The 72,089-nt window shown below is 29.4% G+C and overlaps 3 protein-coding genes and 1 pseudogene across 3 annotated transcripts in view; 3 read left to right on the plus strand and 1 right to left on the minus strand.

Annotated features, from left to right (window-relative positions):
• The first annotated feature begins 13,714 nt into the window (after positions 1-13,714).
• Positions 13,715-14,539, plus strand: LOC127287535 (uncharacterized). The gene has a single exon (XM_051314526.1). The coding sequence runs from the start codon at positions 13,715-13,717 to the stop codon at positions 14,537-14,539; it is 825 nt and encodes a 274-aa protein (XP_051170483.1).
• Positions 14,540-16,652: 2,113 nt separating this feature from the next.
• LOC127287537 (piggyBac transposable element-derived protein 4-like) lies at positions 16,653-17,459 on the minus strand. Its single transcript, XM_051314527.1, has one exon. It carries the CDS (start codon positions 17,457-17,459, stop codon positions 16,653-16,655), a length of 807 nt encoding a protein of 268 aa, XP_051170484.1.
• A 9,147-nt stretch (positions 17,460-26,606) lies between these two features.
• LOC127287623 (small subunit ribosomal RNA) lies at positions 26,607-29,097 on the plus strand (annotated as a pseudogene).
• A 39,775-nt stretch (positions 29,098-68,872) lies between these two features.
• LOC127287538 (putative mitogen-activated protein kinase kinase kinase 7-like) overlaps positions 68,873-72,089 on the plus strand; it is a 4,316-nt gene continuing 1,099 nt past the window's right edge. The window contains exons 1-2 of the mRNA XM_051314528.1: positions 68,873-68,932; positions 71,683-72,089. The exon at positions 71,683-72,089 is cut by the window's right edge and continues 112 nt beyond it. Coding sequence (XP_051170485.1) covers positions 68,873-68,932; positions 71,683-72,089 — 467 coding nt within the window. The remainder of the gene's footprint in view (positions 68,933-71,682) is intronic.

Raw genomic sequence — 72,089 nt, forward strand, 5'->3', positions numbered from 1 at the left:
TATTTTTTTGTTTAAAAGAAGAATTTAAAAATGGAAATAAAAAAATATTTCATAAAGCACTCTTTACGCGTTTAATAAATCACTAAATTTATTGTAATTGAAAGTAATTTGGGTTTTTCTTCTTCTTCCAGTGGAATAATAGTCTTACCATTTAATCATGTGTAATTGTGTTTATGTGGTGAGGAAGGGAAAATTATATATATTTACATTCAAGAATATAACACCCACATCAGAGCAACTTATACATTTTTCTCTACATGGAAAGTCATTTTGTTCATGTTTTTACATAATATTGATAGTTTATTATTGAAAATGACATCATTCAAATAAACTTTAAAAAGCCACTCATGAAGTAATTAATGTGATTTTAATGTTTACAGAAAGTTAAGGACTATACCACTTATTCTACAGAAGAGGGACATAATTTGTAAGACGAAAAAGACAATTGTATCATCATTTAACAATCATAACACAACATAATGAAGGGATTGTACAATTGTATATGTAATTCATTTTACTGGAAAGTAAGTATAAAATGTTTTTCTTGCAGAATGATTGTCTTACCTACAGTTTACGTGGCAGACAGAGTATGCAGTGTGGTGGGCAAAATTATTCTAAATGAAGATTGGGTTTGAAAGATATTTTCAATAAGAATGCAGAAGAAAACTGGATGTCGATTGTGTAATTTGATTTGACTTCAAAATCAAATTTATTTTTGGAAATTCATTTTTTTATTGCAATTTGACGTCAAATTTTAATTTATTTTTTGACTGAATTTGAATTTGACCTCAAATTGCAAGAATATAGATTAAAATTTTATTTTTAGATTGCAATCAAACATAAATTTGAATTTGACGTCCAATTGCAATAAAAAGTGAATTAAAATTAGATTTTTAAATTGCAGTCAAAAACAAATTTTAATTTGACATTAAATTGTAATAAAAAAAATTGAATTCGTAAAAATAAATTTAATTTTGACGTCAAAACGAATTATATAATTTACTCACCGATCGAGCTTTCAGTGTATTGTGTAAAAACCTTTTACGATATAAATACTGCGTAATATTAAAATAATAAAATAAACCTTTACATCTTATTATTCCTAAAACCTTAACATTCCTTATTCCTCACGAATTAAAATTATTTTAAAATATTTATCCAGAAAATGTTACTAATAAAAATAGAATATACAATTAAATGTAAAATATCATAAATTGACAAGATGATAGAAAGGATTTAATACGGTAAGTCGAAAGTTTTTTCTATGAAATTATTAAGGCTATGTGAGACAAAGACACTTTTTGGTAGTTCCAAGTATTCTCAGAAATGGGAAGAAATTTCTGTTTGAAATGTTGAGGAATGATAAAAAGGGTTGAAGGAATTGGGCTGTTCTACTTGTTTACTGTAATTGAATGCGAAATAATTTAAAAAAGTAATTAATAGTGGAGTTAATAGGTTTTTGTTATTTCTTTGAGCGGCCACTAACTCGAATTGGCGCTAGTTCCTGGACCACTGATACATTCACGCGACGTCTGTGTCAACATTTTTTTTAAGAAATAGTTTCAAAAAATCAGATTTTTTCAAATTGCCGCCCTCCATGACATTTTAGCATAAAAATAGTTATTATAAAAAGAAAATGTACAGAATTCGAAGTAATTTGATAAAAAATTAACCTAGTAACTCAAAAATTTGGCTTGGTATAGCTTTTACAAAAAGCCCATTTTTATCAAGATTTTAGCTGAAATCTGGTAGGGGAGACAGTTGGTAAATTGTGCCGATAGGAATATCTCAAAAACCAATTTTTTTTAAAAAAGTGGAAGTACTTATGCGCATCTTTGGCAACTATTTTGATTTTGTCTGCTTCACGGAATAATTAGCTGTTAGTAATTTGGTCTATTTTTTGCATTTTTATAGATATCGATACGTATTTTTATTAAAATGATCCAAATTTATCGACGGATTTAATAGTGTATGAAACCTAACATTTAATTTATCTAGTTTTTTAATATTTGATAAAAAGTGAGCGTCGACGCAACGAGGTTAATTGTGCCTTTCGCTTTGGGCTGGTTGTGCCGCTGTCAATCGCTACATAACCATAATCTACTATTGTCTCGTTTGTTCGAATAGTTTTTCCAACCCGAAATCAAGAGAAAAGTTGATTCAATGCATAGTTTGCAAAAACTGGGCACATTTAAAATGTGTGAAGGGTAAAAAAGGGTCAGTTATATGTGTGTGAATTGTGATTTCAATAAATCGTATTCCGAATAAGTATTAATGTCTTAAAAATTATTTATTAATCAGAAAGTAGAGTTTTTACAATTAATTAACGATACAAATAATTATTTTATAAAATATTTTAAAAGACTGACTGATTATGCAATTGTAATATTTTTGTCAGAAATGTTTATTTATTTACATAAATCTATAAATGTTACGATTGTTGGAAAAATCTTTTGAATGTTTATAATAAAAATACTTATTACGAAAACTATATTTTAAGTGACTGACTAACTATGCAATTATAGAATATAAATCAGAAAATGTTTATTTGTACTTACTAAAATCTAGAAATCTTAAGATTGTTCCTAAAAACCTTTAAAAGTTTATAACAATTAATGATTAAATAAATAATAGTAAATCATATATTGGTAATAATTATTTTATTTCTTACGCGTAAAATCATTCGCTTCAACTGAAACAACTAAAAAATCTAAGCGGCACAACCGACCCCGGCGTTGGCACAACTCTCCCCAGCGCGGAGTTCAACGTGCCGTGTTGCCTCGCTACACAAAATCATTTTTTTACAAAAAAAAACTGTTCAAAATTATTAAAAAATAATAATGGATTTATTTAGTCAACTTTAACTTTCCTGTCATGTCATGAAAGGTGGGAATTTGATAACACTGATTTCTTACATCTATATCTTAAAAAATTTTGAGGTTCCAGTAAGAATTCGAAGTACAAAATTTAGGTACTATATTTTTACCCGAAAATGAAGGCTTTAAATAAAAAAAATTGAGCTACGGAGTTAAAACATCTAAAAATGCTAACTTGTCTTGACTAGTTGTCGACGCAGCCTTGAGTAACGACGCAAAAAAATGAGAGCATTTGCAGCCATGTTTATTTTCACCATTGTAAATATATAATATAGGTATCCCACACAGCACATGATATTTCCTAAATATTTCATTGAAATTTTGAAATATTCCAATGCGAAGTCCTTGAAATATTACTGAAATTAGGGGAATGTCCGCCTATAAGAAATATTGCCGTGTAATTTTGCTGAAATATTTTATTAAAATATTATAGAAAATTTCCAACTTAAATGATGCGCACTGGTCTATCTCAGTTTCTATGGCCTGTACAGCTGCGCAGTAGTTTTTAATTTTCCAGAAAAGTACATAAAAAACAATACTTATTTATTTTAAAAAATTAGAAAAAATTGATTTTCATCCTCTTTTTTTACAATATTGAGATAAGTAATTTGAAAAATGGTAAAAATACTGTATTTTTATATGTGCTATTTGAAAAAAGGAGATAAATAACAATAATTATTTATTTAAAAAATTGAAAAATAATTGTATTTTTCATCTCTTTTTTTACAACGTTGAGATCAACAATTTGAAAAATTAGAAAAAAATGTATTTTTGTATGTGCTTTTTGAAAAAAGGAGATAAATAACAATAATTATTTATTTAAAAAATTTAAAAATAATCTGATTTTCGACCTCTTTTTTAACAACATTGAGATAAGTAATATGAAAAATTAGGAAAATACTGCTTTTTTACATGTGCTTTTTGAAAAAAGCACATAAAAAACAATAATTATTTATTTAAAAAATTAAAAAATATTTTTATTTTTAACCTCTTTTTTACAACATTTAGATGAGTAATTTAAATAATTGGGAAAAACTGAATTTTTAGATGTGCTTTTTGAAAAAAATATGTTCAAAACCATAATTATTTTTTTAAAAAAATGTAAAAGAAATTCAATTTTTAAAGATTTTTTTCACAAATTTGAAATTTAGAAATAGCAAAATTAAGAAAAAAATGCATTTTTTAGGGATTTCTTGAAAAAAATACGTAAAAAACAATAATTATTTATTAAAAAAATAACTGCATTTTTACATGTGCTTTTTGAAAAATGTAATTTTATATGTGTTTTTTTAAACAATAATTATTTATTGAAAAAATAGAAAAATAATTCAATTTTTAACAAATTTTTTTCACAAATTTGAAATTTAGAAATAGCAAAATTAAGAAAAAAATGCATTTTTTTAGGGATTTCTTGAAAAAAATACGTAAAAAACAATAATTATATATTAAAAAAATAACTGCATTTTTACATGTGCTTTTGGAAAAATGTAATTTTATATGTGTTTTTTTAAACAATAATTATTTATTGAAAAAATAGAAAAATAATTCAATTTTTAACAAATTTTTTTCACAAATTTGAAATTTAGAAATAGCAAAATTAAGAAAAAAATGCATTTTTTTGGGTTTTTTCTAAAAAAATACGTAAAAAACAATAATTATTTATTTAAAAAATTGAAAAATTATTCATTTTTTAAACATTATTTTTTACAATTTTGAAATTTTCAAATAGTAAAATTAGGATAAAACTGTATTTTTGGCGTTTTGTTTTTTAAAAGTATATAAAAAACAATAATTAATTGTTTAAAAAATTAAAAAATAATTTGGAATTTAATCTCTCTTTTTTGTGACAACATTGAGACGAAGAATTTGAAAATTAGGATAAAACTAAATTTTTGTATGTATTTTTTATAAAAGTACATAAATAGCAACAATTTATTGTTTATAAAATTATTGAATAATAAATTAATTTTTCGCATTTATGTTTTACCACATTGAGATGAGTAATTTGAAAAATTAGAAAAAAAACAGAATTTTTATATGTGCTTTTTGAAAAAACTACATAAAAAACAATAATTATTTATTTAAAAAATTAATAAATAATTCAATTTTTAAACATAATTTTAAAAAATTTTCAAATATTAAATTAGGAAAATACTTTTTTTTTGGTTTTTTTTTTTGAAAAAATACGTAAAAAACAATAATTATTTATTTAAAAAATTAAAAAATTATGCATTTTTTAAACATTTTTTTTACAATTTTGAAATTTTCAAATAGTAATATTAGGAAAAAACTGTATTTTTGTTTTTTTTTTTTTAAAAACTATATAAAAAACAATAATTGATTGTTTAAAAAATTGAAAAATTATTTTGAATTTAAACTCTTTTTTTTGACAACATTGAGACGAAGAATTTAAAAATTAGGATAAAACTAAATTTTTGTATGTATTTTTTATAAAAGTACATAAATAGCAACAATTGATTGTTTATAAAATTATTGAATGATAAATTAATTTTTAGCATTTATGTTTTACCACATGGAGATGAGTAATTTGAAAAATTAGAAAAAAACAGAATTTTTATATGTGCTTTTTGAAAAAACTACATAAAAAACAATAATTATTTATTTAAAAAATTAATAAATAATTCAATTTTTAAACATAATTTTAAAAAATTTAAAAATTTTCAAATATTAAATTAGGAAAATACTTTTTTTTGGGTTTTTTTTGAAAAAAATACGTAAAAAACAATAATTATTTATTTAAAAAATTGAAAAATTATTCATTTTTTAAACTTTTTTTTTTACAATTTTGAAATTTTCAAATAGTAAAATTAGGAAAAAACTGTATTTTTGGGTTTTTTTTTAAAAAAACTATATAAAAAACAATAATTGATTGTTTAAAAAATTGAAAAATTATTTGGAATTTAATCTCTTTTTTTTGACAACACTGAGACGAAGAATTTGAAAATTAGGATAAAACTAAATTTTTGTATGTATTTTTTATAAAAGTACATAAATAGCAACAATTTATTGTTTATAAAATTATTGAATAATAAATTATTTTTTTTAGCATTTATGTTTTACCACATTGAGATGAGTAATTTGAAAAATTAAGAAAAAACTGCATTTTTACATGTGGTTTTTGAAAAATGTAATTTTATATGTGATTTTTTTAAATAAAAAACAATAATTATTTATTTAAAAAATTAAAAAATTATTAAATTTTTAAACATTATGTTTCAGAATTTTTAAATTGTCAAATTTCAAAACGAGGAAAAAACTTCTTTTTTCAGAGGTTTTTAAAAAAAACGTAAAAAATAATAAATAATTTTAAATAATTATTTATTTAAAAAATTGAAAAATAATTCAATTTTTAAACATTACGTTTCACAATTTTTAAATTGTAAAATTTCAAAATTCGGAAAAAACTGCATTTTTATATGTTCTTTTTGAAAAAAAAATTAAGAAACAACAACAATTTATTGTTTAATTATTAATAAATAATTTTAGTTATTATTTATAATCAAGTCAATTTAAATATTGAATAAATTAGATAAGAACTTTACAATTCTTATCCTGGTTTTTCCAAAGAAACGCCTATATATAGGCAATTCGTGCATTTTTCCTTACCTCTTACATGCAACTCAAACATTGTTTAAAAAACGTTTTAAACGCAAAATTATTATTTTCTCGCACATAACAGACAAAGTCTATGATATTCTGAACATTTTCCAAAAGGTTTTATTAAAAAATATTCAAAATTGTGCTTCTCACACACCTGAGAAGTTTGCGTATTAAGCGCCATGATTCGTGACGTCACGAAGGTTCAAATGCTCTTAAAAACTCGTTAACAAATAGAAAGTAACATATTTGCCAAAAATTACTTATTAGTCAAAAATAGAAAGAAACATATATAGATTAAAGCTAAACACTTATTAAGAAATGTTGAAAATGAACAATTATTTTCCAAACATAGGTAAATAATAAAATTAATTTTATCAAATGTTGAAAAATTCAGTTACACTACCGTCCGAAATTGTGCGAACTCTGCTTTTTCAACAACTATAAAACTGTTCAAATCTTCAAAAATATTAAAACTAAAATTTTTTCCTCTTTATTTTATTAAAGCTAATAAAAGTCTGAAAGAAATGACACCTTGACAAAGAGAATATGTTAATTTTTCAATTAGATATCTAAGAAAAACCCAATTTTCAATGTTTTTACTATTTTTTTTATTTCTCTGGCAAAAATTAATATTTTTAAACGTTCTTAGGCTCATTGAAATCGTATTTTGTTATGCAATTCAAATTATATAAAACAATTCATGTACACATTCTTCCCTAGCGTATGCAAACCGTGAAAGTTGGCTCATAAAATGTCAAAAAATTGTGATTAATATTTATATGACAAAAAATGATCAGTAAAATGTATAAATCTTAAATTTATTTACATAAATCAGAGAAGTTTAGAATGATATATTTACTTGATTTTAAAACATTATATTTTATTGTATAATTAAATTTAAATTTTTTGACATTTTATGAGCCAACTTTCACGGTTTGCATACGCTAGGGAAGAATGTGTACATGAATTGTTTTATATAATTTGAATTGCATAACAAAATACGATTTCAATGAGCCTAAGAACGTTTAAAAATATTAATTTTTGCCAGAGAAATAAAAAAAATAGTAAAAACATTGAAAATTGGGTTTTTCTTAGATATCTAATTGAAAAATTAACATATTCTCTTTGTCAAGGTGTCATTTCTTTTAGAATTTTATTAGCTTTAATAAAATAAAGAGGAAAAAATTTTAGTTTTAATATTTTTGAAGATTTGAACAATTTTATAGTTGTTGAAAAAGCAGAGTTCGCACAATTTCGGACGGTAGTGTATACAATGTTCAAAATAAATTATTTTGCGCAATTTGTTATATAATAATTATTTTATATTTATTATTGAAAGTACCTAGTCAACTATTTTTTAGTTGAAGTCAAATTAAAAATTTTAATTAAATTAAATATTATTAATTTTTATTAAATAACTAATTTTTAATATTTTATAATATTTTAATTTTTATATTAATATTAGTATATAGTAAATAAATATGTTTTGAATAAAATTTTCAAAGGCAGAGATCCCTCTTAAATTTTTACTCCGTCTCGGCTCTGGGGAGCGAGACAGTTTCTGAATGTGGACAATTTGCGGGACTGACAGTTTGTGAGAGTCTACTGTATATAGCACAGTGGAAGAATAGGTTTTCAACATAAGTTGCTTTTATATAACTAAATGTAAGGAAACTAGCTTACTATAAAATAATAAATACAAATTTCAAGTAGGCACTTTAATAGTATAGTCGTAGTCATTGACGCCTGACAAAAAGAAAAGTATAGGCCAAAAGGATCTTTTATGGTTTTATGGCTTTACGTTACAAAATTTAAAATTGTTGCATTTGAAAAAAATAATTTTTAAATATTATATTTGTAATGTACATGTTAATACAATTACAACGATACATCCCCCACAGCAGCTAATCTTTACTAAAAATTTCGTAAAGATTTCCTTGAAATCTTGGGAATATTTAATTGAAAAGTTTAATGAAAATTGCATAAAGATTTAAATGTCCCACCAAAATAAATAGGGGTAAACGGTACAGTAATTGCCAGTATAAGCAAAAAGGGGATATATTTATACAAATTACAAATGTTTAATTATCGAAATGAGAAATGAAACCATTTGTAAAGGAATTAAAATATTCCATTAATCTGAAAATAATAATAAATTGTTTATTTAATATTAGTATAAATTTTAAAAAAATAAAAAAATCTTCACATGACAGAAAAAATAGTGATTGTCATTATTTTTACAGTGATTGACCATCAATTTTACAATGATTGCCCACTAGACATAAAATAGTAATGTAAATTATAAATTTTGCATAATTTATTAAAGAATGAATATAATTTGAAATTAATAAAGAAGAAGTAATTTTTAAAATAATTTTCTTTTATTAACAATAATAAGATTCATTAAATATGACTTTTAAGTGTAAATAATACTATTAACCTAAAAAATTGGGAAAATTGTCGAATCTGACTCAATTGCAAAAATAAAAATTATTTTTGGCTATTTTGATTTGATATAATGATTACATGATTTTGAAGTTTTTCATTGCTTAAAACAGTGGGTTTTTATATACGAAACACCTTTTTTTACCTTCGGCATTTTTTCGATAGCCTAAAATCATACTTCATATTAAAAAATTGTTAATAAAATATTACAAATTATTCTAATACATGCTGCGGCTCTAATTAAATCTTTATTTTAAAAAATTAATTCATCAAATATGAAAAAACGTCCAAAAATTAAAAATACTTACCTCAAAAAAGTCTTGAAAATAAACGGTTAATCACTGAAAAATGACATAATAACCAAAAATTAAACATTGCCCGGGGAGGGCAATGACTGTTATTTGTTATTAATTGCAAGATAGTAGTTGTTCTCTATAATTTTCGGTAAATCGAGTTAAATTACGTTAAAACAAATTTTTTTACTTATTATTAAACTTACTTTCATGCATATAATTAAAAAATAATAATATGTATAATTTTTTCGTTAAAAAGTCAAAGAAAGTATCACCACTAACCTTGCAAATTTACAACTAAATTGACAAAATTTTAAAGAGCTAAGGACACTGTTCTCGAAAAGCGCTATTATTTTCATAATAGTGAGTCGAAGAATAAAAATCTTTTTACACTATTAGCAGAATATTCTGTAGAATTTATATAAATAAATAAAACAAAATATTATATGTAAATTTCGTTATTATTTCTGTTTGTAATGTAATGGTGGCAATCACTGTGAGGGGGGCAACAACTGTACCGCTTACCCCTATTTGGCGTAAAAGTTGACTAAAAATTTAAATGAAATTTTCAGGAAATGTTCGTCGCAAAAATTTAAATGAAATTTTCAGGAAATGTTCGTCGCAAAAATTTAAATGAAATTTTCAGGAAATGTTGGACGGAAATATCTGTAAAAAATACAAAAATAATATTTATGAAGTATTAATATTATTATTATTATTAATAATAATAATAATAATAATAATAATAATAATAATAATAATAATAGATAGATAGATATCTTTATTATTATTATCAATAAAAAAAATTTACTATCTGGGAATAAAAATAAAATAAATAATATACAAACATTGTTGCTCTGCTTTAACCCCTTCACAGTCGAGACCCTAATCTCATAAGTGGGCTCAAAATGTCACCAACATTTTTAAAAACTAAAATTTGCGCAATCAAGTATACTATTGCATTTTAGGTCGCTGATTACGAATCTTCCATCAGATTTTGAAAATTCAAAATGGCGGATCCAATATGGCGGACAACTTTTTCAAAATTTGATCGGTTTCGTTTGAAACTTGATACTCAGGGGTTTTTGAGGTCGCTGATTACGAATCCGATGTCAGTTTTTCAAAATTTAATATGGCGGACAACTTTTTCAAAATTTGATCAGTTTCGCTTGAAACTTGATACTCGGGGGTTTTTGGCGTCGCTGATTACGAATCCGATGTCAGTTTTTCAAAATTTAAAATGGCGGATCCAATATGGCAGACGAGTTTTTCAAAAATTCATCCGATTCGCTTGAAACTTGTTACTCGGGGGTTTTCGGGGTTGCTGATTATGATTCCCATGTCAGTTTTTAAAAATTTAAAATTGCGGATCCAATATGGCGTATAACTTTTCAAAAAATTTCAAATAATTCTTAATTTCTTCAAAATTCTTACTCGATACTTTTTGTGATAGCTGATGACAAAAAACTTTTTAAATTATAATGATTAAAAAATTTTACCCCCGCAGTCAGCTGGTAAATATAACTGTTTATTTACGACCATAGAGTGTGCCACGTGGAGGTATGCGGTAGGATTTTACACTCTTTTATTTTTTTTTGGTTTTTTAATATTTAAATTTTTTTTTTGGTTTTTTAATTTTTTTTTGGTTTTTTTAATTTTTAATTTTTTTTAATTTTTTGAATTAAAAAAATTTTTTTTTGTTTAATTTTTTTAATTTAAAAACATTTTTTTGGGTTTAATTTTTTTATGGATGAAATTTTAAAGATCATGTTTAAAGCAATGTTTTGTTTTAACATTTTTCAGAGCTGAGGTCAGCGTAATTGCAGGATTTATATTTTTTTAAAATGAAAATCTTTAAAACATGGCACGGCACATAAAGGCACGTGACCGCATTGTTTGCATAAGATCGAGGTCTCTTTTCGAATGTTTTTTTTGTAACATTCAACGCAACGACTGTATTTGAGCTTTCCGTTGACAAGTGTTTCACTCGCTTCTGGAAAATGCTGATTATGTACACCTGATGCAATTTGATTTGATTGAGAGTGCCTGCGATATTCACTATGCTTTAGTATCAGCTCTTTTACCAGTAATAGTTTAAAGTCTAAAAGAGTCATTTTTTTCTTGATGAAGGGATTTATAAATTACAAATGAGTTGAAAATCGCGATATCAACTAAATGAAAATAGATTTTGTGATACCATTTTTGGAACTCGTTTCGAACTGGAGCGCGACAGGACTTGGTCCCTAGCGCGGGGTTGCTGTTCCCCCATCGGGCGCGTCCCTAGGTGGTGGGTAAGGGCACGCCTCCTAGATATAGGTGGTACCGGCGAAATGAAATAACCGGCGCGAACCAAAAGCAGCATACACGGAGAACTTTTATAAGAACAGAAAAGAAAGGAAAGGGGGTGAGATAGTGGACTGCTCGGGGACTGTTCCCCTCTGCGGTCGATCGGACTCTTGTCTGCTCTGCCGGCCCTTGCTCCTGCATCACAGAATAGGGGATGAGGATGGATCGCTTGGCTGTGCGGGTTAGAAACCTGGTGTCTTTAAAAATATTAAAGACGCTCGGTGCCCAAACGGAAAGCGATGACCAACGGACGGGCTTAAAACCCTGTCGCCTGAAGGTTCCAGCGACCTCACGAAGGAATGTCCGTTAAGCACCAGGTTTTTCGTTCTGCGGCAGATGGGATCGGTTCCCGGGTGGACCGCTGTTAACCCCTTTGACAAAGTTACTCCACCCACACTTAAAATTTACACGCTCATGTAAGTTACACACACTACGGACCTCCGCGCACCCTGTCGTGGGACAGTACATTGCGGAGGTCTTTCACACACATATATCACACACTTACATGCTAGGGGAAGGAACCCCGATAAAAAATACAACTTCAAAAAAAAATTGAGGAAAATAAAATTGAAAAAAAAGTTACCCAGCAGGGGAATTCGGAAGCCCCAGTTGCGGCGCTTCTCCAGGGTGCGAAAGCAGGCCCTGGAGCGTTGAGATCCAATAACTGCAGTGGCTCATCGGTGGCTGACTTGGCCGATGAGTCATTAAAAGCATCAAAGCAGAGAAAAAAGGATGAAAAGATGGAGACGGAGAGCGTAGAGCTCCCCGCCACCATCGTTGAAAAAGAAATGGAGAACTTGGAGTTGCAAGCTGCTTCCCCGGAGGTCGAAGGATGGCGAGCTATCCTTGGATTTCTGGAGAGGTAGTCCGAGGTTGTTGAGCACCTCGTCCAAGCACTGAAAACAGTGCGGGACGGGATGCTCAAGAACAACTCCAAGGAAGTAAAAAATTGTGCCAAGGAGGCTTACCTGTATAGTGGGAGTCTTCGAGGCATAATAAAAGATGCAAAAGAGGAGGGAGAGAGCTTTCTACGAAAGATGGAGGAGGCTGACTCCCTCTCTCAAAAGAGAAATCGGAGTCACCAAAGGGTAAAGTCCCTGGCGACTCCGATTTCGGAAAAAAGGAAAAAAACAAGATGCCTCGAAGACTCCCCCTGAGACAGGGGCATTGAAAAAAGGGAAAACAGGCGAGTTGGCCGAAAAGGAAAACCCGCCTGTTTTCGAAGTCAAAAAAATTAAAGGTACTTCTTCCCAGGTCGATTCTGAGACCTGGAAAGAAGTCAAAAAGAAGAAGAAGAAAGAAAAAAGGCCCCAGTAGAAGCCAGGGAGTCGTCAAGCGTTAAAGCGGGACGACCCCCAGGTAAGAGGTCTAGAGGGACGGAGGCCATCAGGGTATCCGCGAAGGACGGCCAGTCCTACGCGGATATCCTGAAGGACATGAAAGCGGGGTTCAGGCACGACGAGACGCATACGGAGATTCTGTCAATTCGAAGAACCAGAAGGGATGAAATCCTTCTGGTTCTGAAGAAAGGGTAGGATCTCTCTGGTTTCAGAGGTGCCCTGGCCACCGCTCTCGAAGGCAAGGCGGAAGTGAAGGTGTTCGTCTCGGTGAGGTCGGTAGAAATTCTAGACCTCGACGAGACCATCGTCGATGCAGAGGTGGTAGAGGCAGTCCGGTTAAAACTGGGCAAGCCGAACCTTGAAGTGCAATGCCAAGTCTTCACTCGGTATGGTCACAACAAGATGGCGATTCTGCGACTCCCGGAAACGGAAGAAGAATCCCTTCTTGCGACCGGAAGAGTGAAGATTGGCTGGGTCAACTGCAGAGTTCGCGCCAGGTTGGAAGTAGAGAGGTGCTATAGATGCCTCTGCTACGGCCACCTGGCCGGAGGATGCACTGGCCCTGATAGGAAAGCTGCTTGCTGGAGGTGTGGCAGTCCAGACCACCGGAAGACGGAATGCAAAGGCGATGCCAAATGCATTACATGTTCCAAGAGTGGAATGAAGGATCTGAAACACCTTCCAGGAAGCAAGGCTTGTCCAGTTTACTGGAAGTTGCACCAGGACCTAAAGTCCCGAGCTAAGATTTCTCCAGGTTAACCTCAGGAAAGGAAGAGTCGCGCAAGATCTCTTGATGCAGACTGCCAGAGAGAGAGCAGCTGATGTGCTGCTTTTCAGTGAGCAGTATAGGAAGCCGGGATTCTCTGTCTGGTTTGAGGATGCATCAAGAAGATCTGGTATACAGGTGTGTAACCCGGACATTGCCATTGGTGACTTCCTGGAGACAGATAAGGGGTTTGTTTGGGTAGAGGTGGCAGGTGTACGTATATACAGCTGCTACTTCTCCCCAAACGATCCCTTTAAAAAATTCGATGCCGAGGTTCAAGCTCTTGAAGAAAGCATTAGAGCTTTCGGCGGTGATGTCCTCATTGCGGGAGACTTCAATAGTAAGTCGCTGGAATGGGGAGAGAGCCGCCTAGACAGGAGGGGAACCTTGGTAGCGAATATGGTTGCAGCGAACGATCTAGTGGTGATGAACCGGGGTCAACAGTTCACGTTCAGCCGCGGGGTATCAGAGTCAATTATCGATTTGACAATCGCTTCGCCCCGCGTGGCTCGTAGAATAAGAGAGTGGAGCGTTCTGGACGAGACGACCATGAGCGACCACCAGTACATTGAGTTTATAGTCTCCGAGAAAAATCTGGGAGGGAACAATAGACTGCAAGGTGGCAGCAAGAAGCCCTCCTGGAATCTCAGAAGACTAAATATAGAGAGATTGGCGGAGTCTCTAGCCGAGTCCCGGTTTATCCAGGAACTCGGTTGGATGACGAAGCCAAATACTCTGGAAAAAAAGTGCGTGAGGCGAGGCGAGTTATTATCGCGGCTTGCAGGAACTCAATGCCTCGCCGGCAGAAAAGAAAAGCTAAGAAAGCTCTGTACTGGTGGAATGACGAGCTAGCCCGTCTAAGAAGAGAATGCCATGCAGCGAGGAGGAAGTATACCCACTCTAAGGGAGACCTCCTGCTGCAAGAAGAGTGGCATAAAGCCAGGCAGATCTTCAAGCGGGCTATAAGGAGTAGCCAAAGAAAGTGTTGGAAGGACCTGATCGGAGAAGCGGAAAATGACCCATGGGGGTTGGCTTTTAGAGTAGTTTCTAAAAAACTAGTTTCGCGGCAAAAAACCCCCGGTCTGGACAATCCGATTTGGGTCCGAAAAATCATACGTGCTTTGTTCCCCCATGTGGAATCTGGCCCCCGAGAGGACTATACTCACTGTGTAGTACAGAGGGAAGAACTCTTCACACTTGAAGAGCTTAAAAAGGTGGCAAAGACGTTGAAAAATGGCAAAGCGCCAGGAAATGATGGAATACCCAACGAGATTCTTAAAGAAGTTATCGCTGTGTATCCGGAGCTACTTCTCGACGTCTTTAATACATGTCTGGAGTGTGGAAGGTTTTTTAGTGACTGGAAAACACAGAAGTTGGTCCTCCTTAGGAAGGGGGATAAACCTCTAGATAAAGTCTCATTGTTTAGACCAATTTGTTTATTGGATACGATGGGTAAACTTCTAGAGGGAATGATTCTGGAGAGACTACAGAGAATCCTGGTAGGCGAAAGTAGGTCCAACCATATGGAACGTCATGTATGACGGTTTCCTTAGGTTGGACTTACCGGAAGATACGTTTCTAACCGGGTTCGCGGATGACGTGCTTTTAGTATGCTGTGCGGACGAGATAAATCTTTTACAGATAAAACTCGATGATAGTCTGCGACGAATAGGGTTCTGGTTGGACCGACATGCCCTGAAAATGGCTGTCGAGAAAACCGAGGCTCTGCTCGTCACAGACCGGAGAGACTTCCGATTTTCGCGGTTGGAAATTGGAGGATTTGTAGTTTCATGGGGGACGAAACTGAAGTACCTGGGAGTGACGTTGGACAAACGTTTGAGTTTCGGACAACATATTAACATCTCGTCACTCCAAGCCACTGAATGCATGGGAAACCTTTCGAGGATGATGCCCAATATCGGTGGCCCCAGGGAAAAGAAACGTAGACTAGTGGCGACTGTGGTTCAATCAAAGCAGCTTTATGCTGGCCCTGTTTGGGCTTCGGCCCTAAAGTTCCACAGCATCTCTGACAGGCTCCTCGCGGTCCAGAGAGACCCGGCACGGAGAATTGTGTCAGCCTTCAGAACGGTGTCTACTTGCGCTGTTCTGGTACTCGCTGGACTACCGCCAATAGATTTATTGGCGATGGAAAGGAAGGAGATCTTCCATCTTAACAAAGATCTGGCGGGTACTTCAGAGCATAGCGATAGACTCAAAGCGATAATACGCAGAAAGTCCAGAAGTAGACTCGTTCAGAAATGGCAGGAGAGATGGGATGGGGATTCTAAAGGTAGGTGGACCTACCGCCTGATTCCCCTCCTCGCCACATGGTTAGATAGGAAACACGGTGAAGTTGGCTACTACCTTACACAAGCGTTGTCAGGTCATGGTTGTTTCGGACAGTATTTTTATCGATTTAAAATAGAAGCAGAAGCGAGATGTGTGTATTGCAACGGTTCGGGTGTCGACGAAGCAATACACACTGACGACGCGGAGCACACGCTCTTTTTCTGCGGGCACTGGCGTGAACTTAGGTTAGCCATGTTCTCGGCTGTGGGCACTGAAGTCACACCCGAGAACATGGTTTCTATTATGTTGCAGAGCGCGGACTCTTGGAGGAGCGTCGAGTCCTTCATTACAACCGTAATGAGGACGAAGGAGGACGACAGGTGGAGGTTAACACGGAGAAATCCTGCTGCTCGGCTGGGTGTGCGCGCGGGGCGGGGGAGACCTTAACTGGCTCTCTTTCTTCTAGCGCTAGCACTCAGTTAAGGATTTAGGACCGAGAGCAACGGTAAGGAGACTTCCACTGGCGATGTATAAAGCTAACAGCAGTTCCGCCAGTGGAGTTTAAGTCTCAAAAAGGGTGTGGTTTTTAGTGGGTCGACCAGAACAAGAGCGGTCATCCCCAAATAACCTGAGAGTACGGGCTCCAGGTATCTGACTTGGAAGTAGGCCTCCAAGGTTATGCAGATTTTCCACTTCCCTCGTAAAAAAAAATCGTATCAACACCACCCATGTTGTTGTTGTACGATATAACTACATTTGGTTTTTGAATTCTTTCTCCGGTTCTAAAATTTGTTTTGCCTGTGTCAATCAACTCGGGTACGTGGACAGTTGTCAACATTGTCACAAGTTTCTTGTCATGCCACGATACAAAACATAGTTTAGGAGTGTGGAAAACTTTCATTTGTCCCCTTTTAATCTCTTTTGCATTTAATTTGGGTAAATGCTTTGGATTAATTCTGACAGTACCAAAAACATTTGTCTTCTGATTGTGCAATTGTAAAGCTAACATTGGAGAGGTATACCAATTGTCAATAAAAAGGGTTCCACCCTGTTCATTTAAGTCTCCAATAAGTAGCTTTACAACCTCTCCAGAGACACCGATTCTTTTATCAGTATAAGACTTGTCTGCATCCTTACCGGCGTAAATTTTTACGTTATAAGCATATCTGCTTTTCGATTCACACATTTCATACAGTTTAATTCCAAATCGAGATCTCCTATTTCTGTTGAACTGCTTGAATTTTAGACGACCTTTCCAGAGTAATAACGATTCATCAATCGAAATATTTTCCCCGGGTCTATAAACTGCCTGAAAATTTGTAATCAAATGATCTAAAACCGGCCGAATTTTATGCAGAACGTCAGGACTGTCATCATTTAAGCATTCAAAGTGAAGCAAAGAAAGAATAACTCGGAATCTATTATAAGACATACATTCTTTGAAATAAGGAGTTTCTAAAGCAGGTTCTTTTGTCCAGTACATTTCTATTGTAGGTTTTCTTATTATGCCCATCAAAATAACCAAAGCATGGAAAACATACATTTCATCGGTTTCTACTAGAGTGAAATTCAATACTCGAGATTTTTTTTAAATTTTTCCGCTTTTTCAAGATTGTCTTTTTTAGTTTCTGCATAAATGTTTGTTTGTGCAGAAATCATACCCATAAAATCTTCATCACACAATGCTCTAAAAATCTCTGCCGGACTACTTTGAACATTTAACCCAGAGCCTGATTGAAGACCAGAATTATTATCAGAGAAAGGATATATAATAGGATTGAAACATCCAGTGCTTGTCCACTTAAGATCATCTAAAACATTTTTCAATCGTATTTTTAGAGGTAAATCAGATTCATCGCAGGACTCATGATCTGATACATCACATCTGTTTTGAGGCATGTCATTTGTCTCGCTTTCACTACTAACCTCATCAATTAAAAACTCGTTAATTGATTCATCGCTGTCAGAATTACTTTCATCTGATGAATCAGAACTTACATTACAAATTATTTCCTTTTCTTTTATTTCTCAACATTTCTTTTTTTCTAAAAGTGTAAAACTATGTTCTGAGAAAAAAAAAGACTAACTAGATTCGACACGTAAAGATCGGAGTGAATATAACGATTGTCATTCGCGTTCAACCAAAAAGACAGTGACAGTACTGTACAGACAATGCACAATAGCAAGACAAACGGGAATCGAGACTGTAAAAAACAATTGCTAATCGATTACGGAAAACAAAGATGAGACAATTTTTTAAAGTAAAAAGTAGCATAAAATAACACATTCTACACAGAAACAACGCAATGACGAAAACAATTGACAGTCAATCGCCTTCAACGAAAAGGACAGTGACAGTACTGTACAGACAATGACAAACGGGAATCGAGACTGTAAAAAAACAATTGCTAATCGATTTAGTAAAACAAAGATGAGACAATTTTTTAAAGTGAAAAGAAGCATAAAAATAACACATTCGACACAGAAACAACGCAATGACGAAAACAATTGAAAGTCAATCGCCTTCAGCGAAAAAGACAGTCACAGTACTGTACAGACAATGACAAACGTGAATCAAGACAGTAAAAAACAATCCGCCATTTTGAATTTTCAAAATTTTGGAAAACTGGCATCGGATTTGTAATCCGCGACACCGAAAACCCCCGAGTAATAAGTTTCAAGCGAAACCGATCAAATTTTGAAAAAGTCGTCCGCAATATTGGATCCGCCATTTTAAATTTAAAAAATTTTAAAAAACTGACTTCGGATTCTTAATCAGCAACCCCGAAAACCCCCGAGTAACAAGTTTCAAGCGAATCGCATCAAATTTTGAAAAAGTCGTCCACCATATTGGATCCGCCATTTTGAATTTTAAAAAACTGACATCGGATTCGTAATCAGAAACCCCGAAAACCCCCGAGTAACAATTTTGGGACAATTATGTCTGTTTATATAGCCACAAATCTTCTTGCGTGTATACACGTCATCGACAGTTTGAGCCCACTTATGCCATGACGAGTATACACGTCATCGACTGTGAAGTGCTTTGTTTCACATTGAATCAAGCACTGCATGCTTGATTGAGCAAGAACTTTTGAAAACAAATTTTGGGGTGCTGGGGATTGAACCTACGTTCGCCGCGCGCTAGCTAAAGACCCTAACCACTACACTACAGATATCTGGCAGAAAAAGAAAATCTTCCACAGGCTCTACAACTTGCTGATAGACAAGTAATCCTACTTATCGACCTAAAAGGGCGGGCTCATTTGAAAATTTTTTTCACGGAGATATTTGAATATTCTGAATATTCACATTGCAGGTGAATATAAAAATTAAAAGTGTATCGAAATAATGCTGTGAAACCATGACTGAAGGTCATGTGAAAAGGTTATAATAAAATTAATTATTTTTTTAAATATTATCTATTAATTAAAAATTCACAAATTTGCGAAAATTAATTTTTAAATCTTTTATTTATTAATAAACAATTATATAAGTATTGTTAAATTCTTATATGTGAGAACCTATGTAAGAACTCATACAAGATCTCGGATAATATCCCATGTGTGTTCCTATTTATCGTGTTGTTCATATAGGAACCTACACAGGAAACCTCATGGGATCCTGTGTTATTGCTTTTACAGAGACATAAGATCGTGCGCTTGATCTCACGCAAGTTCATCCCAGGAACCTTTTCATACAGGATCTTATGTGTGAACCTGTATGGGAACCCACATAAGAACTCACAAGAGATCCTGGATGGGATCCCATATGTGTTCTCACATAGGAATTTTCAACAGGGTAAGGGGTACAGTGACCGACACCCTGGGCATACTTTCAACTTTAAATGACATTTTATCGTAATTTATTAAAGATTTAGTTATAAAATAAATTTTAAATAAAAGATTTGGGTTAAAATTTATAGTACACAAGTTTAAAATTAAAAAACACCTTGATATGAGTTTATAATATTAATTTAAAAATGTATGGTATGAAAACAGTGAACGACACCCTTTAATAAAATAAAAAATATTTAAACTTCTATTTAAGTAACATGATATTTATTAGTATTATCATAAATTTTATTATTCAGACTTAATGTACAAAAAAAGTTGCTTTTAAAATATAATTATTTAACAATTTTTTCATATTTATAAAATTTGTAATCAATAAATCAAATTTTTTGAGGTTAGTTTTCTAGAAAGTATTAAATATTGAGGAAAATATAAACATATAAAATTTTGTATAAACTGTATAAGTTTTTAAATATTGTATATTAATTAATTTACTAGTGATATTTAATTAAATATTATTATTTTTATAGTTATTATCGTTTTTAATAGCAGGTGTCGTTCACTGTCTGGGTGTCGGTCACTGTACCTTTTACCCTACCTACTTTAAATAAAAAATTTTAAATACATACAAAAAAATTATATTAATTAGAAATAGGATAAGTAAATTAAACAATTAATATAAACACATTTATTACAAAATTTAGGTAAACACAAAAACATAGTATAATTCTGTTTGACAGAAATAAATGTTTCACATATAAAAGAAGAGGTTTTAAACTATTAAAAACCATTTCATTTTATTTTTTTCGATGAAATAATGGCCGACGAAAATTATCCATACTTGAAACTGGTGGACATGATATCTCATGTTCAGGACATCAGTAAAATAAAATTCGACCAGATTATTAAAAAGTAAGCTTGTCTCTATTGTTATTGATTAGAATTTTGTACGTATGATGAAATTAAAAAAAATGGCTGACTTTTTTCATTTTTGACATTTTTTAAAAATATGTATTTAGTGCTTAAAAAAAGTAGACAATTATTTCTTAAAATTTCGTTTACTTTTTTAACTATAAATATTTTTAAAAAATGTCAAAAATGAAAAGTCAGACATTTTTTTTTATTTTTATCCTATGTACAAAATTTTAGCTCATATCAATAAAGACAAGCTTATTTTTTAATAATCTGGTCGAATTTTATTTTTCTGGTGACCTGAACTTGAGATATCATTTATTTCTGTCAAACAGAATTATATTATACGTTTTTGTGTTTACTTAAATTTTGTGATAAATGTGTTTATATCAATTGTTTAATTTACTTATCCTATTTCTAATTAATATAATTTTTTTGTATGTATTTAAAAATTTTTTATTTAAAGTAGGTATTTACAAAAATTAGATTTTAAAAAATATTTTAATTCAATTTTTTTTTAAATATTTGAATTTTCAAAAATAATTAATTATTAATTAATTTTAGTAAAATTTAAAAAAAACGAATTTTTAAAGAATTGTAATTCAACATTTTGAAAATAATTAAATTTTACAAATTTTCACAAATAAATATATTACAAGCATTTTTTTCTGTCTATTTAGTCAATTTTATTTCGAATAGAAATAATAATTTTTAAAAAATTTTATTTCAACTTTAAAAACCATTTTGTAAAGGCCACAATCTTTTACAAAAAATAAAATATTTAAATATTAATTTTTCATTAATTAATACATTTTTAATTATAACAAATAATTTTTTAATAATAATTTTGATTTAAATGTTTAAAAAATAGAATTTTTGTGTTCACTTTCATTTCTTATTTTAATATATTAAAATTATTTTCTTAATTATTTTTAAACGCTTTTTCTTGTCTTTAACAATACTAATATAATTGTTTATTAATAAATAAAAAATTTAAAAATTAATTTTCGCAAATTTGTGAATTTTTAATTAATAGATAATATTTAAAAATATAATTAATTTTATTATAACCTTTTCACATGACCTTCAGTCATGGTTTCACAGCATTATTTCGATACACTTTTAATTTTTATATTCTCCTGCAATGTAAATATTCAGAATATTCAAATGCCAACTCTTGAATATGCATATTACACAGGCACACAAAAAAAAAAGTTGTCTGTTTCTTGAACTAGACATATATTTCCTATAGTATTTTGGCCCGCTGAAACCGAATCTGTGCTCAGAATTGCTCCATCACCCTCAGTTTTTTTTTAAATCGACCAAAACCACCCTTAAATGGACAAATTCACACTTCGGAGATAAAAAATAAATCAACTTATTTTTTTACAAAATCGAATTTTACATATACGAAACTTTGCTCCACTAACTCAAAAACAAAGCCAGCATTGATCCAGCACCCCCTGAATTTTTTTAATTGAAAAAACTACCCCTAATCTGCAGAATCAAATTCAGGAGGTAAAACAATAAAATAACTGATTGACAAATTTTATAACCAGGTATTTTTACTCCAGAAGGCAGAAACAAAGACAGAAATGCTCCCTCCCCTCTAAATTTTTTTTAAATCGAAATAACCACCCTTAAATAGAAAAATTCAAGTTTCATAAGTTAAAAATATTAAATTACCGGTTTTTTGGAAAACAGAATCTTACATGTATGTAGTTTTGCTCTTCTAACTCAAAAAAATAAAGCCAGCATTGATCCATCACCCTGTGATTTTTTTTAATCAAAAAAACTACCCTTAACCTGAAGAATCAAACTTAGGAGATAACACAATATAATTATATTAAATTACCTTCTAAGTTTGATTCTTTGGTAGTTTTTTCGATTTAAAAAAATTTTAGAGGGTGCGGGAGCATTTCTGGCTTTGTTTCCGCATTGTAAAAATACCTGGTTATAAACTTTTTTAATCAGTTATTTTATTGTTTTACCTCCTAAATTTGATTCTTCAAATTAAAGGTAGTTTTTTTGATTAAAAAAATTCAGGGGGTGCTGGATCAATGCTGGCTTTGTTTTTGAGTTAGTGGAGCAAAACTACAAACATGTAAGGTTCTGTTTTTAAAGAAACCGGTAATTTAATATTTTTTACTTATTAAATTTAAATTTTTCTATTTAAGAGTGGTTTTTTCGATTTAAAAAAATTTAGAGGGTGAGGGAGCATTTCTGGCTTTGTTTCTGCATTGCTGGAGTAAAAATATCTGGTTATAAAATTTGTCAATCAGTTATTTTATTGTTTTACATCCTGAATTTGATTCTTCAGATTAGGGGTAGTTTTTTCAATTAAAAAAATTAAGGGGTGCTGGATCAATGCTGGCTTTATTTTTTTGAGTTAGTAGAGCAAAACTACATACATGTAAGGTTCTGTTTTGAAAAAAAGCCGATAATTTAATATTTTTTTACTTCCTAAATTTGAATTTTTCTATTTAAGAGTGGTTTTTTCGATTTAAAAAAATTTAGAGGGTGAGGGAGCATTTCTGGCTTTGTTTCTGCATTGCTGGAATAAAAATATCTGGTTATAAAATTTGTCAATCAGTTATTTTATTGTTTTACATCCTGAATTTGATTCTTCAGATTAGGGGTAGTTTTTTCGATTTAAAAAAATTCAGAGGGTGGTGGATCAATGCTGGCTTTATTTTTTTGAGTTAGTAGAGCAAAACTAAATACATGTAAGGTTCTGTTTTGAAAAAAAGCCGGTAATTTAATATTTTTTTACTTCCTAAATTTGAATTTTTCTATTTAAGGGTGGTTTTTGATTAAAAAAAAATTTAGTGGGTAAGGGAGCATTTCTGGCTTTGTTTCTGCATTGCTGGAGTAAAAATATCTGGTTATAAAATTTGTCAATCAGTTATTTTATTGTTTTATCTTCTGAATTTGATTCTGCAGATTAGGGGTAGTTTTTTCAATTAAAAAAATTAAGGGGTGCTGGATCAATGCTGGCTTTATTTTTTTGAGTTAGTAGAGCAAAACTACATACATGTAAGGTTCTGTTTTGAAAAAAAGCCGATAATTTAATATTTTTTTACTTCCTAAATTTGAATTTTTCTATTTAAGGGTGGTTTTTGAATAAAAAAAAAATTTAGTGGGTAAGGGAGCATTTCTGGCTTTGTTTCTGCATTGCTGGAGTAAAAATATCTGGTTATAAAATTTGTCAATCAGTTATTTTATTGTTTTATCTCCTTAATTTGATTCTGCAGATTAGGGGTAGTTTTTTCAATTGAAAAAATTCAGGGGGTGCTGGATCAATGCTGGCTTTGTTTTAGAGTTAGTGGAGTAAAGTTTCTTAGATGTAAAATTCGATTTTTTAAAAAAATAAGTTGATTTATTTTTTATCTCCGAAGTGTGAATTTGTCCATTTAAGGGTGGTTTTGGTCGATTTAAAAAAAAACTGAGGGTGATGGAGCAATTCTGAGCACAGATTCGGTTTCAGCGGGCCAAAATACTATAGGAAATATATGTCTAGTTCAAGAAACAGACAACTTTTTTTTTGTGTGCCTGTGTTATAGGAAAGCAATGCGCTTCAAATACTTTAAAACTCACTTATTAGTATTAAATGATAAATGCCAACTCAGTAATATTTTATATATAAGCAATTTGCACCAAATACTTTAAAATTCACTTATTACTACTAAATGATGAATGCCAACTCTGCAATATACATATTATAGGAAAGCAATGCGCATCAAATACTTTAAAACTTACTTATTGTATTAAATGATATATGCCAACTCTAAAACGTGAAGAAATTCAAACAAGCGCTGGTAAACGGCGGGAGTAACTATGTGGGTGATGGCATAAGTACAGGGACAGGCAAAGTTCCAATATTGGCCTTTGCAGACGATCTTGCTGTCCTCGCGAGAGACAAAAATCAAGCCATCAAACTACTAAAACTAATTAAATTAAAATTAGCCGAGGTGGGGATGAGTATCTCTATTAAGAAGTGCTTCTGCTTTCAAATTAACAGCTATAAGGATACGTGGACGGTTGTTGATCCCCAAATTATATTTGATGGATCCGCAATCGCTTACGTAGAACCTTCTAAATTCATGCGATACCTGGGCAGCAGAATCGGCCCCTGGAGAGGTATCGCTAAGAATGACTGTAGGGATGAACTTGCTATGGCTCTTAATAGAACCGCAGGTTTATCGCTCAAGCCAATGAAGAAGATACTTCTCATTACTAGATATGTCATACCCCACTTCCTGTACAGCCTGATCATTGGAAATACTACCCTGACAATGTTGGAGGATTTGGACCGCCTTGTAAAAATGAAAGTGAAAAACATCCTTCACTTACAGGCCACAACAACAGATGGTTTGCTCTATTCTAGGAAAAGAGATGGAGGCATCGGATTACCTAGAATAAAGAACATTGTAACGATTGCAAAATTAAAGAACTGGCATAAAATGTCGCAATCGCAAGATATAATAGCAAGATGGGTGGCAAATTCGGAAAAAAACATCAAAATAATCAGGATGTTTGCTCAAAGTGTGGGTATCGATATTACTTTTCATAATAAGATGCTAAATAGAATAAAAATAAAACTTAAAACCGCGGAGGTCCAACGCTGGGCCTTGGTTTGTGGACGACCCCGTCTGCAATTGCTGGCTATATAATTACGCTAAAGAAATGTGGTTTGACAGTAGCAAATTGCAAAACTATTTCATTAATAGCCATTAGAACATCAATGGAAATGTTCCATAATTTCTTAGACGGCTAGATAATCGAATGCTACAGGATGTCATATGACACAAATCACATAATTTCAGACTATCTTCCTCCTTTATTCCTTTCCCTTCCTTCATTTTATCCCTTGACCTAATAATTAATTACTTCCTTATTTATTACTTTCCTTATTTATTCACTTGTTTTTTTTTTTTTATTTTTTTTACTTATTACTACTAAATGATGAATGCCAACTCTGCAATATACATATTAAAGGAAACCAATGCGCACCAAATACTTTAAAACTTATTATTTGTACTAAATGATGATATTTGCCAACTCTGTAATATTTTTATGTAAAAGCAATACGCATCAAATGCTCTATAATGAAGTTACAAATAAGCAATGCGCACCAAATACTTTATATTTATCATTAGTTCTAAAAGACAAATAACAACTTTAAAATATAGTATGTAAAAGCAATGCGCACCAATTAGTATTGAAAAATATATTAATAATTTTTTTAAAAAATTGAAAAAAAAATTCCATTTTTTTTCGACCTTTATTGAAATACTATATATTTAGAAGATTCCTTATATATGAATCAATGTATTTGACCATTAATCGCGATACACTTTTTTTGATGGTTCGGATCCTTGTAAGCACAGCATTGTCACGAGTCGGTGTCTAAGACCGAATGGCTCATATGTGACGAGCGCCTTGGGCGTCTAAGTATATATTTTTTCATTTTGAAATTTTTATATTACTTTAACAACAGAGCATCGACTCACTCGATTCCGAGCGATAGTCAAAAATAATAAACGATATAATGTCTAATGACATTAACAAGACGACTTTTTCAAAGTCTATCGTTGGGTATATATAACCTTATATATATCATATATGAGAGTACGATTTTGAAAGTACCTTGTCGGATTTGTGTCAGTTATGAGGGCGATACAATCTGAAAATATATTGAACGAAATGCCCTTATAAAATAAAAACAAAAAATTTATAAGGAGAGCAGTTTTATATTGATGTGTGTGCTTCTTACCGCTAGACAAAATTGTTTCTACGGTGTTAAAAGACCCTCCTCATTATATACTCTCTCGCTCATGTGACAAAAAATAATAAATTTAAAAGCTTGAGTGTCTAAGAGAGTATATAAATTTTATATACTTTTAAAGATATATATTCAAAGCTCCCTGGTTGATCCTGCCAGTAGTCATATGCTTGTCTCAAAGATTAAGCCATGCATGTCTAAGTGCATGCCAAATTAAGGTGAAACCGCGAATGGCTCATTAAATCAGTTATGGTTCCTTAGATCGTACCCACATTTACTTGGATAACTGTGGTAATTCTAGAGCTAATACATGCAAACCAGAGTTCCGACCAGAGATGGAAGGAACGCTTTTATTAGATCAAAACCAATCGGTGACGGGCTTTGCTCGTCCACCGTTTACTTTGGTGACTCTGAATAACTTTGTGCTGATCGCACGGTCTTCGCGCCGGCGACGCATCTTTCAAATGTCTGCCTTATCAACTGTCGATGGTAGGTTCTGCGCCTACCATGGTAGTAACGGGTAACGGGGAATCAGGGTTCGATTCCGGAGAGGGAGCCTGAGAAACGGCTACCACATCCAAGGAAGGCAGCAGGCGCGCAAATTACTTACTCCCGGCACGGGGAGGTAGTGACGAAAAAAAATAACGATACGGGACTCATCCGAGGCCCCGTAATCGGAATGAGTACACTTTAAATCCTTTAACGAGGATCAATTGGAGGGCAAGTCTGGTGCCAGCAGCCGCGGTAATTCCAGCTCCAATAGCGTATATTAAAGTTGTTGCGGTTAAAAAGCTTGTAGTTGAATCTGTGTCGCACGCTGTCGATTCGCCGCTCGCGGTGTTTAAGTGACATGCTCGTGAGACGTCCTACCGGTGGGCTTAGCTCCTTCGGGAGCGGTCCAACTAATATCCTATCGCGGTGCTCTTCATTGAGTGTCGAGGTGGGCCGGTACGTTTACTTTGAACAAATTAGAGTGCTTAAAGCAGGCTATCATTTGCCTGAATATTCTGTGCATGGAATATTAAGACCAGAATGAAGAGCAGTTGGATACGACCTAGTCGTTATACAGCGCAATTCATCACTGGGCATGGTAACTTTAAGACTTTCAAGAGTAGATTCAAAATAATAAGCGAAGATGAACATAATTGTAATTGTGGTGAGCCGGACTCACCAGAACATGTATTAAAACATTGCAATAGATACGAAAATATGAGACTGGAACTCATAAACAAAATTGGAAACCAAAATTTTACTGAGCAAGACTTAGTAAGTAAAAGTATTTATTTTAAAGCATTTGAAAAATTTGCTGAAGAATGTTTAAAAACAAAGGAAGCTCTGGAAGCCTTAGAAGAAAATTTATAATGTATATATATTTATTTATTTATTTATTTATCTATAGCTAATAACGCAGGGAAAGATATATGAAAAAATTGAAATGCTCGAGAAAACTTAAAGTATAAAGTCCAAATTCCACTGGTATATTAAGTTGAGGAACAGTGGGGAAATGTATACTACGCTGAGTGTAGTATACATAAAGCATGTTTTTTTTTTTTTTTCCTTTTTCTTTTTCTGTGCATGGAATAATGGAATAGGACCTCGGTTCTATTTTGTTGGTTTTAAGAAACCCGAGGTAATGATTAATAGGGACAGGTGGAGGCATTCGTATTGCGACGTTAGAGGTGAAATTCTTGGATCGTCGCAAGACGGACAGAAGCGAAAGCATTTGCCAAAAATGTTTTCATTAATCAAGAACGAAAGTTAGAGGTTCGAAGGCGATCAGATACCGCCCTAGTTCTAACCATAAACGATGCCAGCTAGCGATCCGCCGAAGTTCCTCCGATGACTCGGCGGGCAGCTTCCGGGAAACCAAAGCTTTTGGGTTCCGGGGGAAGTATGGTTGCAAAGCTGAAACTTAAAGGAATTGACGGAAGGGCACCACCAGGAGTGGAGCCTGCGGCTTAATTTGACTCAACACGGGAAACCTCACCAGGTCCGGACACCGGAAGGATTGACAGATTGAGAGCTCTTTCTTGATTCGGTGGGTGGTGGTGCATGGCCGTTCTTAGTTGGTGGAGCGATTTGTCTGGTTAATTCCGATAACGAACGAGACAGATAGGCTAGATAACTCTAGCCTGCTAAATAGGCGTACCTTATGGTATCTTGAAGGCCCCCGGCTTCGGTCGGTGGGTTTTTACTGCCAACGTACAAATAAATCTTCTTAGAGGGACAGGCGGCTTCTAGCAGTACGAGATTGAGCAATAACAGGTCTGTGATGCCCTTAGATGTTCTGGGCCGCACGCGCGCTACACTGAAGGAATCAGCGTGTCTTCCCTGGCCGAAAGCCCGGGTAACCCGCTGAACCTCCTTCGTGCTAGGGATTGCAATTATTCCCCATGAACGAGGAATTCCCAGTAAGCGCGAGTCATAAGCTCGCGTTGATTACGTCCCTGCCCTTTGTACACACCGCTCGTCGCTACTACCGATTGAATGATTTAGTGAGGTCTTCGGACTGGTGCGCGGCAGTGTTTCGGCATTGCCGATGTTGCCGGGAAGATGACCAAACTTGATCATTTAGAGGAAGTAAAAGTCGTGACAAGGTTTCCGTAGGTGAACCTGCGGAAGGATCATTAACGTATTACAGTTAAAATGTATGCTCCTCAAAGCATCGTCTGTTTTACAATAAAATAAAAAAAATTGAAAACACAAAATATTTTGTTTTGTTGTTTTCAAAAAATAATAAATTTTTGAACGAGCCGTCAGTATAAACGCTTGTTTCGTTTACTGTTCTGGCCAATAAAGTGTCTGCCGTGGTAACCTTGTAAAGGACCATCAATAATACTTTTATGTATAAATGCTAGTGTGACGCGCGTTTGTTTTAATATTTATTTATTAATCAAACGTTAGCGTATCGGCTGGCCGGTACAAATTGATACAGTTATCAATTTGTACCAAAACCGCTTTGAAGCAAGTTTAATAAAAATAATTTTTTTTATTATCTTGTCCTATCAAAACCGGACTATCGAATTTTGAAACAAAATATTAAAAATATAAAATGATTACCCTGAACGGTGGATCACTTGGCTCGTGGATCGATGAAGAACGCAGTAGATTGTTGCATAATCATTATGTAATTTTAAAGTTTTTACATAAAGTTTTATATCATTGGAATTGTTAAAATCTAAAAATTACAAATATAACATTTAAAAAAATGTTTTTTTAATATAGAAGAAGATTTTTTTTACAAATTTAATGACTTTCTTAACATAAAAGAGTTAATATGGTGGGTCGGAGTGGTCTTGGTACCTCTTTTGGAACCCTTTTTACAAAAAAATAAAATGTAGTGAGAAATAGTCACTTTTCAGAAAACGTCAGGCCCATAAAAACCATTTAAGTCAAAATTAGTCAGCAGTATCATAAAAAATCAAAATAGTCTCAAGTCAGCATTTCTTACGTTTTGAGACTGATTTCTGATTTTATTTTTAGCAGAGAGAAGATATGAAATCGTCAATGAGTGCTTTTCCTGAGTTTGTTGGTATTGATGCCACCTACAAGCTTTTAAGAGCGCCATTATATTGAACCGTTATTAAAAATTCACAAGGACAGACGGAAATTGTTTCTGGTTGTATCCTTATGAAGGAATCTAAAGAAAACATCCAATGGTTTATAGATGTTTTCAAAGAGAAATACCCTTCCTGGACACAAATCAGTAGGACCGTTGTGGCCGACAAAAACTTCACTGAAAGAGACATAATTAAACAAAGTTTACCTGATTCGAAGGTTTTAATTTGCCTTTTCTACACAGAGAGAACTTTTAACCCTAGAAGGAGTAACTGGGATGTCTAGATAAATTTTTCGTTTTTGCAAGTTTTTTTCAACTTTTTTTTAAATCAATAAAACTATTGTTTTCGTTACTAAAAAACCAATAAAATCACTATATACAATTAGTTTTATGTCAAATAGAAACCTTTTTATACAAGTTTCAAATTGGGGTGTCTAGACACCCCAGTTAACCTTTAGAGGGTGAGAAAATTCATATACTCCTTCTAGGGTTAACAGAGAGTTCACAACTGAAAAATTGTGAATCACTTGTGCACAAAAAAATGCGGCTAAAACTATCATTCGAAAAATGATTTACGCTAAAAAGGAAAACAAATATTTGGACTTATATAGGAGACTCGAGGAAAAATCTTCTAAACCCATTCTTGATTATTTTAATAAAAATTGGCATAACTTGAGGGAAGATTGGAGCTTGATTGGAGCATTTGTGGCGATTTTTTAAAACAAACCTTCTCAAATAAAACAAACAACAGATTGGAATCATTAAATGGAAAAATCAAATCTATTATAGCTAGATTCACAACATTAAAAAAATTCTTCAATGATTTCTTTATTTTAATGACAACTCGGAATACAGAACACGACGTTACAGCTGCTTATTCATGCCTTAAAAAGAAAGCTATGCCTTTTCTAATTGATAGTCCAGAGGATTTTTTAAGTAAATATTTGGCTAATTATGCTTTTAAATTCCTTTATAAGGAATTACAAAAAAAACGCAATATAGAATTTCTAATGAAACTTATCACGATGGATTTTTTAAACTTTAACGAGGAGATATTGCTCATATAGTCTCAGAAACTATATGCGACTGCAATAGCTACATTTCAATGAGTCTTGCAGGTATTTTATAATATTTTTTTTATCATTTATTAAACAATTTACAATTAATTTCTTACATTTTATTACATATTTTATTGATTTAAAACGTATTGATTTATAGTGATGTCAATTTTATAAATTATTAACTCTTTTTTTTTCTTCAATAATTTTTCAAATGAGGTAAAAATATTTTCATATTAATACAGTCAAACTCCTCTAAGATGGAAAGCAATTAGCACATTCCGCCTTAGAGGGGTCCATTAAAAAGCTATTAGTGAGTGAATATTCAGGGATGTGTCAAGAAACTTTAACCCTTTAACACCCGACTTTTTTGGAACAGTCGGATTCGTTTGAAATTTGTTACTCGGTGGTTTTTGGGGTTGCTGATTACGAATCTACAGTTAGTTTTTAAAATTTCAAAATGGCGGATCCAATATGGCGGACAAATGTTTCAAATTGGTCGGATTCATTTGAAACTTGTTACTCGGGGGTTTTTGGGGTCGCTGATTACGAATCTGCAGTTAGTTTTTCAACATTCAAAATGTCGGATCCAATATGGCGGACAAATTTTTCAAATTGGTCGGATTCATTTGAAACTTGTTACTCGGGGGTTTTTGGGGTCGCTGATTACGTATCTGCAGTTAGTTTTTCAAAATTCAAAATGGCGGATCCAATATGGCGGACAAATTTTTCAAATTGGTCTGATTCTTTTGAAACTTGTTATTCGGGGGTTTTCGGGGTCGCTGATTATGAATCTGAAATCAGATTTTCAAAGTTCAGAATGTCATGTACAAAATGCAGAACAAATTATTGTACTTTATTTGCTATATATATAACCGTTAGAAATTTTTAGTTCCGATTTTCTCGATTTGAGACAAGCATTTCACCTTGATCTCGTTTATGCGTTAGGCGTTTGTTTTTCTGATTTTCATCAGAGAATTCACTTTTAGTGCGCTTATGCGTTAGGCATTTGTTGTTCTGATTTTCATCAGATAATTCACTTTCAGTTCGCTTGTGCGTTAGGCATTTGTTTTTTCGACTTTTTCGATAAAGATTTCACTTTGATCTCGTTTATGCGTAAGGCGTTTGTTTTTCCGATTTTCTCGTTTCTGCTTTAGAAATTTGTTTTTTCGATTATCAGGAATAGTGACAATCATTATTGTCACTAGTTTCTTTGTAAAACATTTTTTTCCCCTCTTGTATGTCATAATTTTCAACATAATTATGAATCAAAAAGGGTTTTGCTATTCACTTCGGTCGAAAAAAGATTCTGAAATTTTTTTTTAACTCCCTGATAATCCGGAAGATTCAGAACATGATGGTGAAACATCAGATGAGGACGATGTTGAAAATATAGATGTTAGTGAATCACATTCTGATTCAAGTAGTTCTGTTGATTCCGACGATGATGAAATTATTGATATTGTGAGCGACCAGTGGTCCCAAAATAAAACCTCTTTTATAAAAGAAAATGACAATTTCGAAACGGACGTAGAAGTCCATTTGCAGTTTGCTCCGGGTTCTCCAGAAAGTAAATATTTTTTAAATTTATTTACTAAAAACATGGTGGACTCGATAGTTCTCGAGACTAATAAGTATGCTAAGGCCAAGGCATCATCAAGTGAGGACATAAGGTGGAAAGATATAAGTGCTGATGAATTGAAAGCATGGATTGGACTGGATATCGTCATGGGCATTCATCGCCTACCGTCTGTGAGGGATTATTGGAGCACGGATACATTTCTAAGAGTACCAGCAGTAGCAGAGGTTATGACTCGCAATCGCTTTTTGGAAATTACGTCAAACATTTACCTGAATTCCAATAATACCGCGGTACCTAATGGACATCCAGACTTCGACAAGTTACATAAAGTTAGACCTCTCATTAATGAGATTAATAAAAACATAAAAAAATGTTATCAACATTCCAATACTTTGTCAGTCGACGAATCTATGATACCATTCAAAGGGCGTTCATCCCTGAAGCAATACATGCCAATGAAGCCTATAAAACGAGGCTATAAAGTTTGGTGTCTATGTGATTCGAAGACTTGTTACGTCTTAACAATTGATATCTATACGGGTAAGTCAAGTTCAACTGATTTTTCATGTGACACATTGTGAGAACGTGTTGTCCTTCATTTGACCAAGCAATTGCGAAACTCTGGGGCCTTAGTTGCTTTCGACAATTTTTTTACGTCTGTTCAATTAATAAAAGAGTTGAAAGCCAAGAAAATTTTTGCTCTTGGTACTGTTAGGACAAATCGAGTAGGCTTACCGGACATCATGAAAGAAAAGAAAAAGATGATTAGAGGGGAATTTGAATATCGAACGCAGGGATGTGTTGCAGCCATAAAGTGGATGGACTCTAAGCCTGTTACAGTTTTGAGCACAGCACATGATCCTGCATTTGTCACTGAACTAAAAAGGAAAAATAGAGACGGCTCTAGAAGTAACATTTCATGTCCAGAAGCGATTGCAGATTATAACAAATATATGGGAGGTGTAGATCGCTTTGATCAGCTAAAAGAACGTTACGCTGCAGGTAAAAGGTCGAAAAAATGGTGGCACAGAATATGGTATTTTGTTATTGATTTAGCAGTAGTGAATGCACATATTCTGTGTAAAACTCATAGAAAAAATAACTCGTTGAATCAACTTCACTTTCACCTAAATTTGGCAAAACAGTTGATTGGTAACTTTTCTTCTTGCGCAAAAATCGGACGCCCTATTACAATCCATAACAAAAGATTAAAGGTTTCAGAAGAGGTTAGGACAACTGAAAATAAGCATTTGCCAAAAAAGGATTCTAGCAGCCGACGATGCAAATTTTGCAGCATGAAAGGCAAAGTTGCTAGGACTAAAGTAACTTGTACTAAATGCAATGTTCCGCTATGCCTTAGTCCTCGCTTTGCCTTATTTCATTCCAAATAGTAAACAAAAGTTTCCCTTAATCCTTGCTTTTCCACGTTTCATTCAGAATAATAAACAAAAGTAAGTAAACAAAAAAAATTTAAAAACCCAAAAAAACAAAAAAAATTAAAAACAAAAAAAAACTCAGAAAACCAACAAAAAAAATACAAAAATATAAAAAATTCAAAAAAAATGAGATCAAAGTTCTGTAACCTCCTCGTGGTTGAACTCGGTAACTACAAATAAGTAGGCAAATTACAAACCCCCAGAAACATATTTTTATAAAAATCCATCAAGTTTTAAAAATTTGTCCGCCATATTGGATCCGCCATTTTGAATGTTGAAAAACTAACTGCAGATTCGTAATCAGCGACCCCAAAAACCCCCGAGTAACAAGTTTCAAATGAATCCGACCAATTTGAAAAATTTGTCCGCCATATTGGATCCGCCATTTTGAATTTTGAAAAACTAACTGCAGATTCGTAATCAGCGACCCCAAAAACCCCCGAGTAGTCATTTTCATTAGCTTAAATTTATTCAATTTTTGATTTTCTGGTTTTTTTTGTAAATCTTGCCACAAAATTTCTTTTTTTATTAGTGTAATAATTAAAAAAATGTTAATTTTTTATTGCAATATAAATTTTTTTTACAAAGTAGGATAAATTTGTAGGTGTTGGGTATTTGGAAACCGAAAATATTCCAATTTTTGTGAAAGTTATGAAGGTTTGAAATCAAAAGTGGTTTCGCTCGAAACCGCTGGGCGTTAAAGGGTTAAACAGTTGTTTCTGTTAATTATAATTAATTAAGAAAAATTTGAATAAAAAAATAAATATGTATTGCATAAAATTTAGGTAATTATCACTGTTTTTTTATCAGGCACATATTTGCTGTCTGTGAACATTTAAATCTTGACTTAGCAGATCTGACGTTATGTTTATAACGTTGATCACAATCTTATTATGAAAAAAATCAACTCATTTTTAATAATATCAATGAAGTTAAAACATGTCGAGAAATGGCATGTAATGTCGTTCCTTCAAAAAAAAAAATAAAAAACAAATGGAAAAATTTTCAGAGGTATTATTATTATATATTTAAATCTTAATACAATTCAATACATTCATCTTTTTTTTAGATCAAAAGAAGAATATTATTAACACAACCTTGGTTTATAACTCCTGTTCCAGAAGCAGAAGTACGAAGTAAAGCAGACTCTTGTGAAGAACAAGAATCTGAATCGCCTTTTGTGCCACCTACTTTATGACAAGACCGACTGTGCCAGCATCGTGCTCGCAATATTCCTGACATATTATCCGGATCTTTCGTCCAGGATATATCTGGCAATAGGCTTGTTTAAATTTCTGTTTTTGAATCTTCATTGTAAATAAAAAAAAGTATTACTTTCACTAATAAAATTAAATAATTTATAAATAAATTAATTTTTATTGATATTTTATTTTTTTGTAGTGATAAGCAAAACAAGTTTGCAATAATTTTTTTATGGTTCAAAATATATAAAAATATAAATAAAAGAATAAATCTAGGGATAAGAGAAAATAACAAGATTTATTAAAAAATAATTCACAAATTTTTAAAAATGTAGAATACTTTTTAAAATATCTAAAAATCATGAATAAAAAATTTAAAATGTAAAGTAAATTATCAAAAAGATGAGAAAAATATAAGCCAACAAATTTTTAATAAATTAAGCAGTTTAATAAGTATAAAAATCCTAATAACTTAAGTTTTGTAAAACACACTATAGAAATGTTAAGAAAAGAAAATTCTTAAAAAATAAGAAAGTTAAGGAGATTATTCATAAAATGAAGGAGTTTAAAAAATGTAAGAACAAAGCTATAAATATAACGAAAAAAACTTAAAATATTTAAAAATGCCCAAAACAAAAACTAAACAGCTTTAAATTTTAAAAAAATTATGAAATGTTAAAAAATGTATAAAATAAAATGTTGTAAGAAAATAGAAAAATTTATAAACAAATATAAAAAGAATCTGAAAATTAAAAAAATTGAAATGATTAACAGAAATATTTTTAAAAAATTAAAGAAAATGTTATAACAAAACGAAAAACTATTGAAATATAGGAACAATTGGGAAATTTGTAAAAATACAGGAAAAAATGCAAAAAAAACTGACTAGAATCTATTAAAAAAGAATAATATAAGGAAAAAGTTATTCAGTTTAGAGAAGGGACAACATTTCTAAGAAATGAAAAAATTATGAAAAACTATAAAATTTATTAAATGAGCAAAGAGTGATAAAAAATTATAAAGGAACTTAACAACAAAATGAGAAAATAACGTATAAACACACACAGCACATGATATTTTCTAAATATTTCTGAAATATTTCATTGAAATTTTGAAATATTGCTGAAATTAGGGAAATGTCCGCCTATAAGTAATATTGCCGTGTAATTTTGCTGAAATATTTCATTAAAATATTATAGAAAAATTCCAACTTAAATGATGCTAAGGATCCTAAGGTGTTGAACATGTTAGAAAATAACGATTGATTTCATATTTTAAAAAAGTTTCTAACTTTCTTTGAAATATTTTCTGAATATTGCAGAGTCTTCATTTGTAATATTGCAGGAGTCTTAATGTGTAATATTTCAGCAAAATTTCACGGCAATATTTCTTATAGGCGGACGTTTTCCTGTTTTCATCAACATTTTATGAAGCTTGCATTGAAATATTTCAAATCTTTCAATGAAATATTCATGAAATGTTTATGAAATATAATGTGATTTGTGGGAAAAAAAGAAAATCCTTAAAAAAATTAAACGAGTAACTGAAAAGTTTTTTAAAAATTGTACTAAATATTAAACAAATAAAAATTCATGAAACGAATTGAATTAATTGAATAATAAATTGAAAATTGGATGGAATAAATTTAAAAAAACTATGAAAACTTTTAATAAAGCTAATAAGTTTGACTTCGAAATATTTATTTTGTCTTACTTTAACAAAGAAATAAATTAATGAATTAATAAAATAAAGATAGATTTAATTATTAATGTTACATTGAGAATTTATATCGATGGCTCCTAAATGAAAACACGTTATTCGCGAGAGCAAACAAAAAACACCCTTATTTACGAAAAAAAATAGAAAACTCATCTGAAAATTTTGTAACCTAATTTTCTTAACTTTTGCTATGTTTTTATTTTAAGCCAATATCAAATGTCTAAATAAAGTAATTTAAGGATACAACGTTAGTTTGACACAATATAAACGTTTAAATTAATTTAAATTTTAATGTATCATTCATACTTTAAAAATAACCATTAATTAAAATTGTAACATAGCCTTCAAACAACTGTCATTTTGAATAAGATGTTTTCTATTTGTTTTTCTTAATAAAGTGTTTTCTATCTGCACTCGCGAAAAACGTGTTTTCATTTAGGGGCCATCGATATAATTTACAAGAATAATTTTAGAATTTATTTTGTAACTTGTTTGCTACTTAAGTTTGATGAATTCGTAAATATAATTAATCATTAGTGAAAAATTTATTATTTTAATGAATATAATATATATTGCATTTAACAATCATGCGATTATCCGAATATTCTTATTACACAAAAAATAATCATAGAATATCTTGAAAATTATTACAATCTATATAATAATATTCAAAATGTTTGATCTATTTATAATAAAAATAATTAATTCTAAGAAGAATATTTGAATAAATGAAATTTTGAAAAACAATAATTTTAAATAAAAGTATTTTATAGTTCATTTTTAGGACAGAATTCTTCTAAATAAAAGCAAGTGCGTTGATAGATCAGTTGGTTAGGCATTAGGTTTAGTTTGCGTTAGGTCGCGGTTTCGATTCCCCTTGCGTGCGTGAGATAATTTAACTTTAAGATAAGTATTGTAAATAATCATACTGAATTAAATATATGCATTTCCGTGATTAAATTCCGAAAATAGCTCATTTTTTACTAATGAAATATTTTTAAACACTATTTTTTTAGCTATTTAATCAATGAGATGGTTGATTATCTGATAAAAAAAGTTACCAGAGCACATTTTCAAAATGTTAATCAGCACGTGTAATTTTTTTAATGAAATTGTTTAAATAATCATTAAACGTATTGAAATGGTATTTCAATAGTCAAAAATTTTATTACAAAATAATTATAAATTATTTAAATTATAAATGAATAAATATTAAAAATTATAGAATAATAATCTTTGTATTCATTCCTTCATTCATTCACATTTTCTTAGTACTTGAATTTTCTCATTATTATTAGATTACACAGGCACACAAAAAATAAAAAGTTGTTTTGCCGAGACACTACACTAGTCTATTTTCATGTAGTTTTTCACGCTGAATCCGAATCCGAAGTCAGAATTATCAGATTGGCTCTTATTTTTGAGATAAACTCAAAAAACTGCTCAGAAAGAAAAATAAAATCAAAAAGTTAAAAAATTTTTGAATGTCACTGCGATAGTGTAATTCCATGTATTTTTTGTCGCTGAATCCGAATCTAAAGTCAGAATTGTTAGATTCGCTCAAATTTTTTAGATAATTGCAAAAAAACACAAATAACAAAAAACTCAAAATACTCAAAATCAGTTTTTTTGGAATTATCTTCAAAATTTGAGCCAATCTGTCAATTCTGATTTCGAATTCGGATTCAGCGTGAAAAAATACATGAAAATGCACTATCGTAGTGTTTCGGCAAAAAAAATTATCTGTGCCCCTAATTCAGAATTTTTATCAGTTTTTGGCGATTTTAGCTCAAAGAAATTTTTTTTTGCCGAAACATTACGATAGTGCGTTTTCATGTATTTTTTCACGCTGAATCCGAATTCGAAGTCAGAATTGACAAATTGGCTCAAATTTTGAAGATAATTCCAAAAAACTGATTTTGAGTATTTTGAGTTTTTTGTTACTTGTGTTTTTTTGCAATTATCTCAAAAATTTGAGCGAATCTAACAATTCTGACTTTGGATTTGGATTCAGCGACAAAAAATACATGGAATTACACTATCGCAGTGACATTCAAAATTTTTTTTAACTTTTTGATTTTATTTTTCTTTCTGAGCAGTTTTTTGAGTTTATCTCAAAAATAAGAGCCAATCTGATAATTCTGACTTCGGATTCGGATTCAGCGTGAAAAAATACATAAAAATAGACTAGTGTAGTGTCTCGGCCAAACAACTTTTTATTTTTTGTGTGCCTGTGTTATATATACATATATATCTTTACTTTGATAATTAGGGTTCTCGAAGGTTTCTACCTGAAATTTGATTTGTCAAAACAGCTTTCGGTTAAGGGTTCGTAAGATGGTCGATGACCTTTTAAATACTGTCCTGAAAGGTGAAGTTGTGTCCCCCACTTTACCAGCCCGGTTTGAACAATCACCATGTGGTTATATGTACTGGAGAATAAAAAACAAGAAGAAAATTTTTGGTGCCAGCACCATTGGGTTAAATCGATTTACAACACATCATGTAGGTTTATTGAATGGAACTAAAATTATAAAACTTTTGAATATTAACATTTATTACACAGTCCTGCGAGGGTGAGTTTCTAGAATGGCTGTACTTGTTTCGCTGAAAACGAATCTGACCTTAAAAATGCTTCATCACGTCAGGATTTTTAGTAAATGAAGCCTAAAAGGTAAAAAAATGTCCATTTTAGCCATTTTTGATAATTTTTTTTGGGATAGAAATTTTTTTTTTAATTTTCGACGAAAAAGTCGCATAGTACAACTTTTTAGCTTTAAAACCGATTTTTCAAAATTATTGTACGATTTTTTAAAAAAAATTATGACATTTTGAAATTTACAGTTTCAGTTACGCCAATAGACGTTATAGAGCAATTCCATGGGATGTGATCACAAGAATTTTTTATGATTGGAGCAATTTTATTGAAACGTTGTGAATATGTTCCTTTATTTGTACAGAATGAAAGCCCACAAACAATTTTTTAAAATTTTTTGAGATATTTCTAATTAAAAATTTATGTCATTTTTTTAAAAAAACCATGTAACTTTTTTTCCTGTTATCCAAATGAGATCAATTTTTCTTAAATTGCTCACAAAAAGATGCTATTTTAAGAAAAAAATAGTTCATGAAAAAAAAAATTTTTGCCCGGAAAAAAGTAAAAAAAACATTTTGAATTCATTTTTTATATAGTATAGTATATAGTATGGAAACTTTCAGATATCTCGAAAAGTACGAATTTTCGTAAAAAAAATTTAAGAGAAAAGTTGTTCCAAACAAAAAGATATTTGAGACCAAAAAATTGGGCCAATGTTGGGCCATACAATGAAAAAAGTGGTTTTCTTAAATAAGACCATTAATTTTCAGTATCAAGTTCGTAATCCCTATGAAATTCTGCGTTCAGACATGTTGTATAAGTGCCCAAAATATTGGTCCCAATGTCTGAAATTGGGCCCAACATTTTTTGACAAACAAATAAATAAATTTTAAAAAATCTTATCTTTGGGGGCCCAATGTGAGACCTACTGTAAAAAAATTAGTTTCCATCCATTTCGTAATCGTTATGAAATTCCAAAAATATTGGGCCCAATCCCAGATATTTGGCCCAATATTTTTGGCATTTGTACTACAAGTCTTAACCCAGAATTTCATAACGATTACGAAATGAATACTGGAAATTAGTGGGTTTTATTTAAGAAAACTAATTTCTTTACTGTGGGCCTCACATTGGGCCGTGGAATCTCACATTGGGCTCTGTGCCCAATTAAAAAATTAGCTTCGAATTTCTAATTCTGTGACCCCAAAAACCCCAAAGATAAGATTTTTAAAAATTTATTTATGTGTTTGTCAAAAAATGTTGGACCCAATCTCAGACATTGGTACCAATATTTTGGGCACTTATAAATATGTCTGAACGCAGAATTTCATAAGGATTACGAATTTGATACTGAAAATTAGTGGTCTTATTTGAGAAAACCACTTTTTCCACTGTATGGCCCAACATTGTTCTAACATTGTAGATCTTTTTGTTTGGAACAACTTTTATCTTAAACATTTTTTACGAAATTCGTACTTTTCGAGATATTTGCCAGTTTCCATACTATATAATGGACGTGAAAACTGGGATGCGCGCGACCCCCCTGGCGGATTCGATTTGCGTAATGTCTACTTAACTAAGCGGACTTTAGGTAGACATTAGGTAGACATGTAAAAAAACGTATAAAAAAGCTATTAATCGACTTATTATGATAAAAAAAAGTTGATAAAAGGGTAAATGAATGTTTATAGAGTAAATTCGTACAAAATTTGTAATTAATAAAGCAATAAATAATTAATAATAATGAATGGAAATGTGCGCGAGGTACCTGATCAGTTCACAGTGGTCCTCAAGCATCGACAGGTTCAACTAAAATGGATCCAAAAATTGAATGAACAAGCTTTTAAAAGACTATTCGTAGATGTAAAAACTGGTTTTTTTAAAATCCTAGCTGATCGTTTTCTCGAAAAAACTCAAAATTAAGTTTTACGAAATGTATTTTTAACATTGTATTATATATTGTTCAATAATCAACAATTATATCTTTAATGTTCTTTGGTAAACCATTTTAGTGCACAGTACGTACTCACTAAGCATTAATATATTTGACTTATAGTAAAATAAATACAAAAGCTTGTAGAATAGCTCATTAGATTACTCTTTATAGACGCTAAAACGACTTTGTCTGAAATCAAAACCAATTTTTTTCGAAATATTTTTAAACTGCGTTTTACAATAATTTTTTATATTTTAAGATTACCATTATGCTTAACTTATCATTTAAGCTTTATTTATCTATTTATATTTAAGTTGAAATTCCATTCATTCATCCATTCATATCAATGTATTTGTGCATTAGTTTAGTAACGTTTTGTAACAACTGACTGATTAACTTATTGCTTGTGCTCAAGACCAATTGCTTTTTCTCTATTTTAAAATGAGTTCACATGAGGAGAACAGGAAGAAAATATGTGCACCTTGCGGTCAGAAAATTGCTTTTAGAAAGGTTAAACCAGAAAAGTTTCTTATAAACAAAAAGTTAACTAATTTATGTAATTAAAAAATTTATCAACAATAATTTTAATTTAAATTGGCCTTTTAAAGATACTTTTTTCGTAATCAAGAAAAGTAAGATAGCATATTCTACAAATGCTTAATAAAAATTTCTCATCATTTAAATTAAAACTATTGTTGATAAGTTTTTTAATTAAATTAGTGAACTTTTTGTTTATAAGAAACTTTTCTGGTTTAACCTTTCTAAAAGCAATTTTCTGACCGCAAGGTGCACATATTTTCTTCCGGTTCTCCTCATGTGAACTCATTTTAAAATAGAGAAAAAGCAATTGGTCTTGAGCACAAGCAATAAGTTAATCAGTCAGTTGTTACAAAACGTTACTAAACTAATGCACAAATACATTGATATGAATGGATGAATGAATGGAATTTCAACTTAAATATAAATAGATAAATAAAGCTTAAATGATAAGTTAAGCATAATGGTAATCTTAAAATATAAAAAATTATTGTAAAACGCAGTTTAAAAATATTTCGAAAAAAATTGGTTTTGATTTCAGACAAAGTCGTTTTAGCGTCTATAAAGAGTAATCTAATGAGCTATTCTACAAGCTTTTGTATTTATTTTACTATAAGTCAAATATATTAATGCTTAGTGAGTACGTACTGTGCACTAAAATGGTTTACCAAAGAACATTAAAGATATAATTGTTGATTATTGAACAATATATAATACAATGTTAAAAATACATTTCGTAAAACTTAATTTTGAGTTTTTTCGAGAAAACGATCAGCTAGGATTTTAAAAAAACCAGTTTTTACATCTACGAATAGTCTTTTAAAAGCTTGTTCATTCAATTTTTGGATCCATTTTAGTTGAACCTGTCGATGCTTGAGGACCACTGTGAACTGATCAGGTACCTCGCGCACATTTCCATTCATTATTATTAATTATTTATTGCTTTATTAATTACAAATTTTGTACGAATTTACTCTATAAACATTCATTTACCCTTTTATCAACTTTTTTTTATCATAATAAGTCGATTAATAGCTTTTTTATACGTTTTTTTACATGTCTACCTAATGTCTACCTAAAGTCCGCTTAGTTAAGTAGACATTACGCAAATCGAATCCGCCAGGGCCGTCGCGCCGCACGGGACGTTTTAATTTTTTTCTCGCAAAGTTCTTTCTGTCCCATTATGAAAATTAGAGAAGTTATTCTTAACATCATAGGCATTAAACAGAAAAAAAAGTTTTAAATCGAAGAGGTAGTTTTTTCCAAAAATAAATTCAAAATTTTTTTTTGACTTTTTTCCGGGTAAAAAAAAATTTTTTTTTCATGAACTATTTACCGTAATATCTGCCTCACGCGAGAACTTAACATAGGCCCGGGTTAGAAGAATGGGGGTATAACACTTCTCTTCAATGGAGTGAAACGGCTACTGCTGATGTATGATAAACATAGAGCAACCGTCTACCGTTGCAACAACATTGTAGTAGTGTCGCTAAAAAAAGCTTCTAATAGTCTCAGGTAACTTAACTTGATTATTATATAGTTTATATTATTTTTCTGCAATTTGTCGATCAATACCTTACTGCATGTGTTGAATTTTCTTATATTATATTTGTCTTTTTCATTTTTGTATTGGGCCCAAAAAATAAATTCCTATTTTTGTATAGTATTAATAAATATATGTTACGGGCAATGTGCGGGAGGCGGGCAATGTCCGAGAATGCCCGGGCATTTTCGACAATGCCCAAAATCAGTGGGCATTGTCGACATTGCCCTGTTTTTTTCGGTCAATGTCGAAAATTATTTATAAAATTCTGTTTTCTGGGCAATGTCGACAATGCCCAGTCCATTTTGGGCAATGTTGAAATGCATAAAATTTTTTAATAAAAAATAATTTGTAATATAAGTAAATATTTCATCACTTGTTAAAACTGAATAATTGAATAATATAATCAATTTAACGCTGTTTACTAAATTCTGAAGAATTTTTATTTGTGCAGTCAATTCAATGGATTTATTTGCAATCATTTTGTGTGCCCCAAAAGGAGGACTTTTCGTCATTTTACGATATCAAACATAAGTATAGACTTCATTGTGATACTCGGCTGTAATTCTTAATTTTTAATATTTAATCTACTAAAATAATGTTTTATAATTGTAAAGAAAAAAGTTTTAATAAATTTTGTACTTAATTATCAATTAATTTTATTATTTCTACAAAAATATTAATTAAGGTGAGAAAAATTTATTTGATCAACGCTTTGTTAGTACAACAAATTATTTTGCTGTCAAAAAAACGGACAGACAATTATGCTTACATGTCTTGTGAGGAATATGAAAGTTACATTAAAAAAGTGGACCAATTAAAGTTATGCGAAAAAAAGGATTCGAGGAGTTACAGATTTTTAAAAAAATACGACACAATTTCCGTGAACGGAAACAAGAAATTAATTAGACCTATTAACAGTGACAGTGAAAATAAATATTTCGGGCATTATTTTCTGATAACATGTTACTTATTTATAATAAACAACATTGCCCAAAAATTAGTGGGCAATGTCGAAAATGCCCGGGCATTGTCAACAATGACCGGGCATTGTCAACCTTTTGTAAACGTTTTTAAAAATAAGTGGGCAATGTCGACAATGCCCACTGATTTTGGGCATTGTCGACAATGCCCGGGCATTCTCGGACATTGCCCGCCTCCCGCACATTGCCCGTAACATATATATGTATTTTGAGGATAAAACATTGATTATTAAATAATTTTTTTATGCATAAAATATGGATATTCAGGGTGTCCAGCGGTTCTTGAAAAAGAATTCAAGGTTTTCAAGGCACAAAATAATTTTTTTCAAGGTGCACTTTTAACATAATAACTTTGAAAATATTTTACTATTTATGACTCTCTAAATTTTAATTAGTAAAGTGTCATGTAACAATTCAAATTAGTCAAAATTGTACGAATTTTTAATTATTCTGTAATGAAACTTTGGTACAAAAAATAAAAACTACCAACGACATATTGCACATGACACTAATACCTGCATATCAACAACCGATTCCTATAAAAAATTGATTCTTTGAAATCGATTCTAGAAATCGATTCTATGATTCAGAAAATCGAGAAGAATGTTTTTTTTCAAAAAGTTTATTATGTTTCGCGCTTTTTTCTAGTCATGGTTAGACCAAATGTATTTGAGACTAGAAAATTAAGCTATTATTTTAGAAAATATAAAAAATTCAAGGTTTTGCTATAAAATTCAAGTACTTTTCAAGGTTTTCAAGGAATTCAAGGTCGCTGGACACCCTGATATTGAATAATATTGGTATAGAAGATATTTGTTTCTTTTGGTTGTCTTAAATGTTTTATATAAAAAATACTTCAATCCATTTAGTTTTTTTGGTATTTGATAACATTGGCATTAAAGATATTACGATTTTGAGGATAAAGAAAGATATTGGATAACATTAGAATTGAATATATTTTGATAATGCAACAAAAATATTGATTGTTTGATAATAGTGGAAGCTGGCTTTGGAAAAATTTTTTGGTATTGGATAATTTTGGCATTAAAGATATTTTGATTTTAAGGATAAAAAATGATATTGCAGAACATTAGTATTGAATATATTTTGATATTGGAAAAAAATATTGATTTTTTGACCACAGTGAAAGTTGGTTTTTAGAAAAATTTTTTGGTATTGGATAAGATTGGCATTAAAGATATTTGGATTTTGATGATAATAAAATATGATATTGGATAACATTGGTATTAAATATATTTCGATATTGAAAAAAAATTGACTGTTTGATAATAGTGGATGCTGGCATTTGGAAAAGTATTTAAATAGAAAGAAAGAGGGTTGAATATTGTTTTAAGGGTTGAAGTTGTTTTATGGGTTAAATAATAGTTTGTGAGTTGAATATTGATTTGAATAATAATCAAAAGTGCAGAGGAAAATAAGTTAAATAATAATCATTATCGAAAATGATGTAATGTGGAAAAAGATTAAACAACGCTAATTCACATTCATATAAGCCTATCATTGTTGCATTCGTTAGCTGAATTATAGTTAATAAAATTATTTAAAGGTGAAACACATGTAAGTAAATTTTTTAAAGCAATAAACTAAAATAAACGATATGTTTTGAAAATTGGCTTTATCAACAGTTTGAAAGTAGAAAAGGATACCATGTCGAACATAGAAGAGTATTTTATTTTAAGTAATGAAGATTATAAAATTATTGAAAATGTAAATGAAATGTTAAATGATATGCATATGTATAAATTTCAAGAATTATCAAAAAATGATTCAAATTCTTTTTTCATTATGCAAAGTACTTTGTATTTACAAATGCTTGATTTAATTGTTCCAATTAGAGAAAGAGATAAACATATTCCAATAGTTTTTAGCGGTAATAACAATTCTGGTCATTGAATTTTTGTGTTTATTACGATGAAGTAAGACTTTATATTTTTGATAACCTTAATGCAGGGTGTTCGAATATTCTTCAAATAGAATATTTAATTAGATTGTTCCTTTTAAACCAACAGAATTTTTTGTAGATGTTGATCAACAATTGGTTGGTACAGTTAAGTGTGAAGTATAATGCAATAGCATTTGCAACATCTGTATTGGTTAACAGTGTAAATTAAAAGATTAATTTATGGAACTGATAATAATGTAATGAGCAAGCATTTGATATCATTTTTTGAAAACAATTAATTAAATCATTTTCCGGCAGTTAGAATGTCTAATATTAGGATTTCGATTTGTAGAGAATGATTGGAATTGTCGTTTCATAAATCGAGCTAAAGAACTTCAAAATGGTGAGCTAAACCTTTCATATTTTGTAAAAACTTTTCCCAGTAAAAATGACAACAGAGTTCTGTCTACTGAAACTAAGAATGAAAAGAAAATACCCAAAGAAAAAAATTTGTCCTGTAAGATGAAGAAATTATCTACAAAAATTGAAGAGGGATTTACATGTTGATGTAAATTTAGTATGCACAACAGAAAATAATAAGAAAATAATTTCTAGTCTTCTTGTTAGGGAAAATTTTAATCCCATGACATATCCTACATTGTTTCCTTTTGGTGATCCTGGATGGACTGTTAACCTTAAGCATACATACCTTAAGCGTACTTGTAAAATAATATTATTATTTTTATGAGATCAAAAGTCCAATAAGTGTCCGTCAAATAAAAATAAATTTTTAATTTTTCATAAAAAAGTGTAGATATCGCGCGCGTTTACGCGCGTTTCTTTTAGCTAGTTAAATTATATAAAGTAATGAAAGTAAAACTAGATAAATTGAATTTTTGAAAATAATAGAAAGAGAGAAAAGATATTTATAGATAACACAATGAAAACATAAACAGGAAAAATAATAGAAAGAGAAGGTAGATATAAATACGAATTAAGAGAATTATTAATTTAATTTAAATTTAAAGTTTTTTCTTTACAAATAAGAATTTTTATAGATTATTATTTAAAGAATAAATTTATTTTATATTTTTTTTTATTATTTAGAAAGTAAAATAATAAAAATTATTTTAAAAAATTGCTGAAATTAATAATAATTAAGTAAAATTATATGTTAAATTAAAATAAAAATTATTTAAAAATTAATGGTAAAAGTTAAATAATTTTAAAATTATTATTTTTTGAGAAATTAAAGATTTTAGAAAAAGAAAATCAGTTAGAGAAAAATGATTGACAGGTAGACAATGGCATTGTCCTTGGCGAACGTTAGAAACGGAATTGGAGAGAGAAAAATATCTCCGTCCTTAGAAAATAATTTAAATGTAATTGGCTATTCGAAAATAGACGCCGCGAAAAATCCAAATAGAGGGAGAAATTGGCAGTAAGAAATACATGGAAGAAGCGCCCAGCGTAAAGTGGTGAGGGAAACTCGCGGATTTTCGCTCAATCAATTTAAAATTCCTTACTCATACACTCGCACATTTTGAATTTTACTTACCCCAGAAAATTAAGGGTAGGGACGCAACTATATAAGCCAAGTAAATTGCGTGCTTCTGTCTCTTTTGTCTGAACACTTTTAAACTGGTAAGAGCTTTCTTCTATATTTTATTATAAAGAAATTTCAGAACCTTATAATCTACAAAGTCAAGTCTTTCAAACTTGAGAAGTGCAGATTGTTGGGGGCTTTCTAACGATCTCTACCTAAACGATCTGCATCTCTGGGCGAGAAAGATAACAAGGACTAAATCGTAATTAAAAATAAAATTTATTTAAAATTGTTAATTTTGAGAGACCAATTGTTAGGGGCTCTCTAACGATTTCTACCAATACGATTGGTTCTTCTCAAGTTAACAATTAAAATTGTCGAAGAGATAAGTCTGTTGTCAGGAGCTTTCGAAAGATTTCTACCAACACGACTGACTTTCCAAATCTACAATAAAATAAATTATTATTTAACAAAACAAAAAAAAAATTACCAACAAACAAATCTTCAAAGTCAAGCCACGGAAAATCAATGGTCAGGGGCTTTCTAACGATCTCTACCAACACCATTGATTGTCCAAGAGTGGTTAAAAAGACAAATCGTGATTCTTGTTTAATATTCTTATATGCCATGTGCATTGCAATAGGCGATCCACATGACAATTTGAAAGATTAAACTATAGAGATGACCCTGACAACCCAAAGAAATAGCTAGAGTAGGATATAATTAATTTATTCAAATTAATTATCTAGTAGGGTTTTTCAGAGATAAATCTATTGAAGTTTAATGTAAGCATTATAGTTTGACAATATATTGTTGAACTATGATGAGTCATTAAGGTTTAATTTTTTTTATACCAAGAATTGAAAATTTAGAAATAGAGTTAGGAGAAACTAACCCTTAAAGTTTTGTTAGGTAAAATTTTATAATACTGTTAAAATAATTTATTTTATATTTTTTTTGTAGATTTCAAAAACTACACAAACAAATTACAAATCGATTTTTAATTGAGAGGCTGATAGTAAAAATGATTTAAAATAACATTGGGAGCAAAAGTGGGATAAGTGACTTGGGAGCAAAAACGGGTTAAAATGATTCGTGTAATTTATTGATAAATTCATTATATTATCGATTAAAAAATATTAATTATAATAAAATATGCATTTTTTCCTATTGTTAATATTTTTTAGTCAATAATATAATGAATTTATCAATAAATTACACGAATCATTTTAACCCGTTTTTGCTCCCAAGTCACTTATCCCACTTTTGCTCCCAATGTTATTTTAAACCATTTTTACTATCAGCCCCTCAATTGTGAGATTATCACAAAATCAAGGTGTGTTTATATTTGTTTATTTATTTATAATTATTAAGTTTAAAGTAAGTTTTATTCTATTCAGAATTGAGAAAATTAATGAGGAAAGACTCACAATCGTTTATATAAACAAAGAAAAACTATATTGTCAGATAGATTGTTTATTTACATTACTCAAATAAAAATAATTAATTCTTTTATTTATTATTATTTTCTTAGCATCAAATTCTTTGAAACGATAAACATTCAATTGTTTAAACAAGTAAAAGAATTTTGAAAAGTTAATAACAAAAGCTAAAATAAACTAAATAATTATTGGAAAGATTCCTCTAATTTAGTTTGAAAAGCGACAAATAATTTAAAAATAAAAGAGAAAGAATATTGATATATATAAGTATAATATAGAATTTGGAAAAGCAAAAAAAAAGATAAATACCAACGTATTTTCATTCATAAATTTCACTACACGTTTACAATCTTATCTGATGATATAGTTAGCACGTGTTTCATTATATTGAATAATAGAAATTAAGAATATAAAGTCCCTTTAAATTTTGACAATACCATTATTTCTTTTGTATTAAAGATAATAGAATGTGGGTGATACTTCCGTAAACACTTATGTTTACAATTTATCGGCCACATGTTTGAACTCATTTGCTTCTCAGAATCGATGTGTCACGTAAATTTAATTAAATAAGAATAAGAAATTACATAATATATTAATAATCCCCGGACTGAGAGCTTGTGAATGCTTCAGTATCTACATAGAGGCAGTTTCAATTTTTATTTTAGTAAAAAACATTTTCTGTACTTTAATGGATCGGACCGCGGGCGGGCGATATCGCCAGCAATGGCGCGTACATTGCGCTGCTTATGTGCCGGCACGTTGGTCCGATCAATCGGACTGAGGTCCGGCACACGGCCTGCTATTATGCAGGCATTTTGTTATCTGGGTTACAAACTATACCTACTTCTCTTACGGAACTAAACATAGTAAATGAAGGAGACCAAGAAAAGGCAACATCTGAAAGCCTTTCGACTATTACAAATCATATGAGCGCAGTTTTTGATGGTGTTTCTAATGTAATTGAAGAAGCAGAGATTTTTAATATTTTGACTGACACAAATGACATGAATACACTTGACTTATTAAACGACATTCAAATGCCTCCACCTCATAAAATGAGGGGATGCCCTTAAAACTCTCCGATAACGACACCTATGGGTCTTCCGAAAAATTCAAATAAAAAATCAAAACTAATACCTTTTAGCAAGGTGGATATGAACACCAAAATAAAAAAATAATTTCCTTCTTTTGTTCTGATAAAGTAAGGACATTGGAAGCTATGAAGGGTGTAAAATTAGAAGAAAACGAAATTAAATGTGAAGAAAAATCGATTTCCATTGCTATCTTAGACGAAGATATTAATTAATCAATAATTAAACTTTACGTCACCGAAGATACATAGAAATCGATTCTTCATACATTTGAGGCAAAACAAAAAATAGAATTTTTGCCTCGTAGAAAATGATTCAAAGACACAGATTTACTTCCCTCCATAAGATGAGACCTCTGCCTTGAAAGAGTTATTTTGCGTGTGTATTTTTGAAAAAGGCGCCAAAGACTAAAAATTAGTTTTACCAAGAGTGTAAGGGGTCGGTCACACTATCTCATCCCTGGAGGATCTCGAAATCGAAATGTACGCTGAATTCGTTGTACATTCGTTACACATTGGTTAAACATTTAGTTGAGAATGAAAATTGTGTAGAAACTGAGTGGAAACTGTGGAAAAGTGTAATTGAATTGAATAATAAAAGTATTTAGTGATAGATTTGTGCTGTATTTGTGATAAATTAACGTGTTATTATTAAATAAATAAAGTTTAAAGTGTAAAATGTTCGCATAAGTGAGTTTGACAGGCTAGGAAATTTTCTAGTGACATCCAAACAGAGTTGCCAATGACCCTACCTAAACGCAACTGCGCTTGCGCTACAATCACGCTCTTATACGTCGAAAAAAGCGCGCATATATGAAATGCTTAATAATAAGAATACATTAAGAAAGCAATATAAAAACATTTTTACTATTTAATTTATTGTTTTTTGTTAATTATATTGCTTTCTAATAAAAATCTTTTTTTTACACTCTTGCGTCTATAATAATAATAATAATAATAATAATAATAATAATAATAATAATAATAATAATAATAATAATAATAATAATAATAAATTATTATTATTATTATTATATTGACAATGTAAATAAAAATTAGAAAAATAAGTATAATAAAATTAATTAATTGTTAACAATAATAATAAATTATCATTATAATATTGATAATTATAATAAAAATAATAGAAATAATAATTACAATGATAATGATATTATATTAATATTATTGTATTATATAATTATAATATTAACAATAATAAATTATTATCATTATTATTATTATTATTATTATTATTATTATATTGACAATGATGATAAAAATTAGAAAAAAAAATAATAATAATTTTATCATATTTATAAAACATTATTGGCATTATTTTTGTCACATTATTGATAATAAATTATCTATGATTACATTACATCAATATATACATATATATTTCAAAAAAATGCAGCGAAATTTTTTTGTACTTTTTTATGAATTGAAATTTTTCTCAAGTATATACTTAGGTGATTTTTATGTTCCAGAACCACTAAATTTTTTTTTATTTCCATTTTTTTCGTTTTTTAAACAAAAATAGTGGAATTAAAAAAAATGTTAGGTAGTCCGGAACATAAAAATAACCCTGTATATTAGTAAAACAAACGAAAGCTGTTCTCAAATATACATATATACATATATTTGAGAAAAGCTTTCAATTGTTTTACTGCTATTGACAGACTGTCTATTCTGCTACTAAAAAAGCAATAAAAATTTCGCTGCAATTTCCAAAAATATCTGGCTGGAGAGGTGTTCTACTGATTAATTGGAGGTACTGTGAGTAGAAAATACGTTTTATTATATTGACGTTTGATTATCTCAATGTGATTTTTAATTTCGTTTGCGTGATTTTTTCCAATATAAATTCATAAATTTGGCTGTCAAACAGTTTCATTCAATTCACATTTTCATTAAAATATTCGTCTCACGAAATTTAAAATGAATTCAGCAAAGCATAAAAATTTAAATGCTTCTAAAAAAAAGAAAGAACTAAAAAATTCAGTAAATTTTCAAAATTCTTGGTTAAAGGATTCGCGATTTAAAGATTGGTTGCAACCGAATAACAGTAACGCGAAAAAAGCATATTGCGCTGTTTGCAATGTTAATTTAGTAGCAAGAAAATTAAATATTATAAATCATGGCTCTCGTGCGAAACATATCGCGAAAAGTTTGGCTGCAAATGAAATTTTGAAAACTTTCATTGCAACTGAAACATCAAAAATTATAAATGATGATGACGAATTAAAAAGAAATATAAAAATTGCTGAAGTAGCTTTAGCATCATTATTTGCTTCTCATAACATTCCTATCCATATGGTAGGAATTGTAGTAATTCTTTTAAAAAAAATTTTCAAAGATTCAAAAATTGCTGCGGGGATAAATTTAGAAAAAACAAAATGTTCTCAGATTATAAAAAATGTTTTAAGTAAAAGGGCTGAAGAAAAAACAGTAGATTCTTTAAAAAATACTAATTTTTCTGTTTTAGTAGACGAAACGACAAATACTGATGAAAAACTTTTGTGTGTTTTGGCACAGTATTTGTCACCGGAAAATAAAATTGTAACAGATTTGTGTGACTTAATAGAACTGGATGCTAAAGACTGCAGAGCAGAAAATATTTATAGTTCTTTTAAGTCAAATTTGATTAAAAAAAATGTTCCCTTAAAAAATATTGTCGGCGTTGCATGTGATAATGCCTCGGTTATGGTCGGTTGTAAAAATTCATTTTTTTCAAAATTAAAATCAGATGTCCCAGATGCAATTTTAATGAATTGTATTTGTCATTCGTCACATTTGATTGCGAAAGACAACTGCAATAAACATTTACCACGTTTCTGCACTCAATTATTATCAATGATTTCTACTTATTTTTCGCGAAGTGCAAAACGTGTTGCTCATTTGACTGAAATTCAGGAATTTTATTCAGGTGAATCAAATAAAATTTTAAAACTTGCTACAACGAGATGGTTATCTCATCAGCATTGTATTGAAAGAATTTTAAAATATTGGCATGCATTAACAGATTATTTTAATTTAGAAGTCCTAGAATTAAAAAGTCAGTTTTTAAATAAAAAGAAAAAAAATCAGATTTTATCGGAAAATAATAATTTAAATGACAATGAAATAAATGAACAATTAAATATTTCAGAAGCTGAAAAAATTTTGAATTTTCTTACAAATAAGGAAGTTAAAGCATATATGCTTTTTTTGAATTACGCACTTAATTATTTTAACACATTTAATGCTGAATTTCAGTCAGGAGGCAGTCTTGTTGACAAAATTTCAGAACGCAGCCAACAGTTATTTTGGCAAATGGGAAAAAATTTTTTAAAACCGGAAGTTTTTTGTAAACCGTTTTGGAGTATTAAAAGTGATGATTTAGAGAATCATATAGATTTACAATTTATTTCTTTGGGCTTTGAATGTGATAAATTTTTGGAAACAATGGAACTACCTATTGTAAATATGATTCGCAAAACGTGTTTAAATTTTTATGTATCTGTCACTTTGGATATTCAGAAACGTCTTCCTATAAATGACAATTTGTTGTCAAATTTAACATTCTTGCGTCCTGAGATTGCAATGAATCCTCAAACTAGAGTAAAAATTCCTGATTTATCAAATGTAGCTAATTATTTCGGATATTATGATGAGCATGATTTAAAAGAAGAATGGAATGTTTTACCTCAGTTATTTGAAAATAACTTGGAAGACATTTCACTCAAAAATGATTTAGTTAATTTCTGGTCAAAAATAATTGATTTGCGTTTAGTAACCGGTGAGATGATGTTTCCAAATTTGCGATCGGTTGTAATAAAAGCTCTCAGTTTGCCTCATTCCAATGCAGGCGCAGAACGTTTCTTTTCAATTGTAACAGATGTGCGATCAAAGAGAAGAAATAAAATGAAAAATGATATGCTAACTGCAATTTGCAGATTTCGCACTAGTTTACAAACACGCGGTCTAGATTGCACCTCCTTTGAAATTGATAATAGGCATTTGGAACTTATGGAACCTTCTAACTTATATTCTGATTATTCACAATATAAGAATAATAATCCTTAAATAATTTTCAGTAAAAAATTATACATTTTTCATTTTATAGTTATCTTTCTTTGAAATGTCACATCGCAAATAATTTTTTGTTTCAAATGCTAATATTATTCTCTATTTAGGTACGTTATGAGGTTCAAAGCAGCTTCAATTTTTTTAGTTGGTCAAATATAAATTTAGAGTTTTAAAATCTTGTTTTAAAATAATATGTATTGTTTTTTTCTGTTATATATTTTATCTTTTATTTAGTTTATTAAACAGTAAAAAAATGTAAATATGAAATTTTAGAAATTTTAATTAACATAAAATATATTATTTATTTCTAGTATATATTATATGGTATATAGTTTATTAAAAATTTACTTTTTAGTAAAATAATTTAATTCTCATATTGCTTCATAGGAATATATTTTCTGAAAGCAATATTAAAATTTTTTATTTAAGAAAATATAAATAAAATCAATAACATTTAATTTTTTATTTATTTTTTATTTTTTTATTTAATAATTATTTAAAATTCATTCAAAAAAGCCTTTTTTTATTATTTTTTTATGGGGGTAAGGGTATTATCAATATTATTTTATTGTGTGCACCCAGAGTTGATTATAGCGCAATATATAGCTTCTAATCAATTAAGACCGTAGTAAATCCTACAAGAGGTACCCCTGTTTTTGCAAAAAACTACGGATCTAGAGAAGAATAACTCGAAAAAAATCATAATATATAGCTATATATATTGTATATAGCTATTACTCTAAATATGATAATTTAATAATTATTATTCAAATTATTATTATCATTGATAGGGAGACAAATTATTTATTAATTATTTGTTAAGATCATTATTTATAATAATAATAATAATAATAATAATAATAATAATAATAATAATGATAATAATTTATTATTGTTAATATTATAATTATATAATACAATAATATTAATATAATATCATTATCATTGTAATTATTATTTCTATTATTTTTATTATAATTATCAATATTATAATGATAATTTATTATTATTGTTAACAATTAATTAATTTTATTATACTTATTTTTCTAATTTTTATTTACATTGTCAATATAATAATAATAATAATTTATTATTATTATTATTATTATTATTATTATTATTATTATAGACGCAAGAGTGTAAAAAAAAGATTTTTATTAGAAAGCAATATAATTAACAAAAAACAATAAATTAAATAGTAAAAATGTTTTTATATTGCTTTCTTAATGTATTCTTATTATTAAGCATTTCATATATGCGCGCTTTTTTCGACGTATAAGAGCGTGATTGTAGCGCAAGCGCAGTTGCGTTTAGGTAGGGTCATTGGCAACTCTGCATCCAAATTGATAGTCGATAAAGAAGTTGAGCCGCCGACTTTGCACGGTAGGTGGCAGCATTCATACTTTCGCCTTTTTAATAATTCTCTTTTTCAATTGAGCGTCTACATGCAATAATCGGTTGAGCGCTCGGCTGAACGCTGTAATGCCAGTCAGACGGGTCAAAAAGTAAAAAAAAAAGAAAATGAAAATTTTGATTTTTAAAAAATAGTACCATGCAGAAAATGAAGAGACGCATTTTTTTTTCCTTTGAGATTTTTTTATAGGACGAAAATTTAATTTAATAAATCCAAAAAACTGAAAATTTTTTTTTCACTATTTTCATTATATTTTTAAACATAAATCGTCGTAACTTCCACAAATATTAATGAAATCGATTAAAATTCGGTATACAAACGCATTAGGGTCTAGAGAATACGATAAATTAATAAAAAAATTTATAATCATTAATTATTCAATAAATTATTATTATTATTAATGACGTGTCGATAATCACGATTTCTTACCTTCGCCGAGAAAAAGTCTGTGAGGAACTTTCGAGTTGAAAGAACTTCCAGTGAGACATTTGTTTATTAATATATAAAGAAGTTTTTTGGAAATTTTCGAGTCAATTCATTCACAACTTTCAAAAATATAAGTGTTTTTTGAAAAAGCGGGTGCCGCGCTAGCGAGTCGCCGCGTGGAGAGTAGTAATGCCTGAAAGTCAAAATTGTCGGTCCGGAAGTTTTAGGTATAAATAAACATAAATTGTCATTTTGAAAAAAAGTAATATATTTATTTTGTTTATTATACGTAGTCCAGTTATTACCATAAAATTTATTAATAAACTTTAAGAAATATTTAATACTTTCAATTAATATAAAATATATTAACTCTTTTATAAAAATATTGCTTATATAATACATTTTATAATACTTTTTATAATACTTTTTTGAACAATTTTTTCAGTCTTTTAGGTTCATATTCTTATTTAATTAACTTTTTTATTAGTAGTTTTTTTTTCTTTTCCTGTTTGTTTTTTTCTTCCCGGTAATTTTTTTACGGGTTGCTTCTTTTTTGCCGGTTTTTTTTCGACTTGTTTCATTTTTTCCGGTTTCTTTTTTTCGAGTTGCTTCTTTTTTGTCGATTCTTTTTCAACATGTTTCATTTTTTCCGGTTTCTTTTTTTCTGCTTGCTTCTTTTTTTCGATTTGTTTCTTCTCTTTTTCTTTTTTTTTTCTCAAATTTGGTTCTTTTTTTTGGTCTTTTTTTCCCCGACTGTTTCTTTCTTGCCAAGAATTTTGAATATATCGTCGTAAAACTGTTTGCCCACAGGACTCAGATATTTTAATAACGATTTAACATCCTCTATCTTTGCTGCAGTTATACCAACTGGAGATGTTACAATAGAATTTCTTATCAAACTGTCTAACGACACCGGGCAATCAATATAATAATCGACAGGATTCTTATCATATTTTTCAAAAGCATTTACGTGTCCGTTAGGAAAATAAACAATTTTAAATAGTTTGCTTACTTGCAATTCATTCGGAATTGTAGCATTTAACATTGATTCAAAATCTTTAATTTCTATCTCGTCCTGATTTACAATAATGAATGGAGGATCTCTAGATGTTTTTATCATTTCAATGTACTCATCAGCAGTTTCAAATTTCTCAATTCTTTTCTTTTTTTGTCCGTAAACTCCAAAATTCCTGTCACATTGACAATATGAGTGACCACGTATGGGATAAACGTGGTGAACTTCTACTTGAAAATGATTCGAAAGCAAAGACAAAAAAGTTAAAACGTTATAATTTCTATTTTGACCCCCACAAGCATCAGAAAACAAATAAATTTTTCCGTAGTGATCCAGTTTGAGTTCTTCGGAAATTGCGTTAAGTAAATAGTTACAAACTAAATTGCTACCCTTTTTATAAAAACCTTCTATGCAAGGAAAAATGTTACTGCGCTTGTTTGAACCGTAAATGTGCACATTAAAAACATATAACCATAACAATCTTTTGTAAAATTGATCGGAGACCGGTAATTTTGGCATCGGCAGATTTTGAGCGAAATCAAATTCGCAACATAGGACGTTTTCTTCGCGTAACATTTCATGCTTTAATTTGAGATAATTATCTTTGTCTTTTATATGTTGAATAAAACTTTCATCTTGGTGTTCATTATTTTTGTTTTCAAAACAGTAGTCACAAACATCAGTTTTCGGTTTGACAAACGAAAAATTAACGTGGTGATTAAAGTAAGTAAAATATGTCGTTTTAGTAATAGGAGGATCTTCATCACCCGTTTCGGCATAATAGTAGTCTAAAAATAACATATATAATTTTTCTAAATTCAAATCCGAATTATCAAAATATTTTAAATTTGAGTGTTCGCGCCTATAGTGCGATTCTGAATTTGGAATTGATTCGCAATGCCTTTCAATCAATATTTTTATGTCATCTGTCAATTTTACAGTGTGATTGTCATGTTTTCCCCGTTGGTCATTTAAAGTTTCGTTATTTGCTAACTTTTTTTGAATTACCCCAAATCTGCTTTTGTCTATCTGAAATATATTACAGAGAAATTTCCTACATACAGAAAAATTACTGGTCAAATTTGAAAACGAATATTCCCAAAGTGTTACATTTCTTTCTTCATTTGGCGTTGTTGAACTTTTTTTTTTTCATTAATCCACTGAGATACACATTTTGACTTTGATAATCTCCAAAACCCCAAAAATATTTAAAGGAAACTTCTTGATCATGAATTTCAATATCTTTAAAGCAATTTTCTACACAGCATTGACTAACTGGTTTGAACACTTTTTCCGCAATTCTTTTCTTTGATCGGCAAATATACTCTTGCCCCTATAAATGGAATATATTTATATAAATATTTTTTTATTTAAGCATTTAAATGAATACTTATGCCAGTGATCACAGTTCCTTTTGTTTTTAAAAAAAAACAAACATTGTTTAAAAAGTATTAATCATTCACTGATTGTAAAAAAATAGACAACGGAAGTTTTTTTACAATATTTTTATTTCATTATAAGATTTTATTATCATAAAATAAAGTTGAGTGTATCTAAAAGAATTTGTAGTTAAAAAAATCTTGATTAAAAACATAAAATTAAATTATTTTAAGTACTTTTCAGAAATTTGTTTAATAAAAAAAAAATTATTTAATTAATAGGTTTCATAAGAAAATAAAAATAATTTTTCTGAGTCATTATATTTTACATTATTTTGTAAATTAAACCATTTTTCAATCAGATTATAAATTTAAAATTAAACGAAAAATTTTAATACAAAACCACCTGTGATGACAATTATAAACACAAATCTTTTGAAGTATTTAAAATATTAAAAAAATGTTTTCAGAAAAAGAAACTTACCTTATTTCTAGCTTTTTTATTAATATTTCTTTGCCAAGATTCTTCATTTCGACTTCGTTTTCTACCAACATTGACATTGCCGGACATGCTTGCTTATATACGAAAATAAATAAAAAATATGTACGAAAACAAAACACTATCGCCTATTATTCTAGCTGTGAATGAATTGACTCGAAAATTTCCAAAAAACTTCTTTATATATTAATAAACAAATGTCTCACTGGAAGTTCTTTCAACTCGAAAGTTCCTCACAGACTTTTTCTCGGCGAAGGTAAGAAATCGTGATTATCGACACGTCATTAATAATAATAATAATTTATTGAATAATTAATGATTATAAATTTTTTTATTAATTTATCGTATTCTCTAGACCCTAATGCGTTTGTATACCGAATTTTAATCGATTTCATTAATATTTGTGGAAGTTACGACGATTTATGTTTAAAAATATAATGAAAATAGTGAAAAAAAAATTTTCAGTTTTTTGGATTTATTAAATTAAATTTTCGTCCTATAAAAAAATCTCAAAGGAAAAAAAGATGCGTCTCTTCATTTTCTGCATGGTACTGTTTTTTAAAAATCAAAATTTTCATTTTCTTTTTTTTTTACTTTTTGACCCGTCTGACTGGCATTACAGCGTTCAGCCGAGCGCTCAACCGATTATTGCATGTAGACGCTCAATTGAAAAAGAGAATTATTAAAAAGGCGAAAGTATGAATGCTGCCACCTACCGTGCAAAGTCGGCGGCTCAACTTCTTTATCGACTATCAAGTTGGATGTCACTAGAAAATTCCCTAGCCTGTCAAACTCACTTACGCGAACATTTTACACTTTAAACTTTATTTATTTAATAATAACACGTTAATTTATCACAAATACAGCACAAATCTATCACTAAATACTTTTATTATTCAATTCAATTACACTTTTCCGCAGTTTCCACTCAGTTTCTACACAATTTTCACTCCAACTAAATGTTTAACCAATGTATAACGAATGTACAACGAATTCAGCATACATTCCGATTTCGAGATCCGCCTGGGATGCATGCAGAAACGTTTAGCCGGCCACACATCAGTGAATGTTTAGTAAATTAAATTGGCGCCGAAATATTTCTGCCATTCGAAGCATAAATAAAAATTCTAAGCTTTTAGATTTCTATTAAATGACATTTTGTGTCAATAAAAATTCGGACAAATGACGATTTGATTTAATGAAAATTCTGGCATTTGAAAATTCGACTTAGGCGAAAATCTGTTTAATAAGAATTCTGATAAATCAAAATTTGTGTTAAGAAAAGTTTGTTGGAATAAAAAGTGTCCTAAATGGAAATTATGTATATATAGGAAATTATATGGGAAATTTTATGGGTAATTATACGGCAATATGATCTATATCTATATTGAAATTACCCATATAATTTCCAATATAATTTCCTGTATAATTTCTCATGTAATTTTCCATATAATTTCCCATATTATGGGAAATTACATGGGAAATTATAATATATGGGTAATTTCAATATAGATGTAGATCATATTGCCGTATAATTACCCAAAAAATTTTCCATATAATTCCTTTATAGGAAATTTCAATATAGATGTAGATCATTATAGTTCCACACTTACGCCGCCAGATGATGATAATATTTTGTCTCTGACAGTTGAGATCAATCTTGAATACTATATAAAAGCTGAGAATCTGACTCAGAAGGTGTATTGCAGAACAAAAATTGTTTTCTTTACAGATGAATTGCAGTAATATTATTTTAATTAAGGTTATTATTATGAATTTTTGTATATTTTTATACAGGAAATTTCATAGTAAATTTATAAGGAATTGACTTTCTACATTAAATCCTGTTTCACTTTCCTATACGAATTTATATGGGATCCTATAAAAATCCCTACAAATTTCAAGGATTTAATATAGTTTTTATCTGGGAATTTTTTCGGATCCTATATAGGATCCTATATGGGGTTTTTTTAATAGGAAATTGTACATAAACACCCTAAAAAAATTTATTTAATTCAAATAATCGATTGCTTGACAAATACCATTTTTTTGACTCAAATAATAATTATTTGAGACAAATAAATATTTATTCGATAATGATCAAGTAATATCGATTAATTGAATCAAATAAATTTTTTTTCAGTGTATAAAATTAGAATAAACTGACAATAATTTCTAAACAATTACATTTATAAATATTCTAAACGATTTCGTCGAAGAATAAATATCTTTAAGAAAATTACCTAAACAGAAATGTTTGACCCATCAAATTCAGGTACTATTTTTAACGCGTCTGCTAAACCAACCATCTGATTTGCGGGAACAGCCATGATGTTTTTGTTAGGTAAAGTTATTTCGTTTTCAAAATGTTCTAACTGAATGGTAGATTCTTCTAATAAAGAGAAATCCAGCAATAAATTTCTATGAGGAGTAGAATGTGCAATTTGATTATTAATATCTGGTATAGGAGAAGGGGAAGTTTGTTGATTTGGTTGTAGTATTGTATTGTCAAAATCTGTACTACTTCCAGATAAACTATTAAAATTTGAATTATTTAATGAACTTTCAGGTGTAGGATTTTTGGGAGGAGTTCTTGGAAATTGTTGGCTGGTGCAAAAAGGATTAAAAGCTTCTATTTCATTAAGCAAATTAGGATCTTCTTTTGCTTGCCCCCTAGTTATTCTTTGATTACTCATACAAGTTTGTAGGAAAAAGAAATAGAATAAATATACAAAGAAAATTTATTGTTTATTTAACTTAGATATTTTAAATGTTCTTTTGAGTTTTTCTATACAATTAATGCAACGTTCTGCAGAACGTTGAAAATTCCGACCTCGTTTACGACGTCGTATTCTAAGTAGTTTGTGACGTAGTAAACGACGTAGTAAACGACGTAGAAAACGACATAGTAAACGACGTCGTAAATGAAAGCGGAATTTGGGATAGTAAATGACGTCGTTTACTACGTCGTTTACGATGTCGTTTACTACGTCGTTTACGGTGTCGTTTACTACGTCGTTTACGATGTTGCAAAAATTATTTTAATATTATTTATTTAGTAATTTAGTAAGTCCAATATCCAATATTAAAAATTTGAATAATAATTTAAAAAATCAATAATTTAAAAAAAAATTTATTTTTATTATTTTTTAATAGTTATTATTATTATTATTTTATTTTTAATATTTAAATTAAAATAAAAAAATGGTCATCAAAATATTAGTGAAACCATTTCTTCCAAAAAAGAATTTGTCTCAAATCCAATAAATAGGTAGGAGAGACATCGGGCAGAAAAAAATTTCGACAAGAAAAAAATTTTCAATCACTGCTTATATACCAATCTAATGGCACCTCAACTGCGAGAAACAGTTATGATGTTCGCCCTCCCTGTGGCGTTGAGCGAACTTAAGTCCAGAGCTGAGCCATCAGCGCAGCGCGGAAACATTTGAAAAATTTGATTTTATTAGATATTTTATTTTATTTTAAATATGACAAATAATTAACTTAATAAATAACTAATGTCATGAATAATTATTAATAACATAATGTCATACTTAATAATTCGTTAATTAATTATTTTTAACGAAAATTTGACAAAAAAAAAATTGTTGGCCAAAAAAAATATTACCATTAAAAAATAATTTTTTGTTAAATTTTTGTAGTAAAAAAAACTTTTTCAAGACAATTATTTGTGACCTAAAAAAATATCACGATGAGAATATAATTAACAAAAAAAATTACTCGTAGCACAGAAAAAATTTCACCATGAGAAAATAATTTTTTTAAAATTTTATTTGTAAAAAATTTATTGGTAGCTCAAAAAAAATATCACGGTGAGAAAATAATTTTTTGTCAAATTTTCTCTGTAAATAAATTAATTAACTAAATAACGTACCGTAAAACAGGGTTATTTTGCTCATTGCGGGTAAATTCGCTCACCCACTTTTATGCTTTATTTCAGCTTTAAAATAAAGTTTAATACCTTTATTACCAGGTTAAATTTTCGTAGTAAAAAAATTAATTAACTAATTATTAAGCTCACTATTTAATTAATTTTTTTACAGAGAAATTTTGACAAAAAAAATTATTTTTTCATCTTGATATTTTATTTGGGCCACAAATAATTTTCTTACTGAGAAAATTTAAAAATAAGTAAATTTCTCATCGTAATATTTTTTTGTGCTACGTATAATTTTTTTGTTAAATTTTTTTACAGAGAAATTTTTACAACAAAATTATTTTTCATCGTAATTTTTTTTAAAAACACGAATTTTTTTTCAAAGAAAATTTGAAAAAAATTATTATTTTCTTATTGTGATATTCTTTTGTGCTACGAATAAATTTTTGGTAAATTTTCGTAGTAAAAATAATAAACGATTTATTACGGTATTTAGTGAATTAATTGTTTTGGAGAGAAAATATGACAAAAAAGTTATTTCCTTATCGTGATAATTTTTTTAGGCCACAAAAGATTTTTTTACAGAGAAAATTTAAAACTGATTAAATTTCTCATCTAAATATTATTTTTGTGCTACAAATATTTTTTTGTTACATTTTCGTAGTAAAAAAATGAAGTAACTAATAATTACCGTAAAACAGGGTTATTTCGCTCAATGCGGGTAAAGTCGCTCACCCATTTTTTTGCTTTAAATTTGATTTAAACTAAAATTTAGTATTTCTATTAACAAATTTAACATTTTAACCTGGTAATAAAGGTATTAAACTTTATTTTAATGCTGAAATAAAGCATAAAAGTGGGTGAGCGAATTTACCCGCAATGAGCGAAATAACCCTGTTTTACGGTACGTTATTTAGTTAATTAATTTATTTACAGAGAAAATTTGACAAAAAATTATTTTCTCATCGTGATATTTTTTTTGAGCTACCAATAAATTTTTTACAAATAAAATTTTAAAAAAATTATTTTCTCATGGTGAAATTTTTTCTGTGCTACGAGTAATTTTTTTTGTTAATTATATTCTCATCGTGATATTTTTTTAGGTCACAAATAATTGTCTTGAAAAAATTTTTTTTACTACAAAAATTTAACAAAAAAATTATTTTTTAATGGTAATATTTTTTTTGGCCAACAATTTTTTTTTTTGTCAAATTTTCGTTAAAAATAATTAATTAACGAATTATTAAGTATGACATTATGTTATTAATAATTATTCATGACATTAGTTATTTATTAAGTTAATTATTTGTCATATTTAAAATAAAATAAAATATCTAATAAAATCAAATTTTTCAAATGTTTCCGCGCTGCGATGATGGCGCAGCTCTGGACTTAAGTTCGCTCAACGCCACAGGGAGGGCGAACATCATAACTGTTTCTCGCAGTTGAGGTGCCATTAGATTAGTATATAAGCAGTGATCGAAAATTTTTTTCTTGTCGAAATTTTTTTCTGCCCGATGTCTCTCCTACCTATTTATTGGATTTGAGACAAATTCTTTTTTGGAAGAAATGGTTTCACTAATATTTTGATGACCATTTTTTTATTTTAATTTAAATATTAAAAATAAAATAATAATAATAATAACTATTAAAAAATAATAAAAATAAATTTTTTTTAAATTATTGATTTTTTAAATTATTATTCAAATTTTTAATATTGGATATTGGACTTACTAAATTACTAAATAAATAATATTAAAATAATTTTTGCAACATCGTAAACGACATCGTAAACGACGTAGTAAACGACATCGTAAACGACGTAGTAAACGACATCGTAAACGACGTAGTAAACGACGTCATTTACTATCCCAAATTCCGCTTTCATTTACGACGTCGTTTACTATGTCGTTTTCTACGTCGTTTACTACGTCACAAACTACTTAGAATACGACGTCGTAAACGAGGTCGGAATTTTCAACAGGGTGGCACTAACATATGTTTACACAAATTTTTACGAATAATAGCAATTTTAGTGTCTAAACTTAGGCTTTTATAAACACTACTATCAATTACTTTATCATCATTACTCTTTTTTAATTTTTCGATATTTTTCAATTTTTCTGCTTCCAGGGCTGCTTTTTCTTTAAGGTCCCTCGTCAAATCCCGCAATTCCTCTAAAGAAAGCCATTTTTCACCATTAAGGGCTTTTTGTTCCCTTAATTTTTTATTGAAGCTTTTCCTCTGTTTACGTGAAAAATTTCGAGGTATAGTCGAATATCCGGACATTAAAAAAAATTTAAAAAAAGCAAAATTAAAATTAATTAATTTCTATTAATTCAATGTTTAAATTTCTGCTAAAATTGTCTACTGCAGGAGGTAATACATTTACTTTTTCTACGGTTAAATTTATTGTATTAACTATTTGTAGATTTGTCTGCTCTACTGTGGTTTGTCTAATAATAGGTTTTACTACCGCTACTGGTACACTTTTGACTTGTTTCTTTACTAAATTATTATAAAGAATAGAACTACTAGAAATTATTGTGAATTTCCTATTTCCTCTTTTCCTACGATTTGAGGAAGTTTTATGGGAAGGAATTTTAGACATTGGGAAATTCAAATTTTACGAAAATTATGTAAAATAATAAAAAAAAATTAATAAATTTTCTCTTAATAAAACAAGAAAAATAAGAAAAGAATAATAAACCATAAATAAATTCCTCTTCTCCTGTTTATTTTGATTTGATTTGAGAATTAATTTGGGAAAAGGAAATGAAAAACCCTATTTTTTTAAAGGTTATTTTTTCTTTTTTAAGGATTGTGACTACATTAGAAAAAGGAGAAACAGTTTGTATGTCATTTAAATTGTCATTTAAATTGATAAACTAGTAACAAAAATATTATTCTTCATCTTAAAAAAAAATTTTGTATACCATTGATTCAATGAAACATTCTAAAATACTCTCTGGGAATATAAATTTCGCTTATAAAAGAATCCTTGTTGAGAAAAGAAAATGAAAAATTCTTAATAAGAATAAAAATTTCGCTTCAATATAATAAAAATTTGAATAATAATATCTTTTAGAAATAGAAATTGGACATATATTAGCCTGAATCTAAAAGTCATTATGTTTTATAAATAATTCATTACAATTTTTTCTATATTTATCTAAATTAACTTTAGTATGTGTCACTTAACAAAATCAAACAAAAAGAATATTAAAAAATATTTTAAAGCAATTTAAATTTATCATTCTTTTTAATTAAGAGAAAGGTAATAGTATTAAATAATCGTTAATTTACTAAAAGTAATCTCTCTTGTCTTTTATTAATACAATTTACATATTTATGTCAAATGGACATTCAAGAAAATGACTTAAAATATTTAAATCGTTTTATTTATAAATAATAATTTTCAGATGAATTCTGCGGATGTTGCCATTATGAGTCGAACGATAAAATTACAATTCAACAATGAAGAACAAAATGTTGTTATTAAAAATAACAAAATTCAAAAATCTTTATTGGAAGATTACTTCCCAAAGGGAAGTAATTTAAAATATTTATTACATGGAATATCATACCTTTTGCAAAGGGAGGGTGATGATATTTTATTACCATCAAATGTTGATACTTTTATCATCGTTGCACCAGGAGGTTCGTTATGCTTTTAATTAGATTAAAAATATATTTAAATGTATTTGAACAAAATCAGTATGAAAAAAATATAATTTTTCCTTGTTTATTAAATTTAAATAAAAATCTTGGTTTACTATTTAATTATTTTTTTAAAACTATATTGTATGATTTAAAATGGTAGGACTTGATAGACGTACAGATTATGATACAATTGTAAGTTATAATGGTTTGAATGTATATGTGAAATTAAAAAATTTTTTTACATTTTTTAATTCATCCAATATTTAATTTATCAATTTCTTTTATTTTCTAAATGGGAAATTCTCTGAAACTTTTATTCTTTAAAATTCTTGTAGCGAGATAATTATTAAAAATTTTAAGGTCTGCTTTTGCATACGGGTAAATTAAATAATTGCGCTAATGTGCGTACAAGTTTGATCATTTTTTAAAGCTTATAGTTTAGTTGTGCTGAGTCATTTATTGTCCTTAAAACCGTGTTTCCTTTCGAACTGAAAAACAGTATTTTTAAATACTAGTTTCAATATAAGTTATTGCACACAAAAATTTAGTAACTAGCCACAGTTTAAAAAAGTTTTAAGCTTTCATTCTACTTATTGTCGATACGAACTATTTAGAAGTAAAATGCATTTACAGTCCGGACTCAAAACTGAGAGACAATTTTCAAAATTATATATTTTTGCTTTCGGGAAACGTACTCTTTTCGAATTACTATTAAAATAATCCTTAGATGTCCATTTTTACTTATATATTTGTTATTTGATTTTACTATGATGTGCCAACTTGTAAAATTAGTTTATGTTTCAAAAAATGCCCAAAAAGACTCCCGTGATTTGCTTACTTTTCAACGTTTAAGAAAGAAATTAAATTACAATACAAAAGTTAATTTTTTAAACTAACATATTTCAATAGCTTAAAACATGCTTTTCAAGGACCAATAGTAACATTTAAAAAAAATTTTATGCATATTGTATAATTAATGGATAAACATAAGTTACCTGAATATTAAATGTTCCAGAGAATTTTCCATATATACCATATCAAGTTTTAATTAATCATCAATTAATGTAGCCGAAGAGTTTATAATTTCGTATTTTTTTCGATGAAAATATTTGAAATAAAAAATTTTGAAAATATTTTATCACAATTTTGACATTTTAATGGCTTAAAATTTAAATAAATATTCGATTTCAAATTTGTGAAAATTTCATTATATAATAATGTGTAAATTATTATCAAAATTTAAATCTAATCCAAAGTTTAAATTATTTCAATTTTAAACAATCTCAATTTTTATTCAATATTATTTTTCATTATTCAAATTTTTAATTTAATTATTTAAAAAAAATTTATTTATTATTAACTGTAAATTAATTAAAATCTAATAATGATTCTAAATTGAATTCATTTAAATTTGAAAGTATATTTCCTTTTTATTTACACTAAACCTTGCATCCAAACGTTTGAAACGCGTAATTTTATAAAAATTTTAATGAATCTTAATATAACTATATAGCATGTTAATTTATATGAAGTGACGTTCTGAAGTTTCTATTGGCAATTACTTGTAAAAAATAATATTTCACATTTATTTAAAGACAAAATATTCATTCGATCCCTGTCATGTGTACATTTTCTTCTTTGCTAAAATATTTGCTGCCGTTTATTGTTACATAATTAAAATGTTTTAAATCTGCATTGTCTATAGTAAACAATTATAAATCAAAATTAATTTATTGTTGTGTTATTATAAATTTATTTATAAATTTGTTTATGCGTTAAGAAATTAATGAAATAATTCCTATTTAATGTATTTCAATAAAGTTGTTTTATAAGTAATTAATAATTTTAGCTGTTCAAAACTCTGATAATGAAAAATCAAATCCCATCAGGAGTGAAAGATTCGCCAACATGCTGGAGAAAATCAATCGTCTGAAGGATCCCGATTCCAAAAGTTTAAAGAAAAAGAAGGTATTTCATATATGTTTTCATATAATACAATAACTATTTTTTATTTTATTTTATATATATATATATATATATATATATATGGGACGTTTCACGTCAACCGGCCCAAAGTTATGTCCAAAATTCTATGCAATAAAAATAAACATGTAATACATGAAAATACTCGTAAACTCATCCCCTTTCAATTGCAAAGTGGCAGAATTGAAAATTCAAAATGGCGTCCTTACTATGTCAAGTGGAAGCGGCTAACTTCAGAAATAAGTAAATATATTTATTAATTTCTTTTAGAAAATTATGCAAAAATTTTAGGTCACCACATATTTTAATGTTTTCGAGGTCGCTGATTACGAATCTGAAGTCAGTTTTTCAAAATTCAAAATGGCGGATCCAATATGGCGGCTTATTTTTTTAAAATAATTGAATTTGCTTGAAACTTGTTACTCGGGGGTTTTCGAGGTCGCTGATTACGAATCTGAAGTCAGTTTTTCAAAATTCAAAATGGCGGATCCAATATGGCGGATTATTTTTTAAAAATTTATTGAATTTGTTTGAAACTTGTTACTCGGGGATTTTCGAGGTCACTGATTACGAATCTGATGTCAGTTGTAAAAGAAAATCTGCGAAGTCTTGATATTTTGCTTAGCCTATTGATAAAGAGTCTCTGCATTTAAAATGGCTTTGTCTGGTGAGGATTGCAAGCTAGCACGAGTGGATTCTCTCTTTAAAATAGCTCCTATGCCATCACATGATCCTTTACAGTTGACACACTGAGGGTTTAATAAAAACATTTGAACATCGTGAAAAAAATGACAATCGCTAAAACATATCTTACGAAGTCTGAATAAGCTCTTTTATAATTTAGATATCGTCCATGTTTTTACGATGCTCAAATGTTGTTACTACTTACATGAACATTCATGAAAATAAATTATTATTACAGCAGCATTTAAAAAGTTACTAAAACTCAGTTAATCAGTTAATAATGAAATGTACTGAATCAGCCACATTATTTGAATATTCGTTTTCTTCCTTTCGATTTATACAGTTTCTTTGACTCGCAACAAGGTGAATAATTTTATCTACAAATATTGTACCTAATATCCTTCTAATTCATAGCAGGGAGTAAAGAAAAATTAAGGAAAAGTTGTGTTTGAGGAAGACCTCAGGCATCTCAGAACGCTAGGACTTCAGATTCATAATCAGCGACCTCCAAAACTCCCAAGTAAAAAGTTTCAAGCAAATTCAATCAATTTTTAAAAATTCGTCCGACATATTAAATCCGCCATTCTGAATTTTGAAAAACTGACTTCAGATTCGTAATCAGCGACCTCCAAAACTCCCAAGTAAAAAGTTTCAAGCAAATTCAATCAATTTTTAAAAATTCGTCCGACATATTAAATCCGCCATTCTGAATTTTGAAAAACTGACTTCAGATTCGTAATCAGCGACCTCGAAAACCCCCAAGTAACAAGTTTCAAGCAAATTCAATGATTTTTTAAAAAATTCGTCCGCCATATTGGATCCGCCATTTTTAAATTTGAAAAACTGACTTCAGATTTGTAATGAGCGACCTCGAAAATCCCCGAGTAGCAAGTTTCAAGCAAATTCAATTAATTTTTAAAAAATAATCCGCCATATTGGATCCGCCATTTTGAATTTTGAAAAACTGACTTCAGATTCGTAATCAGCGACCCCAAAAACATTAAAATATGTGGTGACCTAAAATTTTTGCATAATTTTTTAAAAGAAATTAATAAACATAATTACTTATTTCTGAAGTTAGCCGCTTCCACTTGACATAGTAAGGACGCCATTTTGAATTTTTAATTCTGCCACTTTGCAATTGAAAGGGGATGACTTTACGAGTATTTTCATCTATTACATGTTTATTTTTATTGCATAGAATTTTGGACATAGCTTTGGGCCGGTTGACGTGAAACGTCCCATATATATAATAGCGATATATTCTTCCCTCACTAACGCTCGCTCGGGTCAATTGTGACTTGTAGTCATTGACTTAAAGTTTAAATCAATTTTAATTACTATAGATATTTAATAATATTAATACAATAATAAGTATTAACTTTTAATATTAATAATAGTATTATTATTATTAATATAAAATATTATTATAATATTTTGCCTTTCATGAACTTACTGACATCTTGTAATGAGAAAATTTAAACCAAAAAAAAGAAACATCATATGGAAAATGTAATTTACACACAAAAACATATAAAACATAAAATCTCATTATATGAAATGTAACATGCAAAATTTAAAAAAAGCTTCGAAAAAAATTAAATAATATATTTTTTGAGTAAAATTAATTGTAAAAAAGTGAAACTAATAAAAAATGTGCCACAGAGACATTAAATAGTAGAGAAAGACGTGAAATTGTTGAAATTTAACGGCTGGTGTGAGCCGGTCAGTCGGTCGCTCTTCATCTTTATTATATAAAAGGATGTGCAACATAGTGTCATTCTTGCATTTCATTTAAAAAATGTATGCCAGGTTTAATGTGAAATTAAATTTTTATTAAATTTCATTATTCGATTAGTAGAATTAATTAATTAATTAATCCAAATTCATATTGTTCAAATTCTTCTTTTTTCAAAGAGTTATTTTTTTCAGTTGGACCATCAACCAATTGGCTTTGCCAAGAAGCAAACGGTTGACAAAAAAAACCTTTCCTGAAGAGGGTAGTCTATGTTAATTGGAAGCACAAGAAGAGTCATAATGCTTTATTCCAGTTAAAAAGTAGTGCAATAGGAGGTTTAAAGAAAATTACCTTAAATGCGAATCAAGATTATCCTCTTTCAACATTGAAGGACACGATTTTGGACCAATATATTAATGATATCAATAGACCGTATTTTCAAGATTGTGACATTGCCATAGGAACCAATGATAATCAGCCTATCACGACTTACATTGATAATGACGGAGATGAGTGTGACTTTTGGAAATTTTGCAGCGACAAACTGAGAAACTCGAATCACGCATTAAGATTATTTATATTGTCAGTTAAGGTAGGATCCAACGATTTCACTTTAAATTCTTCGAACACTAATTCTTTGACCCGAGTACCAGAAGCACATCATTCGACAAACAGTTCAAAAATGTCTGAAATGTTGCAGACACAATTAACATCTGAAAT

This window comes from Leptopilina boulardi, unplaced genomic scaffold, assembly GCF_019393585.1.
Source record: "Leptopilina boulardi isolate dan_hultmark-lab unplaced genomic scaffold, ZJU_Lbou_2.1 LbouV2_371, whole genome shotgun sequence".
NCBI classification, from domain to species: Eukaryota; Metazoa; Arthropoda; class Insecta; order Hymenoptera; family Figitidae; genus Leptopilina; species Leptopilina boulardi.

What these genes read in the sequence shown, in the direction of transcription:
- LOC127287537 (XM_051314527.1), bottom strand. Translation starts at nt 17,459, where the DNA reads ATGTACTGGACAAAAGAACCTGCTTTAGAAACTCCTTATTTCAAAGAA.
- LOC127287535 (XM_051314526.1), top strand. Translation starts at nt 13,715, where the DNA reads ATGCAGACTGCCAGAGAGAGAGCAGCTGATGTGCTGCTTTTCAGTGAG.